This window comes from Trichoplusia ni, chromosome 2, assembly GCF_003590095.1.
Source record: "Trichoplusia ni isolate ovarian cell line Hi5 chromosome 2, tn1, whole genome shotgun sequence".
Classification (NCBI taxonomy): Eukaryota; Metazoa; Arthropoda; class Insecta; order Lepidoptera; family Noctuidae; genus Trichoplusia; species Trichoplusia ni.
Window position 1 is genome coordinate 17,994,342 of NC_039479.1, and position 72,089 is coordinate 18,066,430.

Here is a 72,089-nt window from a genome sequence, read left to right on the forward strand (position 1 = left end):
ATAAAATTTCTGCCGACGTTTTCTTTCATCTTAAGTGCTCCAGTCAGGATTTAAATTTAGAATAATTTTCCCATCATTTCATTGTACTTTTCATTCATAAATGTATAATGATGCGCCATTCCTGCCTACGTTTCTTCGGAGCGAACCAATACAACTGGTCTTGGAATTAAACTAGTGCATAAACGCAATCATCCGAATGATACCACTCACATTATCCAGTCTATCGTATAAATTTCTGTTCATGCATTAAACATTCAGGTCCTCTTAAATAATAAGGAACGCTCCACGAAGGTACTATTGTTTATTCCATTCTTTTAGAGGTTCAGATTGGAAAGGATTTTTACACCCAACCCATTTTTTTTAATAATATTTTTTTTTTAATATCATGGGACAACTCACACACGGTTATCTGATCCCAAGCTAAGCAGAGCTTGTGTTATGGTAACCAGACAACTGATAAACTTACTTATATATTTCTAAATACATACATATTATAGATAAATTACACCCAGACACCGGAACAAATGATCATGCTCATCACACAACATTTGTCCTGGGCGGGAATCGAACCCACGACCTCCGGTATAGCAGTCAGGGTCACTAACCACTAGACCAACAGGCCCGGGTCTGGGTCTAGAGAATACATTCGGCCTTATTCGATGAGGAAAACTAGGAAAAGCGCTTTGTCTTCAAATGCCTGTTATTTTCTTGAAAGGCACTATAAAAAATGTACGTAAAACATTTACGCTCCATAAATTTTAACATTGAATGTTATTTGTGGCCATTAATGAAATTACTGAAAGAAATATATCGGCGTTTGGGCTCAGCTGTGGCCGATATGTGGTCTCTGACATTTACAAGTTGCGTGTGAATATTCAATTGTAACTTGAGGTGACATTAAGATTGGGCATTGCGGTATTCAAATGCGTCGAAAACCGCCCTTAGGTATGAATCACTCTCACTTTTATTAAAAGAGCATTTGCATATTAAGGGGTTAAGCATTTACAGTCAACACTTTTCAGGTTTGAATAATTAAATTATATTTCCGGCTTAAGTAATTAAACTTTATCCACAAAAACAGAAGTAGTTAGAATTTGGTTGTCAACACTTGCAGTATATAGATTCTGGCTACAGGTTCGCGGTAAAAGTTTGTTACCGAGAATACGGTAAATGAAGCTGTCTTTTTGGTTTTAGCTTGAAAAAATAGATTTTGACTTTTTAGTGCTTTGAGATACTCAATGAATTTCACTAAGAACACTTATAGTTAATTACAGAAAAAACATATAACCTAGATTTTTTGGTTTGTAAGCAACCAAAGGTTATTTACATTAAGCATGTCTAATCCATTAAATTAAACCAAATATTCGTTTTATCATAAGTGTTCCGACAAACATAAAGAATTCATATTAAGTGGAATGGATATTACCTACCATAATTTTGTAATAATACTGCCATATAACAGTATTAATACAATTTAATACGGAACAAACAAATAAAGCTTTATTAACTCATATTTGAGCTAGAATAACAAAGCCATTAGGTTGTGACCTCCTATAAGCGATAGCCTGTGCCTAAAACGTAAAAATTGGTACTGGAATTTGATCAAAGGGAAAAAAACCTTTCAAAATAAAAATCTTCAGATGAATCGGATTGCTCATCGGTTGCTGGTCGGGCCTTGCTGTAACTTGGACTTGTCAGTACAATTGAGCAATTCTTTAACATTACCATTTTGATAAATGCAAATCGTCTACAAGGGCTTCATGCCAAATAATGAATTGCAAAAATAAATCAGTTCTGACAGAATTTTTGAATGATTTTGATTGGTTGCCCTTTGTTTTTGGATAGCATGACAAAAATAGTATTTCAAATGTACCTAGAGTTTGTTTTCACACGTTGCAGTATTGTTGTGACCTCTTTTGAGCTGTGACGTCAGCATACATCTTAATTATCGTATCAGATCCCGTTGAGATGTTACAGGCGTTTATAGGCCTAAAACGTCTATAGATAAAATCCTCCGATGGTTTATTACTATAGTAATAAACATTAATGAGAAACAGAAGGTGATTGAAACACCAATCAAAAGGACGAACATAAAATATTGTCATCGAAATTGTAATTTCATGGACCACTAGTTCTGGAAAATGGCGATAAATTCATCGACAGATCAATTCGTATTAGATTTATTGTTTGTGACAGTTGACTTAATTAAATTTTGTTGAATTAAATATAATTGTAATTGGGTTTCATATACATAAAATGTTCCGTTTTATCATTTCATTTTTTACTAAAGACATCGGATATTAATTATATATTTCCGATATTCTATTATTTAAAATGATTTCTGCCAGTTTCTTGTAGCCAATAATTAAAGATTATTATCTGACTAGAAGAAATTTACTAAACTTTCTTTTTACATTCAAATAGTGTGAAAATTTAAAATCAAAATAAAATATATATTCAAGATATATTCATAGAGACATATCGCCAGCCCTGCATCATGCTATTCATAATTAACCCAAACCTTTAAATTGCTTACTTAGAGTAAACCTTATTTAGATATCCCAAAGTCTTATAAGTGAGTGAGTAAAGAAAACATTATCTCCTAGGCTAGACAAACAACCAAACACTCGTTTACTTCTCAATATTTATATATGTCAACTAAATTGCTAAAACGTGACAGTATTTGATTAAATTCCATTCAAAACACCAGCACATTTTGGTGTCGCGTTAACTAACCATTGTTTCTCATTGATTAACCTAACGAGCAGTATGCGTTAGATGCAGGCTTATGTTAACAAAGGTTCCGCGAGTGCATTTTGAGGGTTAAAAGGATACAATAAATAGTTTGACAGAGATATTGATCATTTTCGATTATGAATTAGGGCTTTCGTTCGCAAATAGCAGCACGTGTAATACGTCAAAATGATTTAGAGGTATTTGTGTTCTTTTGAATAGGTTCAGGTATAGCTTACCTATATGAAAGAATAGAATAGATTATTTTTTTATCGTATACTATACTATGAAATCAGTGACATTAATTACATATTAATAGTAATGTAAGGCTGTCTTATCGTAAAACCAAATAAGCGATAAGTAATTTAAAAATTGACTCCAATTTTCAAATGAAACATTAACTTCTTTGACAAAATATCGAACATCCATTTAAGAGACTGTCTAACAAATGTAAAATGGCGTCCATAAGATTTTATTCGAAACATTAAGAATAGTTCTCGGAATAGGGAAGATTCCAATCGCGTATACTTACATCGTACTGTCTTATCGTTTTGAATGTAAAACTTTAGCATTTTTGTCACGACTTGAGAACACTTTGTCATTGTTCTACGTGTTTACTAAGTTTCTTTTTTTAAAGTTTGTTTTAAGATATTATTGCCGAACTAAACGATATCTGGTTTTTACAACATAGCAAGTTAATGTCAAAGACCTTAATCTATAAGGGAAGAGGCCTGTGCCCAGCTCTGTTTTTGAAAATTTGGTATTTTAATGTTGATGACGATAACTTAAATTGAAATATCCCACGAACATACAACTATCATTGAGAAAACTTGAACTTTAAACAAACATTGATGAGTATCAGAAACATTTGCATGCGGATCAAGCGCTAAATGTCCTATTTACAACTAAAAATTCTGTGTAGTTAGTATATTCTTACTTTACCTTATTTTGTTAGGCTTAGTAGATACATAATATAAGTGAGAGACCCAACAGAAATAAAAGAATTAGACTGTCATTGCAAGTACACTTCAGTTACGTAAATTATTATTATACGTGTGTACCACTAAATTAAAAATCTGTTATTTTTTTTCGTGGGCTCGATAAAGTAAACCGAATGTGCCCCAGGCTCTCACTGGAAACGCTGAACAAAGAGTTTAGATAACGAATACACAAAAACAAATAAAACTCTTTTCTTTGTATCCATTGTTCGTTAGCCATGTATTTATACTGTAACCCTATGTGACGTGCTACGAGTTCATTTAAATGACCGCTTATGTTTTATCTGTATTAATAACCGTATTAATTTGGGTCACAGAGTAATGATATGTTTCCTGCGTTTGGGATTTTATTTTTTAATTGCTCCGAAGATAAGGGTTCGTATTTGTGGCGGTCTGTTTTTGAGGGAGGTTCGATGACATAAAACCTCCCTGTGGCTTCTGCGTTTTATGTAAACGAAACCATTAAATTTACCTGTAAAAATATTTATGTTTTAATACGTACTGGCTGGAACACAAAAAGAGTTTTGAAACAAAACACCGTGTATTACGGTATTTGGGTAGTCTGTTGAGCTGGTAACCGTGTGCTTAGTGACAGCTCTATCTCGGTCTTATTGAATTCAGTCTAGCCATATTATTTGAAACCCTAATCCAATTATCTTAGTATTCCAAGCTTTAGCTGCGTCTGTCTTCCGTTAGCTGCGAACCACAAATTGTACTTAAGCACATTGTCGTCAATGCATTCGAGTTATGGATTTGCTGATATGAGTATAGCGAATAGTGTATAGTGAACATGTTGTTGTTTGCGATAATTTTATTGAACTTATTTTAATATCATTCTGCTAGATTTAGAACGAAAGAATTAAAAAAAACTGCATCAATATTAAATAAGAAAAGAATACTATGATATAAGTACTTAAATACATACTTGAAAGTTGCTCTAAGCATAATGGTTTAAAAATACTATAAAAAGAACTACATATTTCAACAACAAGCAAGTTGCCTAAAACAAGTGAAATTTCTTATCTCTACAAGCAGTTGAATAAAACATTTTGGTAAAACCTCGAAGACGCGTAAACCTCATAAATTAGTCTAATTAACTATAAATAATGTAATACACAATAGTTCTTAGATACGACGCACTCAAGTAAGCCACAAACAAACACCTGTTCGTCGAAACCCTTTCCCTTAATACGGATTGACACGTAAATTTCAAAGTTCATGCATAAACGATACGTAGGCTTCAATTAGGAAACTTGAGACATGAGTAAAATGTTTATATTATGTAGATGCGAGACTGAAGTACACGGACGTCGAAGTTTCGTATAATTACTTTAAGATTTATAGAGTAGAGTAGAAGAGTAGTTTTTGTTTTTGGTGAGTTTGTAATCTAAAAAGTTGATTGTAGGTTCTGATAAATAAATACATGCTTTTTTTTAATAATAGTTCTTATCAAGTGCATTCATAATCAATTATTAACGGTTTACTCACTGGTATTTATCGGGTATTATCGTCTGACCAGTTTCGTACTCAACGAAAAGAGCATATAAAGGTCAGATTGAAAACCTTAGCTATCGCAGACTGTAGATATTGTACGCTAATTATCAAAAGATGGCTGCAAATGGCTAGAACCAGAAAATAATGGTAATACTTGAAATGTGCAATCGGCAGTAGCTTAAACACGGCAGATGAGTTTAGATGACGATGACACAACGGTAAAAAAAATACAGTCACTGTTCCATAATATGTAAAACTATTAATTAAGTATTAATATAATTCACAAATAAATAGCTATGTAAGCAAAATTTTAGATAAGTCGAATATTAAAAAAGTGTTTACACTTTATAGTACAAAAAAGAAAACATGTAGGTTAAAATCTGTGTGTATGTATGATATATCTAAGCAAGAAATGGCTACAAAGATGATTGATAGAAGGGACGGATGAGGGGAAAAACCGCAAACTACCGACCTTAAGTGATTGGACATGGACAGTAAGAAAAAATACTATTTTCGGTAATTACATTATTACAGTTTTATTTCAGTAAATGTATATTAATTTTCGTCATGCATGTCTGAGAGTAGATTACAATGTTCAGGTGATCTTTACAATAAATTGCAATATAGAAACCAACCAAAAATGGTACGAAAAAATATAGGTAAAACTATATTGAGTGTAGGAAAATTGAAAGCTTCTTAAGTAAACTATATATAAATATTTCTTAATGAGAATAGGTCTGTAACATTGGATGTTACAAAATCACAGCAATGGACTGTAATAAGTCGTAACTTTATCGATATGTTTTTAGAAGTTGGACAATACTTGTGGTAAATCAATAATTGAAACTACTCCTTTAATCATCTTACAAAAAGTAGAGGTATGAAACACAAAACCTCAGAACAGTAAAAGTCTAAAAGAAACTTTGAAAAAGAGGCAAATTAATTTCTTAAAATCCATTTATAGCTATCATTAAATTAAATCTTGTTACAAAAATATAATCTACTTTATAATTATAATCTTTTGATGTCTGTTTCCGAATCGCTATCTGTCCGGCTAGTCTTGGCTTTCGTTCGCGAAAGAACCAAGTTTAAAGATAAACCATAATTGAAATGTCAAGAGCATTCTTTCTGTTACTGTTGAGTATTACTTTGGCTTGCCAGCTTTCGATACTGTACAAACTCGAGGCTCGTTTTCGCAATTCTAAAAGAATTAATACGTATTATCAGATAACTTGGTTGAAAATTGTTGTGGAGTTGATTTTCATAAAAAAGTAAAATTCTCAGTTTGCAGTATGTAGAGAAGTAAAGAGTTCGATTTGTAGGACTAAAAATGGTCTGTTTGCTTGATAAAAGATCATAGTATAAAACTAACGCTAGGTACATAAGCAAGACAACTCTACGCCCAGTGTAGTCCTGTGCTTAGTGGCTCTGACTGCTATACTGGACATTGTGTGTTTGATTCTCACCCTGGACAAATGTTTGCGTTTTACATCTTTATTATGTATGTTTATAGAAATAGATGTATATAATTATGTTCATTAATTTTGTAGTACTAACTATAATGGCTTTGTTTAGTTTGAGACTAGATGGCGTTGTGTGAAAGGAATGATATGTATAAAAATGAATAAATTATAAATAGCTCATAGGATATAAATAAAACTTGAGATAAGCTACCTTATCTTGTCTTTAAACTGAAATAAAGTTAATCTACCTACACATAACACTAAACTCTAAAATAAATCATTAATTGCACAATACATCACGTTTTATCCACAAAATGGAAAATAACGAGGATGTACAACGGTTTTCTTCTGCAATTTCCTGTTTATCTGAAGACTGAAACGAAATATGATCAACCGGAGGCTGTCCGGGCCGCGGCAACCGTATTTATTTGTCTTGTTAGTGCAAATCTATTGGAAAAACGACAATGGCACAACACAAAGCTACATAAACAACAGTCACATAAAGATTTATATTTTTACGTTTTATTTGTAACTCGAATGCGAAACTAACAATACCTTTTATTGCTTAATAAGTTTGCGAGATAAATTTGTTTTGGTATAAGGTGACCCTTTTATAGAGCGGGTTGGGGAAAGGGGATAACCAGAAATGAACCGGGATGTAAACTTTATTAGTTACTTCTTGCGGAAGCTTTTGCATATGTAGTAGTATTTTTTTAATCTGTTTCAAAAACAATTTCCATAAATATCGCACAAAGAAAAACAAATCAACAAAATTAGTCACCCATAATATTGACCGCAACAATGTTAATGTTTTGTATTTGTTGCATTTTGATCATTAATGGATTCTCATTTTATTATCTAATCATAATCTTGTGAAAATTGAAAGGAACTCTAAAAACAAGCTTTTGAGTTTTGCTTTATTTCTTTTAACAACCAGAGACAAATCAAACGAGCCGAAACTCGGTTGCGTTATTTCGTTTTGTTGCGGAACTCCTTCAGCTTCAGCTCTAACATCAGATCAGACGACGTCATGTCATATATAATTTTGAGTTATAATGTAAGACAAATATTATTATGCATGCAAAATTCCAGCTTTATTGTAAATCTGGAAGTTAGTCAAATTTACTAGCAATTTACAGTTACAGACAAATAAAGAGGCGAAAGAAAACAAAAGATTATAAAAACTGACACAAATACCCCTATTAGATTAAAGTACATACAATATATGTTGGTGAGAAATACCATTTTAATTAGATGACACCTTAGCATTTGCATATGACTGTCGTTTTCATAATAGTTTCGATGGCAAAGCTCCCCGTGGGGGAGGGGATAAAAAGTAACTTCACACTCAAATCTACTGGGATTAAAAATAGGTCGGGTCTGGATTATAAAATGAATTAGTTTTTATCTCTTTATAATATTATTTAGAATATTATCACGTCTATAACTTTGACAGTAAACTGAGTCGTAACAATAATCATAAAACAATGAATTAAAACAGTAACGCTTTTTACGATTCCATTTTAATGTTTACTCTAAAAGGATTTATCAAGAGGTAAACCAATGAATTTGGTTAAATTATTTTTATGACAACATTGCTTGGGTAAGCAATTTTTACGTAAAAAGGACAGAAGAAAACGTCTACCATAATTCATTCGTTTGTAAAGTAAACAACATCTATATGATGATATAACATTAAGTTATGACAACTTAAATCATTATAAGTCGATCTATTTACAAGTAAAGGAGACACAAACAATCATACAGCTATAGTTGCACTGATACAGATACCTAATATACATATTCACACCTATTACTCATTATAATATATAATCTTTACAGCTTCATTTTTTCCATAACATTAAAAATGAATAGCTATTACATCTCCATTGCGGAGTTGAAACAACTAATGACGTTAAAACATTTCTTTTGCAAAATTGGATTCAATTCTGAATCCACAAAACACAAGTAAAGCAAACAGTACATTAATAATAAGAACGGTTGCGAAATTAGTTGTGTTTATTTATGGCGACGAAAATAGAGGCATTCTGGATCCCACAACAGTAATACAACTTCCTCCTTACGTGTACTTAGTCTTTGTTAACTTCTATTATAATGTTTGTAAAGGTCACGCTGTCACAACGTATGAATAGCTTAAGTTAAATGTAAGTAGAGGAAATTATATAAATGGTAGACGATATTGTTAAGCTGTTTTTTTTTTTCTTATTAAGGTGAAACGTATGTATGTATTTGTTTCGCCCACCGATAACGATGGCGTCAAATTTTATTATAAATTAGAGCGTGGAAAAAATTAACACACGGTTTGAAATAGGTTGATGCAGTTAGCACATAGACGCCGTGCACCGGTTACAACATCAACGAAGAATACCAGTAATGTCTTACTCGCAACTGAGGGTTTAGTACAAAATAGGTTAAGGTAAAACAAAGTTAAAATTGGATAACTATCTTATTTAGACAAAATTATATTGCGTAAGACTAGCAAAGCATATACAGAAATATGGTAACATGTGCTACTATAAAGTCTTAATTGATTATTAAATTGAAAAGGCGGAAAAATGTAAAATGTTTATCCATTTAAATTACTTTTTTAATGAAGTCCTTTAAGGGAACAAGCAAGGGATGTGGTCATCTTGTATTATAAATAATATTGAATGCTCCTCCGCCGTCACTGGATTAATTAATTTATAAGAAACATTGGCTGCGGATGGGACAAAATTCCATTACATTTACCAAACGGTTGCCGTACACTGCTGTGACCAAAATGTTAGTTGTTTTATTGAATCAGTAAGATTGGATAAATATTTTCTATTTCCTTATATTTCAAATTAGACCCACGGCTCGCAGGCACGCACGTAAAAAGTGGCCGTCTGTTTACGACTAGGATGCTTACGACCACAATTGCAACGTCACTTAAAAAGTAAATAATATAAAAAATAAAAAAAACTTCGACGTAAAAGCCATCACTATTTAAGACTAAACTTTTACAATAAATACCAAAATATAACACAATCTTTAACAGAATAATGTCGAATATAAACGCCAAATCGAATAGAAACCAAAATATCAGTATTTGACTACGACATAATACGGGAACGGATTTCTTAACCGTGTCACGTGCCGTTCCGGGCTGTCCGATTCGATCTAACCGCACACGGTACAAATCTTCAACATTTACTACCGCCTGCCGGACGCCGGACGCCGGACGCCAAGAAATGATAATTCCATTTCTATTTATACTATTCCATGTACAGTCGTTTTCAATTCAGAGACTAATCTATGTTTTACATAATACACGAACGGAAAATACAACATAAAATTCACGTATTTCCACGTTAACCAAACCCAGTAAAACAATCGTGAATAAGAGAAAAATGAAGTTAATGAAAATCGGAAAATGCAGATTCAAATTAACGATTGTTTAAAGTACCCCAGTGTACACACACCATCAGTCGGCGCTGAGCGCGATAAATCAATCCGGGTACGGCTTTCAACCTCAATACTACTGCTATTGATAATTAATAGACGCTGTTATTTAACGAAACCCGCTGAATAAGAAAGCGCTTCATTGAAATCAAACTGGAATTGATGAAGCCGTCCCATGTTATACTAAGTTCCACTCACACCTTACTTTGCTCCCTAAATAATGATGCTTTCCTGCTTCGAAATTAACTTTTCAAGAGGTATACATTTAAAGTGACAAAGATTGATGGTAAAACATCTAAGCTGATAAATAGATGTCTTGTAGAAATGACACAAAAACAAAGTAATAAAAAGAGAAAATCAAATGATTCAATAACCGAACCACAACGCGAACGTCGTTCAAACAAGTTCAAAACAACTTGTCAAATAATATAGCACCCCTTAACAATGACACTTTTATTTGTTAGGTCACAAAATATGGTGAAAACATGAAGCCGTAAACATACCAAAATATACTCCCTAATTTAATGTGGCGCCTTCAAAACATATCTCTATAAACATGAAGGGCTCGAACCCCAATACTAGGAGGAAGCTCGTAAAAACGTATAGGTGACAACACATCCCAACGCATAAAGCATCGAATTTATTCCCGATATAAATGTCGAGACGAGGAACAAAAACAAAAGAGGTTCGGAACAGGGCTTGCGTTATATCTGAAAGGACATCTTCATGAAAATTGTCCGCGGATCGAAAGGCTGCCTCTAACTTATGTGTTGTTCCCGTACGATCGTATCTTGTCTAATATGCGCGGAGCTGGAAAGAACCAATTCCATTAGAGAACCATCCCTTTTCTGCAAGCCCGAGCCAAAGGTATTTTGATCCGCTAAAGCATATTGTGCTGAAATGCAACGAAAATTCTTTGACGTTGCAATTCTTATCGCGTACCGGTTCACTTTTAATTTTCCGCATCTTTTGCGTCATTTCATAGAGTACGTTTTATTTAAGTATGTACTACCAAGTTAGTTTGTGACCAAAAATCAATTGACGATGTCTTTGGGTGATTATAATAATAAAATGTAATTTTAAGTATAATAAAATATATGTGTATTTTTTTCAAAATATTTCATGACTCATTAATAACAAACTAAGTTTTTCTAATCTTAACGTTCAGTCCTCTACTTTTCGTTAGACATACGTCAGTGCGAATTTAAAATATAGTAACTGATAATCGGAAATGTATGATTATTATATTGTATTTAATTCCTAAACAACTATTGATCAGTTTTGTTAATCATATACGAAATGCATTAGCTACAGGCTTTCACCTACAACTCCAGTATCCAAACAACTTTCAAGCTGACTTAAAAAGCGTCACAAAGGTCCAGCCAGTTTGATTGGTTGTTTATTACGGGGGCTTAGCGAAGGCATTCGGTGCAAATACCAGTGGATCTGTAGACACCAGGACACCAGTATTGGGTTTTAGTTTCTCGTCCACGGCTCCGGCAACAATGGCCGACTTCAATCCATTTCCGAACACAAATCTCTCACTGCGACGTTGACTTTACTCGAATATCGAACTCGATCGAATCGTGTTTACAGTATTATTTCTGGTTTATGTCCATTGCGGTATTTGATACTACGGTTCTGGTTTTGTTTTTAATTTGCGCTCAAGGTATTCCGTTTTCATTTTGTTCTTCGTTCGTTCGTTTTTTGTTTCAGAAATTGGTTTCGAGTTTTTCGATATTGAAGTGTTCTCCACTTTCATTTGCAATGTATGTCCGTGTTTGGGTAATATTGTAACAAGACAATATTTCTGCTATACAAATAGTTTATGAATGACTTTCTTTTTGGTAAGTACTTTAAACACAGCCTTACAACTTAAAGAAGCTATCTTGTACTTAATGCTTAAAAAACAGATACACATTTGTAATCATGCAAATGCTTTTCAGCCAATGTATTCATATAATGTTCTAACGATTTCTAGTGCTGACAAGAACAAGAACATGTTTCTTGCTATTTTTATTAATAAAAGTGATGTTACAATACATAAAGTCGTCAACCATGTCCAAAAACCCTAATCTATTCAGACACTCAACGCACACTTACATCGCAAATCTTACTTAAAATTTAAGTATAACCTAAAAAGCATTGTCTAAGCGCAAACGATAGGGAAATAAAAATAAAACTTTAGCAACACTGCCTCTAAAAGCGAAACATCCAGTATTGTTCCATCGAAAAACTGTCTGTCTAATGAAATTGGACTGGACACGGGACGAACGGCCCTAAATAGATAACATCTCCAGTTCAAAGAGGACTTAGCCGAGGATAATTAGTTTAATGAACGCCCCTATTTGGAATAAAGGGGATTGTTTCTTCTGCCAGAGATTTATCGCTAGATATTGCTGAAAAACAAACGTGATTCTATTTCGGTTGATTGAGATAATGTCCGTTGGAGGACTGTTGCTGGTAGTTTTATCTGGATCTTGGATGACTAGTCCCTATTTTTGCGTAGTTTTATTTACTTGACATTTTTTTTTTACTTATTCCCCCTTTCTGACCGATTGATTACTTTAAGCTGTTGTTTACAGATTATCTAGTTTGAAATTATTTATAAAAAAAGCATTCCTAGTTTTATGCATTTCTTACTTTCAAAAAGCTTGGATAGTAATGTTATTTGTGCTGATCAGTGTTCTATATCCGGTTTTTTTATTAGAAGTGGACTGTTTAACGACGGAAAACTAAGAGTGAGAGATACTAAATGACGTAAGAAGAAAATACCGAAAATAATAAAAGAGGGAAAAGAAGTCCACTTTGTTCTGAAATAGAGCTTGGTTTTTCATTTATTTCAACAGTATTACAGTAGAAAGTCATAAAAGCAACTGCACTCTCGTTTTTGGCAACAATAGTGATAGCGTAGAAATAAAACACCGGCCACCAAAAACCAAATCGCATAGCTCAGCTCCCAATACTTAAAATTTAAATACTTATGTCTTTTTTACTGCTGAATCGAAACGTTAAAATTTCATGGACTGTTTCAAATCGAATATACCAAATAACTATCATAACTCCGCTGCTATTATCTATACTAATATATAAAGCTGAAGAGTTTGTTTGTTTGAACGCGCTAATCTCAGGAACTATTTGAAAAATTATTTTTGTGTTGAATAGACCATTAATCGAGGAAGGCTTTAGGCTATAAACCATCACGCTGCGACTAATAGGAGCGAAGATACAATGGAAAATGTGAAATAACAGGGCAGGTATAAATCATAACTTATATCTTCTACCCACGGGGACGAAGTCGCGGGCAACAGCTATTCTTTAATATTTTAGCGAATGTTTGACCTGACTGAGAAACCACTCTACGTCATGAATTGCGTTGTCAATATCATTGCTTTAAAAGGTAGCGACAGGCCCTTTATCCAATTAAAATTAAGTCTTTCTTGGAATTTCAAACATGCGTATGTCTGAAGTTACAGTGTAAGGATTAAAAATCTTACGGATAAATTTTATGATTATTTTTCTGTTCTAATAGTTTTAAAGTACTAAATTTTTCGTCAGTACTGTTAAACCATTTTACATTCTTTATGTATGGTTCTTCTTCTAAATTAGCAATTAAATGTAATTAATTCGATAAAAAGCCTTTCAATCAGTATCATGCTGGTAAGTAACCAAGTAAAATTTTTATGGTTGTCAGAATAAATTATGTCTTTTTAACTTATAATGAACTTAATTAGTTTCTTTCAAAATTAAAAATGCATTTTTGGTAGGATCTCAACGTCACAAGTAATTTCCAAACTCTTGAATTTAAATTCAAATTGTTATTTTGGAGCACCTTACTTACATTATCGGATTATCTAGGTACCTTTTAGGCCACAGCTGTTATGCCCCACGCTGAAATTACGAGGGCTCTTAACTCTAAAGCTTATTACCCGACTTAGGAAAGGTGCTGTTAACGACTTTCTCGTGATTTGTTTCTACAATTCTAATACAATAACTGTAAATAGTTGAATATGCATTGAAGGTAGGTTCAGAACAGCTGTTTTATTAGTAACTTTTAAACTAACTAACGTAGCATATTTAAATTAAATTCGAGAAAAAAACGTGAACATGTATTTGCCCTTTGTATTCTTTACGGTAGTCAGATATGTAGGGTAGATAAAAAAACAAAATCTCCTTCGTGCAAAGAGCTATTGTCTTGCCTCAAGAGTCTGCTTTTCGCGATCATGGGAAGTAAAAACTGGTCGAAATGTGAAATCGGTTACTTACATGTTAATTTGCCGTTTTCGTAATTGAAATAACATGTGTTATTTTTCATAAAAATACCTTCTTTGCGAATTCATAATCTGTAATCTTTTGGGTTCACTATCATTAACAATATTTACACAACATCTTACACGTTATCGTAAAGCGAGATTTCTTCTTCTTTTAAAACAGAAACAGCCTTATTTTAAATTTGATTGACTATGAAAACACGTGTGGAAAAAGCATTACCTATATCATCTTTCAAGCTATATATCGCTGTATAGGTTAGACGTTATTTATTTTTAAAATGATGTCTGACCAGGTTTTAGTGCATGATTCAATAAAACTCAATAACGCGAGTTAAACTCCAGTCTGACGTCGAATGTTCCCAGTGAGTTGCGTTTAGTTTTATTATATTTGTGGATGCATTTATCATAGTCTAGACTACTTCCGAAACCCCGATCATCGATTATATTGTGGAGAGGTCAGACCCATAGCAAGATGCTAAAAACGTAGATTCTTGGTACACCAAGATTGCTTATATTATATACCAAGTGTATAATTACGAATATTTTGAATGAGGATGTCAATTTCCTTGAATAATATATAATAGAAGTTCTTGTTGTTTTATCCATATTACATTTTTCTTTTGTCCGCGAAAATAAATTGATCAAGCCACTGTGATTGTAACTTACGCGTAATGTTATACAATTACAGTCACCATCCCTTTTGCCACAGTGATGTCTTCTCATCGATGAAAACCTCACTTTTTCACAGTTACTTTGAGAAATCATATCTCTTTAGAATTCCATAGCTTCAATATTATCCTGTTTGAGTCTTTTGAAGATATTTCTTTGTTAATTTATTTCTTATTCTTGGTACATTTTTTTACATAAATCAAATAACACATCTACATTTATATAAAGAAGCAATCGCATTTCAAAAAAGGGAAACCAAACGAGCTTTTTGATTAGCCATCGTCAAAATAATGTCATCATATTGTCGTATGAGGTTATTACTCCATTTATTGACCTGAGGATTTACGCGGCAGTCAGTTATTTAAAAGGTACCAGTGGTGACGTGTTCGGAAGCTAGGTATATAATTATCCTGCTACAAGCAAGGAAATTGTAGCGGCTTGGAAACGATTCGAAGAAATATAATCAATACCAAACAGAATAGTTAAAATAATGGGCGGTTGTTTGGAATTTGAAGGGTTTATACGGACATAAAGCACTGCTACATATGGGACTAGTACTTAGGTATTTAATGAATTATGATTGATGGGAAGTTTATATATAGGTTCTTTGTACAATAATTGTTTTAAAAATAAGAAATAAGTTTTAACTAAAAGTTTAGTCACATTTCCAAAATGAGTAAATTTCAAAGCGTTCGACGAAAATTCCGAAAACGAAACCCTCCGAAATTATCAACTATTTTGTTTATCATCAAACTAATTTTGTAATTAAACAATCTCATTTGACTAAAACCAAAACGCATAAATGCATCACCCATTACGTAAAAGCATATAAAAAGTAATGTGTCATAATTTAACAAGCTTCTAGATTTATTTTCGACTGTATCATCAAGTTGGCTCAAGAAATAACAAACTATTTACTTAAATGAATATTGCTGTCCAAACACTTCTAAAGATAAAAAGCTCGCACAAAAACTACCAATCTCGAAAAGAAAATTAAGTTTAAAAATACCTTCTACATTTCACCAGTTTCGCAACTACATAAAAAGCCTCGAACGTGCATTGTATAAGGTGTGAAAACACACAAATAACAGGCCGAAACCACGTTTTTGAAATTCCATCAGAACATTTTTTTTTCGTGGGAAAATTAAGAAGAATGCGGGCAATGCCACGCGACGGAGTGGCCTTAAATAATAAAACAGTAGCGAAATAAAGCACTATAAACTATTCAAAACCATTTCAGCTACTCACATGTCTGTTACGGTTTGTCGGCCTTTCCTGTACCCGTTGTAAGGGATAAAAAGCTCTATTCTGTTTATGTATTAGGACTAAGGTCCCTTGGGGCCGATTTGCATTCCGCAATCAGGTGAGCGACGAGGGTCTAAGATTCACACATCTCAACAATTCAGAGTTTGTTGTTGACTGATTTTGTACAACGTAGCAAAATGTTGTTTCACAAGAGCAATAAAACCGCTGAGGAAAAGTTTCAAACGTTTTGTTTTGTTTTTACTTTAAATGAAATGTTTGTTGGGTTTAGGCCCAGCTACGATATAAATACGTGGATTGAAATAAAATTATATTGATGTTAAAAAATTAATTAATGGTACATTTTGTATTGACTTAGACTATGAAAACAGTTTATCTGTGGATACACAGGTCTTAGATAAATACTTAAAATAAACTATATTGTATTTTTAATAGAAAAATATTTTGAAGTGGGAAAAAATTATCAACTTTCAATTTATCTAAACAAAGAAAGAAAACAAGATAAATTTCAAATTGCACTACAAAAGAAAATGACGAAGCAAGTCGAAAAGTCACAGCGATTCTATTTTGTTTTCGTCGGAGACTGAATAATGTGCTGTTTGTATCCGGCAACGGATAGATCACCCCTCTTCCTGTTACTTCCACAGCACAAACTTGGTTATGAGTTTATCTAGATAAAGAATTTATATACAAACCGACGGAGTAAGTATTAATTAATTATATCGGATTGCTTGAAGTTTTTGTAAGAAAATCGGTTGGTGATATTGATTCATTTGTATTTTTTTTTACAATAATGGCTTGGGGATTAGTTTAATTTAGAGCATGTTAGCATTTTTTTAGATGTAATGTCAGAGTCACAATTTTATTAAAACCAGTTGACATTCCTCACTATTTATAATTCCAGGAAACTGGGATAATTAGTAATCACGGTTATCATTACGAAAAACTACCATGACCATGACAAACAAGAATTACAATTTTGTCGTTTCGTGAAATTGTTCTCTGAGTCACTACCTTATTACATTGTAGAAGATATTTTTATTAAAAATGACATTGACGTTAGATTTTTATAAATCTTCATATTTTTGGCCGAATCAACATAATATAACAATTAATTCCCTCTTAATGACGTCACAGTCCCACAAACACAGCGCCAGTATTTCGTTTCCGCCAAACATTGCCGTCGTAATTTCTCATATGTTTTCGTGTGTCGCTTGCCGAGATCCGCCGAAGGGCATATTGATAAACGACCGCTTAGCCTTCACGACACGCATACAAATATATTGCTGAGAATATTTCATGTTTAACGTCTGCTTGCTGATGTTTAGTACCCGCTGAGTCCAGATTGTAACGCTGGGATAGTGAGAAATGATGGAAAGTCTAAGCATTTCGCATTGTTTGTGCATTTTATAATTTGAGTAAGCAAGTATACAAGGTAAATTTCTAGAATATGTTTAGAAGTAAGTAAATATACGATCATAATAGGATATCAAGAACTAGATGCGAGCAGCCGCAGAAAGGTCTCAATGGCATGCAATTGGTGAGGCCTTTTCAGTAGTGAAAGAATATTGACTGATGATGTTAATGAGTTTTAACTCGGATGCTATAGTGGCAGCAACCGTAAAATTATCACATAATGTTATGATATGATGTGATTAAAAGCAGAACAGGAAAGTTTTTAAAGCAATAATTATATGCATAATTTCTAAAGCACACCTTCAAAATTTTATTGATTATTCAGGGTTTCAAAACATAAAATTTTAGCAAAAACCAGTGTTTCTATAAAACAAAGATACGGACACTTGTCTACCGATTCCCTTACCTCGTCAGTATTGTTTAAACGAATAACAAATGTAGACCAAGAGTCCTTGCGTGTCACGTACCTCGCATTAAGCCATCCTGAGGTAAATATTTAAGTAACAATCGTATTAGATCCAATCAAGGATTATTAAATGCAATCGAACTAAATAGTGGCTTTGTCTGATTGGAAACCATTATTGAAGATCGTTTGGTGTAGTTAGGCATGGTGTTTGTCTAGTAAAGTTTTAGGTAAGTACGTGTGTCTTATTTAAAACTTAAAAATCTATCGCGTATCACATTCACGTAGGTAAACATAGTTCAAACAATTTAAGTAACACTAACATTTCTATCCAACTTCTTGAGTCTAATGGGACATCCTGATTCAAAGAAATGTTACAATTCAAAATAAAAATAAAAGTTGAATAGCAATAAATTGTAAACGTCAGACAATATCTCAACAATTCCAATTCTTAAGAAACATCTTAAGAACTTATATTTAGCTCTCACTTATCTCCAACGACCAAAATAATGCAAAATGTTATGAGGGAACGTCGCCGAACCTCATGGGAGACCCGTACAGTCCACCTTGCAGTTATCAAGAAAACCATTTAACATGAACTTTATTTAAAAGAAATAAGGTTGAATTTTGAAGGTTTTTGTTTTCTGTACTGTGTGGTTAAGAGTACAGCGATAATGTTCAATGTAAGGAGGTTGTAAAGTATTTTACGATGGCATCCCGCTACCTAGAGCCGTTGTGACGCACTCCCTTGCCAATTATATGTTAAAATGCACGAATATCATTTACAGTTTTAAGTATAATGTTTTGAGAGTTTCCTTCATTATGATAATATTTTCGAAGAAAGTTTTTTATTTATGCAACGCGTTAGACATTTTGGTAGCAACTCTGAGAGCGTTGAGAATGTTTTATAAATGTTTGTCGTTTACTGTGTTAAGCATATAAAGTGTGTATATATTGTTCGTATGGATATATACGAGTAGAAATGAAGTTATAGCATTTGAAACAAACTAAAAAACTTAATTCATTGGCAGTCCCAAACTACCCAGCCGAAAGTGTGAATCTATACTTCTATATCTATATCTATACTAATATATAATCTATACTTCTATACTTAATATATAATTGGGTAGACTTTGTTTGTTTGTTTGTTTGTTTGAACGCGCTAATCTCAGGAACTACTGGGCCAAATTGAAAAAATATTTTTGTGTCGAATAGACCATTCATCGAGGAAGGCTTTAGGCTATAAACCATGCTGCGACTAATAGGAGCGACGATAGGTACAATGGAAAATGGGAAAAAAACAGGGCAGGTAAAAATCATAACTTATATCTTCTACCCACGGGAACGAAGTCGCGGGCAGCAGCTAGTAAAAGATATCACCTGAAATGCTATTGTTACTGCCGATGTTGCTAGCTGCGAATATGTATGAATAAAAACATAAGGTTTTATTTAATTGGTTTACTCAATAATTTCAAACGTATCATTTTTTAGTTTCAACCGACATTTAACCTACACAATAAATTGGGCGAAACAAAAGTAATATCTAATGAGAACGAGAAGTTATTTCGCGGGTAAAACCGTAGGGCACGAGTAGTAGGTACATAATTACATACAAAGACCTCCAAAAGACTCAGTATCAAATAAACGTTAGCAATAACTTCATCGGTGTCAGCTGCAAACCTCCAGAGCGATATTCATTCCATTTATCTTCGCTCACAATCCCTGTAGGTGCATTTACTATCTCATTACTAATACATACCGTTTAATTGCTATTTACTAAGCTCTTTTACTATAATAATGTTGTTTCGAATTAGTTATTTTAGTACTTCGAGTAATGGGTATGATGTACTTGTGAAAATTATTTTATATAAAGACAAGATAGATACATAATTTACAAAATAAACCTTATTTTTGGAGAAAACGTTTAACTTTACACACGTCATTAGTATATTAAGTCATAATTGTCAATTGAAAATAAACGTTTACCAGGTTTTAGAAATAATTAAAAAAAGAAACTTGTCAATCAACCTATATAAAATCAAAAAGCATTGAAATACAAAACATACCTTTTATGACTAATAAGCAACGATTAAATTATCATTCACAACCCTCAAAACCAATAAACGATTCATTGTAATTAAATTTGTGTATCGATACATTGATATCGACTCAAACAAAAATAATCGCAGCATTTCGCAACAGAATTGTTTGTACACCCCAAATCTAAATCCATTATGACGTCATCCCCTGCAGATCAATGATAGGCGATGATTATAAAGCTGTAGGATAATAATTATAAAGTCAGTAAACAGAGGTTGGGGCTGTGTCACCGACGGACGCAATACACAGCGTCAGGTAGTACGCCGCGTCATGATTTTTGAGTTACATTTGCGGGCTAACGTCAACATGTTATAATGCCGCAACAAACCTGTAAAAAATGTAAATTATATTATTACTTAATACAGGCATCTGCAGGGGGTTACACTGCCTATAAGTTATATTATACCGGGTATTAAACAAAGATGCAGCTCTACTACTATAATAACTAACTTTAAGACGTGGTGGTAGACCATTAGACATTTTCATGATTAGACACCATTTACCTCCCATTAGACATTCATAACGTTAACGCTTAGTGCATCATTCAAATTATGGGAATGAAAAAATACTTATAGTACCGTCCCTTGTATATTTCCGTAGATCCTGACGCCGTATTCAGCGTGACGTTGTAGGCAGCATTTTCCGTAAACAGGGGGCCACGGCTTTCTAGTGACGTACGCTACAAGCCATGCTTGAATAAACATGAATCATAAACGGTTTATGGCATTGGAATCCAACCGATATCTACGGCTGAATATCTTTTGGTAATGACTTTACATTTGGCGGTTCGCTTGTTAATTCCGTTTCGAATTGTGTGGGGTGTGTGTTGGAATGTTGACCAGTGAATTGCTTTTTTGTGAAGGTATATGTACTTTTGAAGTTATTTATAAAGTAAATTTGAAACTGTTGTTTTTTTAGTTCGTACACGACTAAAAAAAAGTAATGTCATGGTTTCAGTATGGTTGTTATGTCATATTGATTATTCTGCCTCAGACTCTCGGTAATAAACTGGAACCCTGTAATTAAGACACGATTGTCTGGCCGTCTGTCCGCCCATTTGTTCGCCCACTGGACAGCTGTATCTCAGGGATCGGGATAAGTTTAAGTTAAAATTTTCAGAAGTGATGTATATCTGGTACACCTGATTGGTTTTGATTAGTGATGTCATAAATTTGATGAAGTGACAAATATTCCAACTACTTATGTTTTTTCTTAGTCTAATTGTACGAAACTCACAGTATCACGAATACGACTCGCAGATGATCGATTTTCATCCTACTATCTATTTGTTTTTGTGTTCCAGGTACGAGTATCATCATAGAATGAAAAGCAAATAAGTGGTTTCCAATTACTTACAGCACTTCATACAAATAATACCCTGTTGTATGGAACATAATACGGTATTATTTCAAGCACAATATCAGTTTTCGGTTACAATCGGAGTCTGCAATTGACGATTCATCGCGAACACAGATCTGTTTATGAATTTGATGTAAATTTGTATTAAACTCTGCTTTAGTTTAGATCTAACACAATGGAATTTTAAAAGTGTGTGTATTTTTATTTTTATTATTAAATTTAAATGTGCGATCCACGAATGCTTGTTTTGAGTGTGGGTGTCTTTCTGCATGTGAATTGTATGTTTGTAAAACCCCCCGCGACACAAGGATTAAATTCCTTAGTGCGGGAGTCGTTTTTTTTTATAGAAAAAGAAGAAGAAGAAAAACAATTGCGATTTATGTACATTTTGAAAAATCATGTTTGTTTTGATAATTGAGGTTGTATGTTAGTAGTAGTTACTCTGTACGACAGGTTTTTGTTAAATATATATGGTCGGACAGGGTCAAATTTATGAAATCCTCGAATTCCCTTCAGTTTTATTTATTTTTATTCAAAGATAAATAGTAACTTACAGCTTAAAGGTAAAGAAGTGAAAAAACCTTTTTCACTTCATCTAATTTAAACAGAAAGAAACAAACAAGTGCTTTCAACACATAACTAAGCTTAACTCGCCTATCAGTCGACCCCAAAACTTATCACGACAATACAACAAACGCGATTACCATCACAATTTGCATAACGAAAGAAAACATAAAGATAAACCACATTAAAACAGGAACTGTCTTCTGTCACGTAATACCAACCCCTTCACCAACAAATCAGCTCAATTTGCCGACAAACGAACAAACAATTGGTGTTTAAATAACACCGTCATGTTTAACGTTGATAATATAGGCAATCACGAGTTTCGATAGCTATGATATGCGCGGTGCGCGAAACGCGAAGGCGCGTGATGCGAATTCCGAGCTCCCCGCCCCCGCACGCCCCGCGATAACGCCTGTCGAATCGGATTTGAATATGAATGGAATATTAATGAAAAACTTGTTCCGACTACTACTATCAAGACTCGTTGGTGATTTGTTTTGCAGTTGCGTATCCCTCGTATAATAGATAAGAGTGAACCCCGCGAGAATTGGATCTCTGCTGCGAAAGGGGACTTGGATTATCTTGTTGCGTAGGTGTTTGGTTTGTTGGGTAATGTAAATAATACAGCGTTACATTACATCTACGTAAGCTATAAATTTACGTTAACGTGAACTTAAAGCGGTGGAGATGACGTGGTTCAAGGTCCTTTTGATTCCACTGAGAGTTGCTTGATAATCAAGATTTACGGATACCAAAATTTACGTTATAAATTAGAGAAAAAAATACAATTATTTTGATAGTATGGTGCCGCTTCATAATATATGGTCAATATAATGTAGAGTCACACAAAACGTTCTTTATCCTTACAGTGTATATTGATAATGTAATTTATTTTAAGTTATAGCATAAATAAAGAAACGCACCTTAACGCACCAAGATAAAGCATCAAAAGACAAGCTAGAGCCAATGTATGTCCTTAAAGAGTTGTGTAGCAACGACTAGTCACAATACCAGACGCAACAGTACGTTAGAACCAGCCTGAGTCAAATCTGATCTCCTTACTTTGTTTCAAACGATTTTAAGCTTGGCCTTAGCCTTCTGACTCAAAACAAAGAATGTCTGGTTGAGCGTTCGTTTGTAAATAAGAGAGACCAAGGGATTAAATATACTGTCTTTCTTTGATTTAAAAATTAGAGCATTTTATTATTACATCGCATTTAGGAAAAGGTCTTGTTTTAACTTGACGTTATGTCTTATGCTAACTGATCTGTAACTTGAAAGTGTGTTTGTACGATATCGAAATTAAAAAAAAGTCTTAAATCGAATTACTTTGAAGTTTTCAGGTTTCAGTTTAAAAACTAAATTTGAAATTGCATTCGAATTACCAAATTTACGTAATTACATTTATTCGGGAAGAATTGCAGTAATTTTTGAGTAAACTGAGCACTTATAATAAAGAAAATAAAATTCATAGGAGGTAATTAAGTAGTGAGAAGTTGGGGGTAAAATAAATTTTCAGAAGTCGAGCAGTCGACATTGAGCAATTGCCATACTTTATGCTAAGCTCCATTTTTAATTACTGCTGAGCACTTTTAAGTTCACCGCTGTTACTTTAAGAGCGTGCAAGATTTTTCATGTTCAAATATTTTGCATAAAACAATTCTAAACCAATTAGTTTTCTCATTTTTTATTCTGTACCTACTTTGTGAATTAAAAAGAAAAGCTTTGAATAATTTTCATTTGTTTCGTTGTAAAGAAAACAATGTTTTTTTTAAGGAAACGGTTCCTTTTATTTTTAATCTTTAATTTCCAGAAGGGAAATCGTGTTACGAATTAAAAGCAAAGTTATATCCTCCAATCATAATGAACTTGATCTGTCAGTATTTGTACACCCACCAGCGAAACAAGACATTTATTTTTCATTGAACGCGTTCACAAAAGAAGAAAACATTTTGCATTTTTATTTTACTTAACTCGACCAGATTTTGAGATTCCCAATCATATAAACATCACTATTTAATTCAATCATAATTAAACAGAAAAACGAAATTAAATTGTATACTTGTAAAGTTCGTTTTCAGCATCAAAACCATTTGAAAATAACATGCAATTTGTTTCAAATATTTTAAAGTACTAACATTGCATTAGTTTGTCTCACATAGGTATTAAAAAAATGTTTTGTATCTCTACTGTTAGACTCATTTTGTACTACGGTAACTGACGAATGTAAAACTGTTTGTTGTTTGTGTTAAGAGATGTTACTAGTTCGAGAGTTGATGACCTCTCGAAAGCAAAACGTTTGTAGGCAGCTAGCTGTACAAAGTTGTTGGAATCAGCAAAGGAACAATGTATTAGCTACATATTGGCAATTAACGAATCAAGTCCGTAGCAAGGTAGCAACCTTGCGGGCTACGCAAGCGTCGTAGCACAGACTACTTAATCGCTACGACGGGACATAACATACTAGGGTTATGTGAATTGAACCTTAATGTCTTCATAAGCAATGACCAGTAACTAACGGTTGGTCAAGCGCATTGCTGTGGATGGGGTATAGTAGCTATGCATGCGTGCATGAAACTGCTGTTCATGCATGCTTGACAAGAACACAATTAGGTACAGGTGTGGCCTGCTTACTACTATTTATTGTAAATGCATGAACAGGTGGCATAATTGACAGCAGCAACCTATTAACCGAATTGCGCTTTAGCCATAGTGAACAGACTTGTAAACGAAGAGGAGTAGAATAAATCTTTCGCTTATTTAATATTGTATTTAATTTCAATCAAATTAGAAAACGAATGTACGTTTCCAAGTTTCAGGCAGTTAAAAATATTTCTAAAGAAAAGGAAGAATCTAAGAAAACTAAGATAACAAGGCAGAATGTAATTGAAAATTGAAAAAACAGGTCTAACTTACCTTACAAGTTCAGTTAATTTTTAGTGTTTTTCAGAAAAAAAAACATTTACCTTTTTGAAAATGAATAAACTCCCACGAACTCCTTGTTTTCATAACTTGCTATTTCTGTAGACGGTTAATTATTTTAACGTCGAAATTATCTGCAAGTTGTACCATTCGGATGTGGAACACACTGGTCACTCGTATTCTTTACGAGTCTGCTGAATGAAAGCAGTTTTTACTGCGGTCAAAGAAATCCAGCAAAGTATTTTATACAAGTACAGCAAAACATTTACTACCATCAAGTTGAGTGCAATTGAATAAATTTTAGAATATTTTTGGTTGAGTTTTGCTAAAAAAAGGGATAAAAAGAGAGTATTAAAAACAATTCTAAGCAGTCGGCTCCTATTGCAGTTGTGGAAGACAGACAGCAGTATATGCCGTGTTCTACTTGGCGTATAGAGGTCTGTCTGTCTGTTCTGGTCTAACGACGGTCTCAATTTCACAAAAATAATAATTATTAATTAAAAGCTTGCGGGAAGATCCTCTGTATCCCTAGTGGGATTGTGAGAACGGGGTACCGCAGTCCCGGTACATAAAGGGCAAAGGTAGAAACTTTTGTACTTTTTAGTAAGTAAAAGTCTGCCCGTCCACTCAGCTTGAAGTGGGAGAAGTCATTTGATGATTTTTCGCCTGAAGAAGAAGAGGCTCTCTGAACTATTGCCCTTGCGGAAGCGAGACAGTGAACTAACTGCACGTAGCTGCAACTTGCTTTCACAACTGCAACTTTCTCGTTTAAAGCTATAGTACCTAAGCGTTATTCCTATGTACCTGCATTGGTAAGCTTCAATGAATGACGACAAAACTTATTGAAATCACATGATATTTATGATATAATATTAACAACGCCAAATTAACATTACAGATTAATTAATTTCCATTTGCGTCATATGGATTCTATATTATGTTAAAACGAACTAATTAGATTTTAGCGTGATAATGATAACTAAATATCATTTCATTTGATTGCAATTCAGACAGTTATTAATTTGTTTATGTGACGTAATAGGTACATACAATTTATATATTTCAAATGTTATTTGAATTCAAACAAGTTCAATTGCCCGATTTTGATATAATAATTATATTATATAAAAAGTGTTTTTTTAAAAGACTTCCGCAGTACGGAATTTGATCCTTGTACCGTGGAGTTTTTTTTTAATTTTAGAGTCACATTCACAAGGACCCCCAGACTTAGGACAATTTGTGGATAATACAAAAAGGCTTGTCGTACGCGGGGATCGAACCCGCGATACGTCGCCCTCAGTGGCTTTAGTGTGACGACCTCAACGACTCGGCTAGCTGTTTACGCACTTGCGTATGACACTAAAGACGCGCGCTTGCTTGCTTCCAATGCGATTCTTTTCTTCCTTCGTTCATCCCGTTTTGCTTGGGGCCTAGTCGCTATAACATATTTTTTTCTTTCATGATGTCCTATTACTAACTTTAATATCTACCATTAATATTAAAAAAACTTTTACTTAGTTCACGGCTAAAGAGTTCTTAGCAACCATTCAACCCATGTTTCCACCATTAATATTACTACCATCCAAATAATTTAAAATTACCTCACACCAATAAATAAACCATAAAATTGAGCATAAAAAATACTTTATAAATTATGTACACGTATTTACGTGAAATTGAAACGTTCATTGATATTTACCAATCCGTGACGCACCTTGGGGCATACGGGCAAACATCGTCGGCAAACCTTTACGCTGTTTCAGTTACCGTCAACAATCATACGGATACAGTTAAAACAACATGTATTATGCACTGTCTTCAACAAATATTTAGACAGACGAGATATGTGCTAACAGATCTCTTTGTTTATCGTTTCACGACGTTTTGTGGTGTTTACTTTAAAATTACTGGGTGTTTTTGGATCAAACTCGGGACGTACCACGCCTTCAGATTCAAAAGAATTACATGACACTTACTTATTTTTGTTAAATGTATTGTAAGTATTTAGTTATTAATATTTTTTTTGTAGCTTATCTATCTATACTAATATATAAAGCTGAAGAGTTTGTTTGTTTGAACGCGCTAATCTCAGGAACTACTGCTTCAAGTTGATGTTTTGAATTCTTTCTGTGTTGAATAGACCATTTATCTAGGAAGGTTTTAGCACAGGTTTTAGGCTATATACCATCACGCTGCGACTAATAGGAGCGAAGATACAATGGAAAATGTGGAAAAAAAACAGGGAAAATGATTCACCTTCGAGGGCTTCCGTTCAAAAATTCCTAACTTATATCTTCTAACCACGCGGAAGAAGTCGCGCTGTCAACAACTAGCACATAATAAAACAACAAAGTGTATCGTATTACAGAATTCTCGTTTAAAAACTTATTATGGTAGGTACAAAAATAAACCATTTGTAATAATTTTCTTTATTAACTTTACTAACTACTTAACTTTACTTTTTACTATTTACTTTATGAATATAACTATAGAGCTCAATTTGCTATCAATAATTGAATTGTATCAATAGTTACGTGTATTTGAAAACACAATCCCAAATGTTTACAGTTAAATAATTGCAAAGCTAAACAAAGCCACAAAATGTGCACCTATTTGTTAACGCATTAACATAATCACGGAATATGTTGTTGTTCATACCGGCTAAGCTTTTTTGATTTAATATTATGATTTGACAATGACTCGCGGCGTAATATAGTTCACTAGCTGTTCCCCGCGACTTCGTCCCCGTGGGTATAAGTTACGATTTATGCCTGCCCTGTTTTTTTTCACATTTTCCATTGTATTTTCGCTCCTATTAGTCGCAGCGTGATGGTTTATAGCCTAAAGCCTTCCTCGATGAAAGACCTATTTAACAAAAAAAAAAACTATTTGGACCAGTAGTTCCTGAGTAATAATAAAAACTATTCACTTGTTTACATTTTTCTGAAATCGATTACTTGTGTGTACTCTCACAATGTTATTCCTGTTGATATTGATTTATATTAAAGGTATGGTATACCAAATAAATAAATCTAAAACATATTTGTTTTCAATTTCACCTGAATAAAATAAGCAACAATTATGGCTCGTTTTCAATGATTTTATATTAAAATCTGATCTTTACTCACATGAAAGCTTACTCCAAATGTATCTCCAAACTCACACAAAGATTTAATTAGAAAATTCGGAAAATTCAAACATGATTGTTTTGTTGTCTTCCACTTACTTCGGTAGCTACAATATAGGTCTAATCTAACTACGTATTTTAACGCAATGATAGTTATATAAACATAGCATGCAACCTCAAAAAAAAGACTTTCCGAAAATATTACGCAACAGAAATTAAAATCAATTCTAAATTCAAACTCATTTAAAAAATAATCAATAGACAGAAAATAATCAAAGATAACAATACAAAAGCCAACATCCCCAAAAAAAAAATAAGAAAACAAAACCTTTTTACTGAAATTAAAACATTTATCATAAGCCAAACAGAAGTAAAAACATCTGTAACTGGTTTCATGTACGGTTCCTTAGAATTTTCTTTATTCAATTCACGGGTGGAAAGAGGTTGGTTAAAAAGGCTAAGTCAAGTACAAAGGGAAAGGAAACACAGAAAGATATTTGTATAAGACTTTAATAAACAACGTGAGCTCACGAATAACAATAGAAGTGTAATGGGAAACAAGGCTGTGTGAGATTGAAAGAATTGTTATATTAATAGAATATCTAAAGGCGGGCTTCTGAACAAGCGGGCGCTTCCTTTACGTGTGGGCGGTAATTGTGATGTAAGAAAATCTGTTTCAAAAGTAATATATTCATAATTATTGCTATAGTTTTGCTTGTGCGTAAATATTTTTTTAGATATGATTTAATTAATCTATTTTTAATATTTTCCAGCTGAATAGTTTGTTTGTTTGAACGCTTAATCTTAGGAACTGCTAGTCCGATTTCCAAAAATATTTAAATTTTTTGGTGTTGTTTTTAAATTGGTGATGGTATCGATAGTTTGACGGAATTATTTCTCGTTGCTTATTTTAAAATGTCGACCGCGTATGTGTTACTTTAAGGTTGTCTTATTATAACGGTTTTTACGAAAATAAATTTTCTTTTTTAATAGAAACTATTTTCGAAGTAGTTCTTTCTAAAATAATATTCATCCTTATCAAATAAATAAGTCAAGCATTACAAGAATGTATATCATTTGAAACTTTACATATTTTAATCACAGGGAATATATAAACACCGAAGTAAAATAATGTTGTCGAGCCTAAACGAGGCCGGTTGACTGCTTAAAATCAACAACTATGTTATGTCGTGGCCACTCGGGCAAATTTGCGGGCAACAGCTAGTCATTGATAAGATCAGTTATAGTCCATATGTAGTATGGCCAACACACCCTCCGACAAAATGCAAAATAACAAAGTAATACAAATGTACTTTCCTTTTAAGGACACGTTACATTCATTAAGTCATTATCAAGTAAAATACCCACCTTCATTGTATCCTCCAACTATGTAGCCACATCGCAAAGTCTAAATATTTGGTCCGAAGCGACTCGCTTATTACATTTTCTCTGACTGCGGTCTCTACCTGCAAAATTTAATTGTACTATCCACACACATACGTCCCGCCCGATCTCCAAACCCAATGGTACACTGACAGCCAAGCGAAATGAGGACGTCCGTTCTAAACGAAAACGTCTCTTTCAATATAGCTTACAGACTTACCACTCCTTTTACTTGCTATACATATGTACAGCTTAATGCATACAGCTTGCAATGGACTCTTACCTTTACACCCGTAGAATTATTTCTTTAAACCAACATTCATTTGAACTGACGAGAATATTTCTGTGTGCGCTTTTTAGCTTCGTGATTATTTGGCTTGTTCGTTCTGCGATTCTATTATTTTAGAACAAGTAAACAAAGCTTTGTAAATTACTCTTTTGTTTATTTGTTCAGATCCGGACTAACAAAGAGCTAGCCGGGTTAATACCCTTTTATTAGGATAACTATTATTTATTTGCAAGTGATTTCCATCCAAACAATATTTGTGTTATTCCTGTTTTGATTTCCAATGCTTTGTGCTTTTAAATCACGTTTATTGTCGTGATAAACATGTTGCACCGTAATAAATGAATAAACCGTTTAAATGCTTTGTTTTGCTGATTTTATATCAGACTGAATAACATCATCAATGGTCCATTCACACAGCTTATTGTTAATTTAATATATCAATTGAAATCAAGTTGCTGTTTGGAAAACTATAAGGTAATTTTCCAATGGTAAACAGTCGACATTTTTGAGTCAATATCATTTGTGGAGGCAATACGAAAGTTTAAAACGTAGGTACATAAGCTAGTCCCAGAAGCAATCTACTGAACAAACTACTAATCTAGCGACCGACTAGAAAATGACGTCGACATCAATAATGAAATTGTGTCAATAACAGTTCACAATTCAAGACAAACTTTCGTTTTTTAATCGAGATGAGCTCGGAGCGGGTTCGAGGCAACTTACCTGAATTCACATTAAGCTGCATTTCTCGAAATACGTAACGGGAAATCAATTTGCTCGTCGAGTAATATTAAGACGGTTCCAATTGCGAGAACTTGAAGGCACGGTGACTGTGAGAGCTGGGAACTGTCGGGAAGGGGGACTTTAATATTTTTGTGGAGGTCGGGACGACATCCGCGCAGCTTCGGCTTTGCGCGAAGACGGCGCGCTCACGGTAATCAGGAAAATTATTTACTCATGTCTACGGCCCTCGTCGGCAATACAACTAGGGTTTACACAAATTTTCCTCGGAAACTTGCGAATTTTCACGTTAATTCGCAACTTGGATTATGTTGGAACTATTCGCCGAATCGTAAGTAAAACGAGAAAATACCTGTTCTGCCAGTTTCGGGTTTATTAATGGTACAATGATTTTATGTTGAGTTTCAAAAGTAGTTTGCTAACAGCTATCCCGGTAATCCTCGACTGTAATTATGAGTTGTCAAGGATTATAATTTATATGAAAATAGTGGTTTTTGATTAATATTTCAGGTGAATTTGAAATTATTCTGTAATAAAAATAACCGGATATTTTAGGAATAAATATTTTTCAGGTTGACCTAGACACCTATTTACATATAATGCACCGGGAGATTCAGCAAATCATTGATTTTCAGAGTATCTGCTATAAATATATGCCATAAAAATATAGAAAAAAATATTTACCAAGCGCTGAGTATCATTTGCGTTAACTTTGTAAAGTGGTTTTGTAACATGCGTTTACAATATTTGTTTTCCCCAAAATCCGAACGTTTACCGAAATGTTTTTCTGCGTTCGATTTGCTTCAAGTTTCCTCATTCAGGAAACGGTAAACTTAAGAAGTTTGAAACGAAATGAAATGTTATTTGTCAAATCTATGCACCTGGTGAGGTAGAACCCGACTTGGTATCGGTATTGTATCGATAGTTACTTACTTACAAATACAACGGCGGATATCGTATCGGATTTAATGAAATGTTGGCTAAAATATTTATTTATATGGAGCTCTTGTCGACAAAAGAAATCCAATGACTTTAGCTTTAGTTCCAAAACAACAAAAAACTATATGTGTATCTGATCATCAATCGATACTGAAATTCCATACGTAAATCTTTGAGAAACGTACATACAAAAAACGTTTAACAAATAATTTTTTACTTTTTTAAGTGGCAACCCTAAGTCACTGTAAGCAGAATGAAGAGCCAAGGGAAATACGCTCGGGGGACGCTTTGTAAATAGTCACCGCAATGGCTTCTTGCAGATTAATTTCAAGTGAGAGTGCATCGCAAGACCCTATTGAAAGCGAGGTGCAACCCTCGTGTGACGTACTCGCCAACCCTGGGACGTACCACCTACTCACAAAGTAATACTGCTGTGGTGTGTGAGAGAGATAGCGTGTGACGACGAAGATAATACTGTCTCGCTTCCATTTTTGCGACTGTGTTCATTTATATGGTTTTGGTAGGTGTCAGAACAAACTGAGAATATTCATTATGAGTATTTTATTAGAATTTCGCTCAGGTGCATTTATGTTTTAAGCTTGAGTGTACTTGTTTTGGTTATGAGATGCGGTTGGAGTGTTCTGTTTTTAGTGTCTCTTGCTGTTCACTTTCATCTACTTATTAGATTTTTAATGAATTTTGGATTTCCATAATATATTTATAGTAAACTAAAATAAAGTTTGGTTTGATTACAAATAGGATGGAAACAGACGGACTAGTAACAGACGGACGGAAAGTTGGATAGACAGACATCAGTGCAACGATAATAGGGCCTCAATTATACCCTAATTAATAATTCAAAAAATACTAACAGCTAAAAATAATAAATAGTGGAAGTATGATTGGCTATACTTGGTGACTACATGATGACTGTAAATATTTTTATTGCTGTTGAAACGTTTTAGTATTCTACCTTTATATCCTATATCAGTATATTCTTCTCTTCTTTGCTTTCCTTAAGCTACTTTCTACAGCACTGTCATACATAACTTCCTTTGATCACGGCAGATAACATTTCCTATACATTTATTTCATATTCCAATTCCCAACCGTACAACACTTATGAATATTTTAATAAGAACACATCCGCAACACCAATTAAAACCATTTCTAGGAATATATTAACGTTCATTAAGTGAGTTCAGGTTAGTAGGTGATCGATCGATGCAAGTTCCATTTGTGAAGACACAAAGCTTGGGCTTGGTCGCAGACATAGTCCGGATTTCAAACAATTCATTGTTCTCAATATCTCAGTTCTACACAGACCTTTGTCATTCGATTGAAAGTTCTATACTCTAAGTTCTAGGTTATATTACAGCTCTGTTTGGGGATCAATGTGTTTATCATTGAGTCTTATACGGTGGACTTTCAAAAGTTTAATTAGCAAGCAAAATGTTATAAATAGTCGCTAATTTGTGCCCAGGTTAGGGAATCGTAGAAGCATTTGAGGGCGCCACGTGGCCCACGAAATATAATCCTGAAAGGCTGTGAGGCTTTTGCCCAGTACTGGGACTCAGTGGGCTAGATAAAACATACGAATTCACTAATCGACTTTTTCTTCAGTTCACTTTTTTCTGACATATTCGTGCTTACGTTTGTTTCTTTAGAGAGTTACTATAGAAATATATTTTGCAAACAACGCTTTTAAATTCTACAAGTCATGATTGGTAATAATTAGCTTTATTACCTAATCTAAGTAAAAGTTTTTTTTACGTTTTGTTTCACTTATCATTTGGTCAGTTAACGCAAAATTGTAGGCCAATTAATGGAATGGATTTATTTATCCAGACACACATGCACATAATTATCCCCACATGACAATCTAACCGAACAAAGTATAAAATAATTTCAAACCTTCATTCATACATTCGTGTTGTTACTTAAACCACGTTTAAACATAAAACTAGTTCAATCTTGACATCCTGTTCCTACATAATCACAGCACTCGAATTTATCCCGTTTAGCTGGTAGCAAAAAGTTTTGCTTGCAAACTTCTTTACCCTATCGTTTTCCCGGTTCGTTCCCGGTTGTTTCCCGGTTTGGTATCAAACTAGGCGAACTTATGTCCGAGTAGCATCCGTGTAACCTGATTGTTTGATGTTACGATGATTTCTTTGTAACTGGCCTTCTACTGACGTGCTTAGGAATGAGTAAATGACGTAAGGGAAAGTAGGACCGAAAGCACTGTCAAATGACAAAAGAGGTTTCCACTTTTTTCAATGTTTTTCACCTATCTATAACAATTTTTTAGAGTTATTGTTTTTGGAGTTTCTTGTGGTCAGGCCGTTTGGACAATTGATTTTGGATGCTTTAGAGAAACTTGTACAGTTTCTATAGAACGCTATAGATATACATCAATAGCGTTCGAATTAAACGTTAAGCTATTTTTATTTCCATTTATTCCATCTTTACATTTTCTATTTCTGATTCCACTTTGCCTCCGAAGCTCGGAAAAGGAAAATAAACAGCAAAATAAATAGATGTAAATGCATCAAAGTTTAAAATAATTTCTTCCTTCTAAACAAACATACTGTAAAGATCCATTCGTGTGCTCCAAAGTTTAATTTAATCAGAGTAAAATGTTTCATGAACTGGCAAGGTAGCTTGTTCCAACCATCTCTAAACTTTGAACAGTGCTCAGGGCATTCACCACGATCTCCCGATACACAACCGTAATTGTTGTAAGAGCAGGACGGAGTTATATACAATGAGTTTCGTCTCGCTTCCGCACACGTAGCCAACCTCCTTCAAGAGTCCGTCGTACAAGGCCAGTATACCAGAGTCCACTTCAAACTTGAGTTTTCAACGTGATGATGAACTATGCAGACATTTAATTGAAATTTGAATAAATAAGTTTGTTTTGATTGTTTAGGGTTGTATAGACCGTTTTGTTTCGAAAACATTTTGTTTATGAATTCAACAAGCATCTGAATTTATTTCTGTAGTCTGTATATTTAAGGACTGGCTTACGAAGAAATTAAAAATGTTAGGTATCGTTCATATCTTAAGAACCCGGTCAAGTACGAGTCGGTCTCGCGACGTTGGTTGGCTTGTCATTGTTAACCTCACAAAGATAAAATAATATGCACAAAAATATGTGATACATAAAATATATGGCCATGACTTGATGTCAACAAATAGTATTTGTTGTTATAGCCTCGAAACAAGTCACGAGGTCCAGCATGGTAACAAAAGGACGAATACTCAATCATAGGGTAATGTTTTCACCCTTTCAGTACGGGACCCTACAAAATGCTTACACTGTATGAAATTGTAGATTTAATTTTTACGCACAAGACACTTCTTTTTAATTTTATTTCGATGTCATTGGATACATTTACAGAATATTCACACACCAATCTTAAAAATGAAATAAATGTTTTGAAGTTACTTGTAGCTTCTTCATTTGAATATTTTTGAAAGGTCTTCGTCAATTTTAACTTAAACCTTTCTAAATAAATAAATCTTTGACGATAAATATTAAATAGCACTAGTTATTTATTGTCCAATTAATAAGACACTGTGACACTTTATTAAAATCTAAGTAAACAAATTCTAATCTAAACCTAATTAAATTATCTACGAATACAAAGTAGCGAATAGATTTAACTTAATCATAATAAACATTACACTAACATCAGATTAATTAATTCAACTAAAACGAAAACGAATGGCCGTAAAAATAAAATTTATTTAAAAACAAAAGGTTACATCAAATTAAAATCTAAGTTATACCTAACTTAAACACGGTGGATGTTTTCAAACAGCTGTCTTTGTTCTGTCAAGTTATTATTTAAAAAAATATTTACTTAAGCATTAATATAACAAAATTAATTGCTTATTGTGTTAGTTTCTATGTCTATTTGTATATGGTAGCCTCCTCTTCTTCTTTCTTGACGGCTTGGATGAGGACCATTGACATGACTGCATTCACAACCTGTAAAAGATATTAATTTATAAAATACTTGTGATTTGAGCGTTTGTCTGGTGGTCTGGTGTTTATTATGCATTAGTTACTGCATAATAATATAGTTAAACTCTATAGATGTTTTATCACATTTCAGTATTTCACGGTTATAACCGATTCAAACTATGATATAGAAGCTTCAGGTTATGAAAGTTTATTAGTATAAAGTAATTCTTAACCTTTAAAACATTATGTTTATAGTTTAATATGCAGAAACAACCATTTCAAATTAATACAGCGAAACATTCAAAATTCAGATAGGACTCGAACCTCAATCGTGGCTCGACGCGCTAGTCGCTTTGCCATCTAATCCAACAAAATCACTGGCCAAAAGTCCATAATAGTTTTTTTTTATATTAACAGTTTTGTAATAGCTTGTCCTACATACATAATACATGTCAACGTTGACAGAACCAACAAACTTAAAAAAGTGAAAAAAACCTTACCGTTTTAATTATGTTCGAGTATTCGTTGATCGATAATGCCAAGAAAATTCAATTTCATTTTCAGATGTGACCGATCAATTAACTAATTACGTCATACTACATACGTCGTTTGAATATTTAAATCAGTAATTACAGACAATTTTATAAAGACCTGTGTTTGCTATAATCCTACTAACAAGTAAGAAGCTTTTAACATAAAATACCAGGTCACAGAACCGAAGAATATTTAAACTTATTTACCCCAGTTGAGTATTCTGGTGTAATAACACTATGGAACTTTCTGGAAACTGTTATGTTAATATAATTATATAATGTCAGCGCAATTCCACCTCTCGTAGTTAAGATGCTCGAAACTCATTATGATGTAACGACCGGCGTGTCCTGGATATTTCGGTTTTACGAGTACATTATTTAAGACTAGATGTCAGCGTCTTTTATTTTATAAGTTCTATAAAGTATGACTCTTGCTTCTTTATCTGTCTTTTTCACTTTGAAATTTAATTAACGTTCTTAAGGCATTAGTGAGTAGTCTAATGTCAAATCGCAATAAATAGTCATAATTTGTTGCAATTTACCCTCAATGTGAGATCCATAAAATAGGTAATACGTAATTTCTTCTTCTTTTAGCTGGCAAAAGCAAAAACTGTTAAAACGAAATATTTTGGCAATACTTTTTTGAATATTTCCCAAAGATTTAGATTCACTATTTCAGAGTACACTTTTGCCTTAAATTCAGTACTTACAGAAATCATGCAGGAAGCAAGCACGATGCCAGCCAACCATCCGGTCTTGCCTTCAAGGTACCAGGTCAGCTCGTCAACACAGCCGTGGAAGTAAGCGTTACCGGTGACGGAGTCGCGGCATTCGGAGGGTAGAGGCTTGTTCATGTTGATGTAGTCCATTGAACCATCAGCACCGCAGCATCCAATCTAGAAAAATATTCTTATTATTAAAATGTGACTTAAACAATAATAATTTCAGCCTCATCGTACAGATGTCCTCGTTCAGTCGAAAATAAAAAAAAACTCGACAAATTTTAGTATCGAAATACTAAAAGGGATAGTCTGGTTTGGTCTGCTAAAATTAAAAAAAAAGAGTTCTTTAAGTAGTTGTCTAAAATGCAACTTTATACAAATTCAAAAGAGAGCTGCTTTACACTGAAATTTGATATCTCGTTTTCCTTCTCTCAAAGGTAATGGACTCCAGGTCCGAACACGGGTATGTCATAATAGTACTGTAGGTACGCTTTTTAAAGATTGGTTTTTCAGCTATGTCTGTTAACAAGGTTACAGTTACACGTGAGACCCAAGTACTATCAATTCATTGATTTTGAGTTTGAGTTTAAATTGATAGAAGACCCTGATGCCGTATATCGACGGGTTCGTTTGCTCTCCGTTCGACGAATGCGTTTCGGTGTTTGCTTCGTTAGATGTTCTGGTTTTGTAATACGTTTTTCTAGTCAAAGCTTGACGAGAGAAAAATCACAGCCTACATCCTATTTTTGAAAACAATCGAGAGATGTAAAAAATGTGTGATGTATTTGTAGATTTGGTTTAGGTTAGTTGGTAATCGGTTTTATAATAGTTATATGACTACTTATAATAATATGGTCTTTTTTGCTGAGTCAATTTTGAATCAGACTAACGACAGGTGAGAATTCCCTGATAATTGGCTTAAGAAAAACAAATTGCCGGAAAAATTCTTCACCCATATTTGCATACAATGGCACGACGTACACATGACAGACGGCCTTAATAATAGGGTAGTTGTGTTTTTACCCATTGGGTACGTTCTTCAAAAAACACTGCAGTACTTACTCCTTCTTGCACCATCCTAAGGATCTCCCGGCTACCTTCGTGTTGAGGGTTGTTCATCAATCGCACGATAACATCCCTGATGAGAGGCTGGATGCTAGAGTCATAGGTGGAGAAGTCCAGAACAACGCAAGCACCGATTAAGCCGAACACAAATATAGCTATTTGTGATGCTATATACTGAAAAAAAAAGATGGATTGATTATATGAAGGTTTTTCTACAGAGATTATTTGGAAAATGTAAGGTAAGGTGAGGTAATGGAATTACGGTTAAAGATATTTTATTTCTCAAAAGAATTACAAATTCACTTATAGAGAAAACATATGTTAGTGCAAAGCAATTTATCCACCAGCAAGCGTAGATAAAAACTATAACAAAAAAAAGAATGTATCTTAAAACTAACATCACAAAGTACTTTCACATAATATAAATACATTAAGCACGACAATTAAATAAAACAGCAAACAAATTAGAAGAAGGTAGGTTACATTCAAGAAATACCACAAAAGTGCGATGAGGGTAGGGTACAATTTAATAGATGTTGCGTGTTTACTAAGGCCTACGACACAGTGCAGAAATTAACCGATTTATACATTATTGTTGTTATGAGTTAGTAATATTAATTTATACATTTACATGCGTACGTTTTATGTTTGTTGAAATGAGGACAATCATTATTTACTATTATTGTGATTTTTTTTTTTATTTTTTTTATTTTTTTTTTTTATTCTACTGGTAGTGTACTCTCGTTTAATATATATTTCTTTAACGTTTTCTTATAAATATTTGACGATTTGATTTCTTTTATGTCTTTAGGTAGCTTATTATAGAGGTTGGCCCCTTCATACATAATATTTCTCTTTCCATATTTGGTTGGGAATTACTTTTTTTTGTTGTAATAATTATTATGTGCGAAACAAAATAGTTTTAAAGACAAATAACTAATCTGATACATATTCGTAACAAATTAGTATTAGCAAGGAGACTACGACTAAGGACGAGAAAAAATAATTTTCGTTAAAAACTATTGGGTTCCAATTTCATTACTTACCATTCGAACTTATAAAAACTCATTATAAAACCTGCCACACAATATCGAAATAAGTGAAAAATACATAATTTTCTAAAACTTACCGCATACAATAGTTTAACATTTTCCATGAGAGCTGATCCGCAACCAAGGAAAGCCACGACCATGATACCAAGAGACGCAATAAGGATGATGTAGACTCCGATAAAGTATTTCTGGAGCTCTAAGATCTTCATCCACTCGTTAAATCCTGGTTCAACGCAAATCCAGAGGCACAGAGCGAATATGGAGACGCCGAACAACTGGAACAGAAAAACGTTCAAGCTTAGAGGAAAAATCTTTGTGTTTTAGATAAAGACATACAAATTATACACACACTTAATTATATACATACATATCATGTATATCATAACTGTAATACGTGTAATGTTATTGTTATTTAATAAATTATTTTCGGCTCTGTAATCTGCATTGTACGACTTTTTGTGTCAGTACTTTAAAACAAAAAAAATATATTTTTTGTCAATTTAATTCAAGTAATTATTACTGGAGATAATCTTAACAAGTTCAAATGGTTTTATGTAAAATATATAATTCTATAGTTATTAAATTATTTTACAAGTTTATAAATTTGTAAAACTCGGTTCTACGAAATGATAGTGAAGTGAAAACAAGCATATTATTGAGGTTGGTTAATAACATAATATTTCATTTAATTTTAAACATAAATTTCAACATTCGATACTAAAACCTGTAATGCAATTTGAATAACAACCGCAATATAATTAATTCTGTTTCTGGTTAAGTAAACACAGTTAAAGAAGTTTCCAAGAAATAGAGCACTAACATTTCATTGCCCTTTACCACGGTGCTAAACCCTTTTGCAGCGTTCTGTTTGAGTCGTTACCAACACACATTCACTGAAGCACTTGTCAAGAATGTTATGTTTATTATTCATAGTGTGTGATAATGGTACAGGGGTATTAGCTGTTTCAACTTCTAATAGCTACAACGGTATTGTGGTAAAGAACAATGGTAGAATTGTTAGATGCCTAGTATTTACTAGAGAAGTAAAAGAATCTTTAAAAAAAAATCTGCGCAAAAATCTCTCTGATTCCAAAATAGGTAATTCGCTTTTCATGAATGATAATATTATTAAATTTAACTGCAATACTTATGTTATAAGTACAATACTATGTTATAAATAGTGACCAACATAACATAAATCTTAACAAGAAACATCAAACGAACAAAACTATCAATAAAAACAAAACTTAAGTAATACGCATCGTTCTAATATTCCGATAAAACTAAGATAAAACAAGCAATAGATAAGTTGCGATCTAAAAGTTTTACAATCTCATTAATGCTGGGGGGAGTCGTCAACCTTTAGACGAAGCCAGTAAGATCCACAGATCACAGGCTTTCTTATAATAGCCGTGTTTTTGTCTTCCAAATAGCCAGAGATAAAGCCAGGGGCTATTGTCTGAGTAATATTTACCCTACCTACATATATCTGTGTACAAGATAGAGATGTTATTTACACAATGTAGGCGATCGATGTTATCGAAACAGTAATTTCGAGTTTACGACTCTACTTTGTTGCGTTGCTAAGATATTAATGATAATTATTTAATGTTTGTTTATGATTTGTGTAATTTTCGTTGAGAGAATGTTTTGAGTTATGTTTTATTTGCGAGACAAATACGTTCCTGCGCTGTTACTTAGCCCGCACTAGATGCGGTGGAAATACCTCTAAGCGCAGAACATTTGCCGACAGACAAGTTTGATAACAGTACAAACATTCGGTCCGAATTGAAATCAAACTTCATTCACATTAGGTTATTGCACACTGTACGTGAACAGGACGAAAGGGGACGGGACGGGTTCAATAGACGGGAAACAAACGCTTACACTTGTTTTGCTATTCGTACGTTCGTTTTGTCTCCATATGTCCAAACGAACTTGTTTCCTTTCTCCGTCGCGTCGACGCCGCGTCAGGCCTTTTATCATCCAGTAAGTAAAACAAATTTGGCCGCATGTATCCCGTGACAGTGTTACTTATTCAAACTTTAACAATATTTAACCTTCTTTGTTATTTTGTTTGTGTTTGCTCATGGGACGTGATGAAATTGGTCGGTTGTTTAAATAAAAGAATTACTCCTAGTGAAAACTTATTAATTTTGCGTAATATATAATTTGGAAGAAATGATGCCAGGCTAAAATGGGATTGGTCGTGTCACGTCAGCCTCCCGGCAGTACAGTGGCCTCTGAGAGTAGGGTACCATACAAGGGCGGGGGAACCAGCTGATGGACAGCGCGACCGTGATCGGCCACGTGGGCTGGTTCCAAGTGGCCCAGGGTACTAAATCATGCAGAGATTTAGCGAGGTATGTGCCCAGTCGTGGAAAACAGTGTTTCTGAACTATAAATATATACTTCACTGAATATTTTTTATTTTCAGGCCAGAAAGAAAACAGTTTCTTATTAACATTATCTTGTTATTTGCGAAAGGAACAGACATGAATAAGTATACAATGTTCGGAAAATATGTAAATGTATTATTTACAAAAGGAGCATATTTCAGAGACTAGGTACTAAAGATTAATGGATGTGTGTGGATAGAAGAAAAAATGGTCAAGTGCGAGTCGAATTTGCGACACTTTGGGTTCCGTAGAATGACGCAGAAGAAACTGAAATTTGAAAAAATAATCATTTGTATCCAATTCTGTAGTAACGTGTTGCAATAAAGAATATTCTATCCATCTAATCTTTCATGACCGTACCAACAACGGTTCTTTAACCTTCGGTTTTAGTTATAGCAGCAACGAAGTCATCTGTGAAAATATCAACTATCTACTATTACCTAATAATTGTCTATCTGCACGGTTCACGATGCAGCCTTCCGATAGACAGACATTAGAGCCTTAGAATCAGGAGTCCGTTTTTTCTTTTAGAAACGGTACCCTAAAAACTATTAAGGTAGGTATCATAGTCCTAGCAAACATGGCGTCTACACAATCTGTAGGAGCGAGGAACAGAGAACTGGAGCATAACCACGCGTCATTATACTTTGTCTGCAAAAAGCGCTGTCGAGACAACAGTACGTTCGCAATCCATTAGTATCCCGCCAAATGACGCGGAAAGTTGACTTGTACGTTTGTTGCGAGAATCAGTGACTGGATAGCCCAGTGGTGTAGGTCACCGATATAAACATACTGGGAGAAACGTGTCGCGTGTTCAATCCTCGCTTAGAACAAATCTTGGTGTGATCCACGAATATTTTTGGTCTGTGTTTGTGCATCTTAATTAAGTGTGTGCCACAAGTATTAAAAATTGATATTGACTATCATGAGAATTATTCATTATATTAAATGAGCCGAGTTCGACACGCGCCTCCGCCGCGTCAGCTCATGATTAAGGACTCCGGTTGAGTCCGAAACTAGTCGGGCGATATTGATAAATACGCGTGAGTAAACTGTTGCATCGTTTAATGAAGTATTAAGGTCCTTTGTGACATTTTTCTAATAAATAAATGATATATTTTGCATTTATATGGAATACTAAGGCCAATGTAAGCAATGGTAATTACCAATCTGTAAAAGCGACTAACTATTAGAACATTGCTGTTTATAGACTACTCCTCTCAACAGTATAGCTTTTTAACTGTTATTTTTCACTGCTATTTTAATAGCGAGAAACTAATTAAAGACTTAAACTTAAAGTATGTTGGCTATCATAAACTCGAGGCAACTGTAAGTTAAGTGAGAATTTTTTAAATAGATAAAAAGTTAAGTAAGCTTCATGATTGTAAAAAGTTTCGAAACAGATCATCTACAAAGTGCCTAAGAACAACAAAATTGTTTCTTCTTTCACAGTTTAAGTTTTTATCTTCTTGGATTATCTAAGTTAATTGCGGAGAAAATGTCTAGATTTTTTTGGGATGTCGGATTTTACTTTTTGGTTTTCTAACTTAAATCGTGTTTTCGAAAAGGAATACTGATTACAGGCTTAAGGATTATCTAGCAACCTATCTTAGAATAGACCAAAAACGTACAAAAAATAGAGGAATTTTGGTTTACTGTCTGAATTACTGTTTTTTCTGAAGTAAAATCATAGGTCTAACTAAATAATGATTTCACATATAAAACAGATAGCGAAAAATAAACGAGATTTAGCTACATTTAAAGAAGATAGATTCAATAGATACGCAGGTCTAGACTTAGACTCACATAAACTAGATACAATCTTATTTATAAACTAGTCCATAAAATAGGTTAGCTATAACAAGGTCCAATTGTAGTTCGAAAGCAATTGCGTCAAGACAATGTTTATTGAATTAATACGTCCTCTGGCCTGTACTACAAGTTTTTATAACGAAACTGAACTGTGAAATAAAAAGCACAAAATTCGTTGTGAGAGCGAGACAGCGCTCTACACTGCACGTAGCGCCGTCTCTCTCCAACAACGATGTCAGTGTTCTTAAAAGTTTATGGTAAGTGCGTTGGACTTCAACGAACTGTATTTTGATTCAAGAAATAATGTTATGAGGTCTTTTATGACGAAACTTTGAGAATGTATCGAAAATGTATGTGACGGCTATAATAAAAAGCTGATAAAAAACATTGTAGGAGGTTCATATTATCTGTATCATAAAACTATTCTTTTCAGATATATTATGAGGACAAAGTAGTCTTACAGATTTCGATAATTTGACTTTGGTGTTCTTGGGAATTACAATAAAGTACATATATATTTATGTACGTCTAATATTTATATAGTTTTAACAATTTGATCTGGTCATTCTTTAAACAAACAAAAAATTGAGTATTAATTGTATAAGAACATAACCTGTTTTTTCAGACAGACACATAGTCGTACGTAGTTAAATAAATCTGAGTGTTTGTGAAAAACAATGTTTAACAAAAGTTTCGCTACGCTTACTTAAAAGAAAAGTAGAAAATCATCATATAAAATGAAAAATAAATCGTTAGTATTATTTGACCGTTAGCCCAAAGTGTATTAAGAGTAATGACTCGTCGTCTCAAGGAATTCAGAAGGTAAAAAAAAATTATAATCGTAAAATGAAACAGAATCTGAAACGTAACGAAAAACAACAAAACACCCCTCTTAAACAACCACAGAACAATCTTTTTTCTTAATATAGAGACCACTAAAAAGACATTTACATAAAAACACAGTATTTATATCAGAAAATGGTGCCACAGCGACAGTCGTCCGCGGTAAGGTAATAAACGTGGGCACGATGTAAATTTCATATTATTTATATTCATTTAGGTACAAACGAATTCAGTTATACGTTTTGTAATCGCGCCAGAACTACGTCAGGTTTTACTCTTTTTAGAGAGTAAAAAGACGCCATTTTTGGAACGTTAAAAATTTATAGGGTCGTAAAAACTCACGCAGCGCACGGTCTCATGCCAGAAGTGGTTCTAGGTACGAATATGGCGTTACTTTGTAACATATTTACGTAAGTGATGAGTTGGAAATTATTACGTGAATATTAATTAGGTAAAGCAGTTATCGATTTTTGGATGAATCGTAGAAAAATACATAAGTTTCTTGGATATTTGATAACGGTTACTCACGCGTATTTATCAGATTAGCTTGACTAGTTTAGGATCTCACCGAGGTCCTAAATCGTGAGCTGCGTCCAAGCTGTCGCGTATTCTAGTAGTAGTAGTAGAGAGTGAGTAATTGTGAATATATCATGTACGCTGCTAATACCAAAGTGCTCTGAAATATCTGCTGTTTGACTTGGAATGACAATAACAGTTTATTTCTAGGTGGAATCGTGTGTCTCGTAATGAATTCGCGTGATCCACAGCAATATGCCAGTAACACTATCAGTTTTATGATAACCATTCTGATAATCATAACATAGAAGGGTATACTAATGAAAAAAAAGGAACAAAATAGGTTGTTAGTAGAGCTAGCAAAAGAGAACCCGACGAGTGCAAGTTTGACTGATCGCACAACTGCTCAGAGTTCATAGACGTACGGACTGACAACGGAGTTTTAGTAATAGGTTGCCGTTTTTACTCTTTTACAAACAGTACAAAATATTCTCAGAATTATGAAATTCATGATTGAAAATGCAAACAAATAGCAAACCTGAAACTCAACACACCACCTTCCTACTGAGAATTACGTCCCTATTTTTCGTCTACACTTAACCACGACCGAGCTCAAACCTTTATAGAGCGCAAAAAAACTATTATTTCGGTCGCAGTGTCCCGGTTTTCCACGGTAACAGCCGTCAGTCCCGGTTCCCATTGTATCTCCTTCGAGACACCTGCAAAGCTGGAATAATAAAGAGTTTTACAACGTTTCAAAATGGGACTTTTTCTCGCAATTCAACCGCAACGTGCACTTAAGGGATTTGAATATCTTATATGGTACGTTTTATCTGTTCCACGCAACTCCCCGTTGAATGAATTCGTCTCAGCGTTTTAAGTTCTTAAACAATTCTTTTAACGTTTGGGGTAAGTCAAATCGGAAACACTATTCATTGATATTTATCGTTCCTGAATATTTGATGGTGGAAAAGCGAAGAGGAATGTTTGCTTCCCAAAATCATAGAGTTTGCCCCTTTTATCACAATAACCGGGAAACAAAAGGTTTACAAAAATAGGGAAATTCTTTCACGCTAGACGAAGCATTCTTTTATTTTGTACTCACGTGTTTTTAATAAAAATTTAAGCCAGTTTATTTGTTTACGCCAAAAATATTTTAAAACTATTTTAGTAATGTACCTGCCATTTTAAATTCTGAATTTTATGAAAAGTTTGTACTGCATTGTGATATGCTGTGAAAAAAAAGAGATCGCTGATATCATGCAAAAAATAAATATATTTTAGTAACAGATCAGTTTGCTTCGTTGAGTCGTTTTATTTTCATTTCAAAAATGACTGACTTCTTGCTTAACTAGATAAAAGAATTAATAGATTTAAAAATCTAAAAACCCACTTTTCTAAATGTCACTCCAATGAAATTGTATCAAAATCGGTCCATCCGTTTTTATAGGTGTAATTTGCATTGTTATTGGGTTTGAAGCTACTCTGAAAATTTCTGCATGCTAGCTTATCGGGAACATATAAAAACGTTTTAAAATAGAGATAGAAACTAGAAAAAATTAAGCACAATTTAGAAAAACAATAAAACGATCACGCGACCCTCTATTTTATTATTAATATTTATTTAGAAATACATCATCTTTAGAACCTTAAATGTCTTTCATTATAAAACTCACTCTCCTTCTGAAGTAAAAAAATACATTTAAAAGTGAGTATACAGCATACAATTAACGAAACAAGAGTAGACTAGTTCGTTCTACGTTCCACTAGTTGATGTAAGTTGAGTAGAAAATTCGAGGAACGAGTTTTTCTTTTCATTTCCCGGTTCGTGTAAAGCTTTTAATTTGTCTGTCGTTATGCAAACCCTAAGTCTATAGTTGTTTACGTTTTAAATCTATGAATGTAGAATAAGGTTAATATTTTCAAAGATTTGGGCAATTTCTTAAAGTATCTATTTATTTATACTGGCCTGTTGGTCTGGTGGTTAGTGGCCCTGCCTGACCGGATGTCGAAGGTTCGATACCCACCAAGGACAAATGTTTGTGTGATGAGCACGATCATTTGTTCTGTGTCTGGGTGTAATTTATCTATATTATGTATGTATTTAGAAATATATATGTATGTTTATCAGTTGTCTAGTACTCATAATACAAGCTTTTGCTTAGTTTGAGATTAGATGGCGTTGTGTGAAAAAAAATGCCGCTATACCGCTATTTATGTTTTAAATGGTGTTTGCACATAACAAATAATAATCAGGATTAGATGTAGAGATTAAATACTTATTGCATCGAATTAAGTTTGTTTTTCCTTTGTTCACGAAATGATATTTCATTATTTAACTGTAATCATTTATAGCTATTTAAGAGCAGTTTAAAAAGTGATATCTAAACGGGGATAGTTAAACAGTGCTTATATTTTTTTGTTATGATACAATTACTTTTACAAAAGAACTTTCTTTTGTAAGTTAAATTTGTAAAGCTGACAATATAAAATGTAGAGTATTTTTTTTGACAAAAGACAAAAATTAAAGTAAGAATTGAAGTAAGAATTAAATTAGTATTACTTTTAAAAAAGAAAATCCCAAAGATATATTTTTATTAAATCTTGTAAGTTTTATAGGCTAAGCTGGTTAAGCTAACGATAATATTGCGTAAAGTGATTAAAGAATGTGACTCTTTGTAAAACAGATTTTTAACAGAACAAATTTTAAAGTATTATAATAGAACCTCTAGTTTTAGTCTGTGACCGCGGTAACTTCGTTTGTTAAGTTATTTGCAGTTAGCTAGTGAAAGCCGTATTTAATTATAATCCTACACAAATACAAAGAAAATCTCCTTATGCCTATTTAAATTATTCAATTTTAAAACCCGAAGTACGCCAGATCAGTAGTTGTAGATTAGGCATGTTAGCTATTAGGTAACGTGACTATCCGTATGTGGAGCATGCTATGTTAGCAGTAAACACAAAGCCGTCCCAAAACATCCTAACTTACCCAGAATTCACGAACCTTTCAGTTTTCACCTACTCTCCAAAAGGGCGGTAAATTCTGACTAATTACAAACTATTACATCTCTCCAAATATCGGCCGTCGGCCATCGGCGAAACTTGTAAAGTTTTTGATAAATAAACAGGCGAGGTTATCAAAGCCTGTTACCGCCTCAGGAAGTTTCATCTTAGCCAAACTTGAACTGTTCAAAACAGCGGATACTATGAACCTTAAATTGGAACTAATTTTGCAATTCGCTATCTTGAAACTGTAAATAGTAACTCAGAAAATACAGTTCTAATAGAATTACATTGAAGTTAATCAAACGATTAAGTCCAAAAACTTCGAATTAAGTAAGAAGATTTTAAATGAAATCTCAAAACGAAAGTAAGAAATAATAATTTATGTATGAAAAAAAACATTTTTCATTCAACAGTCAATCAAGAAGCTATACTTTTTACTGTCTAATGCTGGACATAGGTTTCGTCTAAGTTACAAAAGTACACCGGTCCTCCGCCTTCCGCACTCTATCTGAGCCAGCTACAGCTTATCGCATTGCAAATAAATTCACAGAAACCATCAATAATATTTTACTACTATCAATGACTATCATATTTGGGTCGCGAGATCAAAGAACAATAATTAAAATCAAATGCACTATTTCATCCACATTTAGCTTTTCTAGCAGTCGACCTTAATGTGACCTCAAATGAGAAGACTAGACTAATGACCTCGTTTAACCTCAATTAATCAAAACCAATGTGCTTCTTTTTACGGACGGTAATACGGGAACGGCTGTGGTAAAAGATGTGGGTTTTTAGATGCTTTTAATGTGCAAGGCTTCTAGAGTAATAATTAAGAGGTATTTTCTTAAAAAATATAAATGAACCAATTCAACATAAAGCAAATGTACATGTCTTTTTAAATAAATACATTTGTCAAAACACAAATGATTACAGTTAAGTAAAATTATTTCCATTAACAGTTGTCAAAATCTAGCCTTACATATGAGGGCCATCCCCACTATTTTGTCACTTATTGAATAAGCTGATACCAGATATTATTAAAAAAGGTTAATAAGCAGATACATGTCCTGTAACTATTACAAAAGGTAACCAACACTTAAATTCAATTAATTTTCACTGACCATCATTATCATAACATGATAAAAATAAATTATGATTACGTAGGTCCGCAATAAAAGCAATATAAGCAAAAGATGATCTATTTTTTCAACGCTTTAATTAATATTGCGATCCTATTTAAAAGGAAAACGAGGCAAGGCGAACACTGATGTGTTTATACAAGAAACGATTATAAAGCGTCTTCAAATCGCTTCACTTCCGCGTACCAGGGAATATTGCATTTATTAGGTGATGAACAAAATATATGCAAGTTATAATTAAGAAGAAAAAAACATGTTTGTAATTTATCTTGAATGAAAAAAAAAAAAAAAAATATTATTTATTTAATGAAGGTGTGAAACTATTTATAAAAGCAACATTTTACTTCGGTTTGCAAATTGTATGGTTGTGAAGTTTTTAAGAAGTTAACATTTCTTATCTACAGCTTTCACTCCTAAAATAATTAACATTACTGGAATTGCAGAAAGAGACGCCGCTATATGCCACGTAGCGCTGTCACGCATTTACAACGGCACTAATATTAATAGGGCGTAGTAGTAACTCATGAGGATGCTGTCAAGTATGACCTTGACATCCTAAAAACTGCAACGTTAAGTCACCAGTTAGGAATTAATTACTTTTTGAGAATAGTTGTCTACTTAAGAGCAAATAAGAACGATTTATTTCATAGTAAATGAACTGCAAAAGAATATTTGATTCCCTTTTCAACTGACTTCTAAAAGAAAGATATTCTAAATTTGCTTGTATTTTGTTTTTTTTTATGTTTTCTACTTTCTAAATACATTCACCGATTGCTTTGATTTTCCGGTAAAATAACTGTCGTTTAGAGCCAAAGAAACATCAACAAGTTTATCTTAGTCGTTGTTTTTTTTTTAAGTCTAGGTAGGTATAGTTAAGACAATATTATACAAGCTTCATAGGTCTGCAGTAACTTGACATACAATAAAAACAACAAGCGACTACTTAGTAATAAAACTCTACTTTCTTGCAATAACCCGGACTAAGTTTAATTGCTTAATCCGCTGTATTTAACGCAGATAAATGCATTCAGCAATTACGTATGTTAATAGACTCTGCTACGTACTATGTAAGTGCTGAACAATTGGGTCGCACTAAACCCGTTATGTTTGTAATAATGCCCTACAATGTATGTGAACTGTATTTATGTCAGCTACAAAGCGACTAAATTAATTGATGACGTTAATTTTGTTTGTGAAATAGCAAATTGGAAACTTGCATGTAGCTGAAATAGTATTATCGTTTTTATAGAATCCTGTAATATTGTAAAACATGAGATTTTCTCACTCCTCAGATCTCTGTATATTGTAAACAAGGTTTAAAGTCCAAGTATTAACCCAGTTCAGTAATTTTTTGCACGTTATCAACGTCATTGCTCATGTTTTACATATAAATGAGCAATTTAATGACATTAACATATAGCATAGCCTTCACATGACTTAAGGAGAAGGAATAGGATTCCATTAAGGTGGTTTTCAAGTCAGTTACAGTTACAGGGTACAGAAGGGATACTACTCCAAGGTAGAGAATATGTTCGTTTATGAATCAGAACCCATCACTCTAATAGTGGGCCAATCCAAGGAAATTAATTTGAAAGTTTCAAACATGGAGTTTGCATCAAGAATTTCAAACGTACTTCCTAGCTTTAGAGCGCTTTCCAATCATGGAGCGCCAAAGTAACCGAACATAAATCCGCAGACAGGTACAAACGCTTAAGTCTTCATCATTAATCAGAATCCAAAACCAACGAGAGCGACTTGCATTTGCATTGGCTGAAATCCAAAAGTCAATTATTCGAATTATTCGATACCAAGTTGGTAACTTCGGCAATTATTTCTTATTGCTGGAACACCTTAACGAGTGTTCAGGTGCGGTTTGAGTGACTCTTGAAGGCGAGGACTCAGTTTTTGGCGCTGCCTCGCTCTCCAATTTATAGTGAACAGCTCGGGTGATTAACGCGGGCTCGAGTGCTGCGGCTGTATATTGTTTTACGTAAGGCGCTGGTTTCATTAAAAGAAGTGAGAGAAATTGAGGTGTTTGTTTACGTATTTCAAAAATCATTTGTTTTGATCTGGAAAATATTTGCAAGGTATTTGCATTATATGCAAAATCAGGTGTTAAGAACAATTATTGTGTTTGCATAATTCGTTAGAAATGTATACTGATGTTATACATCACGTTTTAGATCTTTTGCCTGGGTATTTTACAAAATCATCCTATAAAATTACAGACAACTACATGGTGATTGTGACCAATAAAACCTAATTATAATGTTAATAATTTAAAGAGCTACAAATGTTGCAAAAATTATGCATCTTATGCTAAATGTTACTTATGCTATAAAAATTAAGGACACTTATGCAAGAACAATATTTTCAATGTTTTGATTTTCTTGTTTATTGCGTACTTAATTATTTGAATTGACTTAACCGGTCTTAACAAATACGAAAATAGACTCAAGTTGACTTTCAAATACTTAAGCTCTTGAAACGATGAAAACCAGACGAATAAATCTGATTTCAATGAATTCTATCTATAGAGTCGTATTCCAAGATATTCTAGAAATAAATTGTCTTACAGTTCAATATTTAGACAATTGATTAAACCGCAATCAGGCTTGTATTGTATACATAATCAGAAAGCACTTAACAACTTCCAATCAAAGCTGAAGTTTCTTAGGTACGTCTCTACATAGGGTAGTAATTTTTTTTTATTTTGTTGCGTATATTTTATTCTGACTTCCAGCTCTTACAAAAAAAATGTTATGATGTGACTATATTAACTCGTAAATAGATTAAACTTTTGTAATATAGCTTATCTTTAGACAACCTTAAGATATTATCAGTAGCTTCTTTAAACTGTCATGCCATAGACGATTATACTGGTTCTTTATTTGTGTGTTTTAAATTAACTGCTTTAATGAGAAATTATAATAAACAGCATGAAAGTTTACCAGCTAACTAACATCGCAAGAGCATTGCGAATCTAACTAGAAACCAGCAAAAAATTGCACAAGTATTGCTGTCAAATTTGTCAGCGTGATACTAATAAGAAAATAGAGATCAATACCGGTCAATAGTGAGTTAGATTCACTAAACCTACTGAAGATTCCGTACCAATGAAACTAAGTTGCGGATTCAATGTTCATCTATCAAATCCATAACCGAAAGAATTGTTACTTAACTTATCTTCTTATGTTAGTAATTCTTGTGATAACAGCAACGTAAAAATATTAAAACCCCATCCGTCTAGCTATTACATACTATGACTTCATGACATACGACATGACATACTATCTAGTCACAGACAGGAAAAACTTAGTAAAGTAACTATTTCTAAAAACGGCATAAAAAATCAAACATTATTTGTCAGTCAATTGTTAACGCTTCGCAAGTTACAAGATACGTGATACCTCCACTGATTGAGCACAAGTTGCGGATTACAAAGTTACGAATCCAAGATTTAGTGCGGACTATGCCACGTGTCTTTAATGTCTGTTACTTGACTGCGTAAATTATATACTTCAAGTAACTGTGGTTTGAACTTGAGTTAGACTGTCTTGATTTATTGCTGATATAACTGTTATTTCAACAAGCGGTTTGTTAATGGCGACATAAATTGTAAAGTTAATTTTTTGAAAAATTGTTTACGGTTTTCGGAATTTGTATGCTTATCTACAGCTGAATGGAACGTATTGCTAAAATATAGGAGAATATCAGATTCACAAAACAGAGACAACACTATATTTAACTGCCTAATATTGTGAAAAGGAAAACATGATTGTTAACTCAAAATAACACTGCAATGTAAACCTAGACATTCAAAAATACTTTTTAAATAATTGCTTCCCATAACAGTTATTCATTTTATAATAATCACATTTCCACATGTTTTCAACAATGCAATTATGACAAATCCAAAGATTTTCCAGGAACAAAACAAAAGCGGAACTGAAGACAACAAAATCGTATGAAATGTATTAAATTTCATGAATCATGTATGACAGCATGCATACTACTCGGAAAACAGGACAGGCTTATCAACTGATAACGCATTCTTTATGCTAGGCCCTTTATTTTAGGTTAGCTGCGATATCACACTGTAATCAATACGAATTAAATGTTCGTGACACTGTTTAGTTCGAGTTATTTTTATGTTTTTTATCTTCTAGTAACTTTGGGTTTCAAATTCTTATCATTTATAGTAAAGTAACAAATTAATTTGCACCCATTGGTTTGAATCGGACTGTATAAACATGGGAATTGCTTCTTAAAGTACAACTGTTGCATTAGTGGAAGGGAGATGGAAATATATGCGTTTCCACAACTTCAATTATTTTACTATGAAATTGAGTTGTAAGCTCTCATTTCGTTTATCCAAAACCACATTGACCTAAATACATTTTTGTAGTATAATAATCTTTGCGTCGATGAAGTTATTTTATAATAACAACATAAATCAGCGTTATGATACTATTATCATTAAATAATGTGACTAAAAAAATAATTTATTTCATGCGTGCTAGGCATTGTGCGATCATCTTTATGTCACCCTTAAATAGGTAAACTTAGACCACTGCCAACAAAAACACACGCTTTTTAGGTCACTAATCGCTATTTAATTAATTGTGTGAAGACCTTGATCTACTCAGCGCTATCAAATGAAAAAGATTTCACTTATAAGAACTGTCAGAGGTCATATTTAAAGTATTTCCATTATAAACTCCTCGCAATCCTTATCGATGTTTCTACAACTTATTTTCGTCACAATTTTTTGGACGTAATATGGTTTAGAAAAGTGCAAGTGGTATGTGAATGCAAACAACGCACCTATTGCGAGGAAATCGCACCCAAAACCTGTGTATCGCCTTGTCTCGCTTTTACAATAGCTTACCTAAAGACTGCATGGTGCTAGCACTAGACATTTTCAAATATAGAATTCTTGTAGTGAATGAAGGCATTGGAGGAAGATAAATAGACGTGGACCGCAATCGACTAAGTTAATTGGCACGAAAATACATTGAACCAAATATTCCTTTTATGAGTGAATTAAAGAAATATGACCATGTCACAATAATTTAAGGCATCGCGTGTGGCCTCTAAACGATGAGTCATAAAACCTTGTTTACACATTACTAAACTGTTACATGAAATATGTCGCGAGCTGGCAATACTGAACGAGTTTGTTGCGTGCTAATCAATTCCCATCGCTGTGACTCAAATACATAATTAAATGATAACCGAATTTACACCTCCTATTGTGTCAAGTAATACCAGCTTTCGAAACTTATAAGTACTAATTTATTCGAAGGTTCATAATAATACAGATCCAATGTACAGCGGATATTGTTTGGGAAGTACCTAAAGCATGAGTCATATTGGTTTATTTCTTCGTTCAAATTGTCCAAAGGTCACTTTAAAACAAAAGACAGTAACTGCATTGCTATATTCAAGCAAAGATTTCACAAATATGAGCTTTAAGGATGGTGATCAAAGACGTTTTTGCAGTACTCACCCATAACACGACGTTGAAGCAAAACAGCGTGTACTTGATGCAGTAGATCTGGGACTCCAGCTTCCCGGTCACCGGTCCCCGCCCTTCGCCCCTTCCAGCGCCGGCCATTTTCACTTCAAATCACTTCACACTGCAAACAAATATATCTCCAACACAAAACCGTGTTGTCCATTCACCACCTCGATCGAATCGTAACTGCTAACTTATCAGCCCTGATAAACGTTAGCTAGGTTATCTGTGTTTGCTAAGATAAAAACGTACGAAAGATAATACTTATGGTACGAATTGCCACACCTGTATTGTTGTACGCGCGTTCGTCATTGTCAGTGGGCTAAGTAAATTCCTACTCTGTAGTCATGGTGTATCGCAATCCGCTATTCTCCTTCCAAACTTACAAGCCCAATTTTCTTCGAAGGGCAAAATTCGAAATCTAGTAGATGAATAGACATTTTTTTCTCGAATAAATAAACGTCTTTCTATATTCATATAGGAGAACGATCTCGCCCATTTGAATATTCTTATTGTATCCTCATTCGTAGCGATTCTTTCCTTAGCGGTAATTTTATAAGGGTACCCGACCACGCTTATATATCAAGTCCACCGATATGGGATTCGACCGAAACGTGTTCGAAATCCGATAAACGGATTCAAACTATATACGAAATGGAAGCGGCCGGTATAAGCTGTAAACATAAATAAGGAAGATCTACTACGTTTTAGAAAACCCCCACGCACGGAACGTTTCGCTGTAAATCTTACACTTGCAATGATATAAATTTTAGCATTCTCGTACAGTGTTCCTACCTACGACATCCAAAAATACTTTTCGAGACATTTACTGCGTTGACAAAAGCTGAAATACTACGGTTGTCCGAAGTTACTTTGCTACATAAATATATGATTTCTTTGTTTTTAAAAATCTCAAGGCTATAAATATTACACAAACAAAAGGTTATATCTCGGTACATTACTGGGTTTGGCAAAAGACTCAAATTGAGAAAACTATCTGCTTTTCTCGTATTCCGGACTAGTGATAGTAATATTATTCATAGTTTTATAGCAATCTCCAACAAGCGATTTTAAAATTTAGTGTCTCATAAAATGGAGTCAGCACATTTAAAGAATCCGTCCATAAAATCTATACCTATGGTTAAAACTTGGAAACCAGAAAAATAGAATGAAATCGTGGAAGAAAATGAACAATTCAGTGACATCTCTCAACGTTTCTATAAAATTGAAGTTAGCAAATTCGGGATAGCTCGTAAAAACAGAAGTTCAGAAGACAGCGAAATTACAAAACATTTTATCGTATTTCCGACAACAAACACATTTACCGCTGACTGTTACCAAAGTGTAAACAACGTGATGATATTGCGCAAACAGACAACAGCACGATCATTTTTCAGAGCCACCATTAATACACGAACGAAGAAAATAGTCTACTTACATCAGAAGCTTCACTGATAGTCAGAAACATACTTTGGCTACAAAACTGTGTTGTTATTTTAAGAAATACATCTAGAGAATTGGTTCTACATCATTTGAGTACAAAAACCCAAAAGCGTTTAGCCCAAAACGTCATAATTTTATACTTAACTAAAACGTTTACCGAAGTTTACCATTTTAATCTCCATAAAGATAGAAGCCAGCTATAGCTCATGTATATTTTAGGTTTAAAATATTTTAAACAAGTTTTCAAGCCACGTGATGAATATTGAAAAGCTTATCTAGGTAACGGGAGCCAAATCGGTTTTGAATGAGAGTTGCACGCAAATTCTAAGATATTTGGCAAAGAAAACGGTGCGGGAGATGGCACCGTTAAGGAATATAAATACACGTCTTAATATATTGATCATTTGCCTGTTCATTGTTTACACGACTGCGGGGAAACAAGGAATTCTCAGTTTTCCGTTCAAGGCTGGGGTCCATTTCCTCACCATGACAACGAACGTCGCGGCGGAAGTCGCTTGTAGTTTATATGAATTCTGCTACAGCAATATAATGTACTACGCCCAGGATAGCAAAAACTCCCCCCTCCCCCTCTTTATCAGACAGAAAGGCGACAAAGGCAAATCACCTTGTAGTTCCACAGCTCTACTTAAAATTGACGTCTTTGTAAAGAAACATGTAAGATTGTACTGTATCGGTTCATTTGTTGCCGTAATAAGTTGTGATCCTTCGTCGTTTGATAGGATTCTTATTGAAGGAAATGTCAATATCTGACGTGAATATATTCTTGTGACTTTGTCACACAAATCTGAAGCGAATGAAATAATAAATCATGCTCGATCCTCTTCTCTGTACCGACATCATGTTATATTTTGAGACATTGCCCAGCAAAAGGTAATGTACTTTTGACACTTGTTTGATAGAGATTAAACCTTTCTTGTATTTAGGATTTTAATGAGGGTACAAGAGAATTAAATACGTAATTACAAATTGCGGGCGATCAAGGGAAAACGTAATTAATATTAATTTGTTGAATTGTTTCGAACGTTTTGCTTTTTACTTAAAAGATACTTCGGGTTTTGTTCCTTTAAATGTATCAGTTATTTAAGTATTTACTACTTAGAAAACCTTTGATTCTTGAGTGTTACAATTTAGTTAGGGTTGCTAAATTGTTTTACTTTTCGGACTTTAAGATTTTTATAATTCTAGTTAATTAGACGTGTTTAATAATCTAAACGCTAAGGCTCAGGACAAGTGCACATGAGCAAGGATGAATGGGAGGAAAACGCAAATTCTCCCGACCGCATTGGCAGCACTACTAATATTATACTAGTGGTTTTATATGCGTCCAACAAAACAAAAAAGGTGTAATCCGTGCGAACTGCCCATATTTGGTAAAGCTGGATCAACCGCGAGAAGTGTGTCAAAGAACTAATAGCAATTGAATCGAGCACATTCTTCCACACGTTCAGACAAGGGCTAATATCCAGTGAGGAATGTTTATAGTCAACAAACATGGACTTAGTGCAAACAGATCCAACCCGTGAGCCCTCAGCCTAACTTCGCCTAATTGTTTGCTAGCCGCCAACTTTGTTACAAATGGTTGCTGATATTCACTTTACGAGTAATCCACGTTCAACGCGAACAGTAAATTTAATTATATTTCTGTATACAGAGGAAATAAAATGTTAGTCGTTATTAAGAGATTTTAACCATGTTTAAATGATTATTAATTATTTTGTGCTTCGCTTATCTTTGAGAATTAAGAAATTAATCTGAATAACAGATTAATCATCGTAGGGGTAAAATTAATCTTAGCATTATTTGTAAATTAAGTGAGCACTTACAGCAGGCAACGAACTCTCAACTATCGCAGTAAAGGTATATCCACATCTAGAGGTCGTGAACTTTTCGAACACATCAGGCTATCCCGACGAGAAATCCCCGACTAGTAATTGATTCGCAGTTTTCATTCAAACTAATCGGATTAGTATTACGAACGATTTTGCAAATTCTGAAGAAACGAATTCAAAGCCACCGTGGACCGTTCCATTGAAATTAATACTTCGGTTAAACAGATTACCATTTTCTTACGAGTACTTTCAGTGAGGAATTTCCCAGTTGAAAATCGTGAACGAACCGTCTTAAATTTCAATTTCTCTTAGTAAATTGAGCCGCAGCAAAACGTTGATATCTACATAAGTAATCTTGCTCATCTTATTTTGCGGAACACTCAATTTTTCTTCGCACTGCGCCTTCACGTAAGAAGAAAAAGATTGAATTCATTTGGACATTTCCATGTCACCTAATTTTTGTGATTGCTAAACGAGTTTTTTTTTGTAATTTTCCGGGATCGGAAAGGGATGTCGTAAATTTCGAATATTTTTTTGGAATGAGTTATTTATTATTGAATTATACTATTGAATTTGAATATGACATAATATTCTTTATACATGTGATAACTAAGCTAAGTAATTAGCGCTGAACTTGGATTGACGATAATATTTCCCATAACTTCCAAAACCATCCAACAAGCAACGTTCTCAAGCCGTTTCCGACGTCAACAGGCACGTTAATCAAAGCGCTTATTGAACCATCAGCTATCATAATTACTTGAGCATCCGTATTGCTCCGGCAGCTCATATCCCCGTATCCGCAGCACATTGCAACGCCTGCATCACAGATTGCCATTACATTTATTATTTATTACGTTTCCTTTACATTTATTTTCTTCTTTGATACTTAAGCACGAGAATAGAAATGAAACGGAGATGAAATCTGGATGCGGAAAATTTTAAACTATAAATGCGGTTTGAGGTTTTTGAAGTACCGCTTTTATTTTTTACGGTTTTAAGTTTTATAGAAATACACTATATAGTTTGGAGATTATAATTAAGTTACACTAATAATGAAAACCGAGACCGGACCGAACCAAGTCCCTTAATTAATTTTGATTATAAGCCTTCTTATATTACCCAAATCGCCGTTTTCGTTCCTAAAATTTTATGCGCCGGCAAAAATACGATAAAAGTATCATTTCATCTGAAATCCAGATATCTCATTACTCCAAACATTTTTCGCTAATCAGCTAAACTGGATTCTGAGCATTTCAATGCAAAGGTTTCGGAAAAAATATTTTTTTATTGAATATTTACCCGAGTCCAATTTATAGTCCGTTCGTCATAAAGTGCGCTCATATAAAACCGAATGTTCGATCCAATTAGCTTGGAACATCGAATGCTCAACCTACAGCCAACTAGTACCAATATCCGGTATTGAATGATCTAAGGAATGCCAAGTGGCCTACTATGTAAATACCAGTGACTGATGGAAACCCGCATTATGGGAAATAAATAAACCTTTCCCAACGAGAGAATCCTTTTTAACGGAATCGAATTATTGCTTTGGGACTTTTTTGGTGAGGATGATGTGAATAATGCGTATGCTTTGGTTTTATTGCCTTGCCAAGGTTTTTTGGTCTCTGGAAGGAAATAATTCATCAGCATGTTTGTTTTTGGGAATCCGCGATCTAGCAAAAGTGTGCATGCTACAAAGAGGCAATATACATCAAGACATAAATGTATACCTACTAGCAGTTATATGCTACGGTTGTGTATGTTTTCCTTCGTGTTAATTAATTTTTGTAAATTCTTAAGAATAGAAAAGCCATCTCAAATTACTCAAATAATTTAAGTACACTATGTCTTATGTTTTAATTCAGCTCAAAACCAACTTGGTAAAGTTTTAATGGATGATATCGATTTCACGGAAGACACTAAAAATAACTCCTTTGTAGAATTTAAACCAATTCGTAGTCTCATTAAATTCTTTAAGGTGTCCATAAGGCTATTATTATGATGAACACCTTAAAGTAGATAATAATATGATTATACGACGAAGTAAATTATAGACTGAGAACGTTGTAATTATATTCTTTGAAGGATTTAAACTGGAATAGAATAATAAACAACTCCTTCTATTTGCATTGGAGGTAAAATGTGTTTGGTACTAGTATGTGGGTGCTTTTGAATTAGTCATTCGTATACATATTTTTCATTTCTACACTAAGATATTTTATTATTGTTTTGCGAGGATTACAATGCCCAATCTCAGAACAAGCATTCGTGGATCACACAAATCCCTGTCCTACGCGTTGATCGAATCATTGGCGGGATGATGGCAATCACTCAGTTATCCGTGGAGACGAATTTATGTAAAAAATAATTTCTTTTCTTCCATGTTTATTGTGTAAAGGTTTAGTTTTTACGCTAAATAATTTATAACCATACATCATAAAAGACATCTTGTTCACCATGGCGGCATCGTTGAAGACATGTACTATTACCATCTGGTATAATACTTCGTATGTCAAGGGTAATCCAAATCTGTCGCATTTTACCTCAAAATATCCCCCCATTCGAAAATAACTCAAGCAAAGCCCTGGAGTTCGAACACACGCATTTAAATCACTATCAGACGGGACTTCCGTAATCGCCTGGGAGTTAGTTTCCTAAGTGGAGATCAATTAGCTCAATCGTATACGGCGTGAAATGGCGGGTTTGCGGCCAAGCCTGGTAAAAGACTTATGGGAGGGACCCCGCACGTTCATCTTAACGACGCAAACAACCACCGATAATAGCAAAGTTGGTGATTAAGGAAGATTTTGATTGATGTACAAACTTTGGGAGCTCGGAGTTTGTTTAATGTTTTATTTTTGAAACAATGGTAATTGTTTTTTAGATTGTGTTTGTGAATTCGAGTGGATTTTGTGAGGAAGCGTTAACGTTATAAATTGTCAGTATTTTGCCGGACAGCAACAGCTAGTCTTATTTTATATTTACTAGTATTTAAATGCCATGAAAAAATAAACGCTAAGTCTTTTTTAGACACCAAATGATAAAAGCCAAACTGTCTGTATTTCCTTCCGACTGTCACCAGGGTATAACTCACGAACCGTGATAGGGTGATATTATATTTTCACAGACGATCTATTTCTATTTCCGATTTAACATCAATTGATAAAAATAATACTCGGCGCCAAGCAATGGGCAAAATATTTGATAGGTTACCAAATTTTGTGGCAGCTTTTGGACTAGCTTACACTGACTCGCAGTTAACGGTTTTTATTTAGATATCGTATTATTCTATCATGATGCACGATGGAAGCTGTATATTTCTAGTTTATACAGTGGTTATTTTTAATTAGTTCTTCTAAAACAAACTCCCAAATATGTATAATGGCCGCAGTTGGTAGAAAATAGAAGCGTTATCCTCTTCAGACCTTGAAAGTAGTATTGTTCTGTAACTTTTGTACAAAGTTCGTGACCTTTTTACGGTTCCTGGTAAATTACGTAATACAATTAACGTATTTTTGAAGCTGGTGTAATTAAGAATTATCATTGTTTTTTTTATAGAACTTAGTAGAATGCGGCGGCTCTGTCGCCATATTTTGTGTAGAGCAAACGATAAATAATACATAACTCGTATATCAATTCATAGACTGCACGGATAGCCAAATGGTTGAGTCACCACGCCAAACCCATTGAGCGCGACGTGTCTTAGGTTCAATCCCTGCGTAGGACAAGCATTTGTGTGATCTTCGAATAATTGTACTGAGTCTGGGTATGTATGTAACTAAGTCTGCCGAAACACAATTGCAAAAACACATTACTGCGGGAGTCATTTAAAAAAAATATTGTCAATCATTGTTTATCTATATACCTATATAGCAATATAATATTTGTAAAAGGATTCAAATAAAGTATCTCCTCAAAATCAATTTGAGAATACATACACAAAAACTTTCATTAAAATTTATAGGAACATTGACTTCGCAGCTATTTATCTCTTAACCAATACTAGATCGCTTAAATATTTATTAACACGACAGTGTTCTAAAAGAGAAACGAACAAAGAAAAGCCGAGTAAAACCGTTATTTATTGTAAAATAGACTCGGTGGAAACGCAATAGTACCAATAGAACTTCATTAGAGTGCAAAGGGTATAAATCTCAATCTCGCCGAATCGCTTCAATATAGCATTAGTTTCGGGATCAATGTCTACAGTAGTAGACTGTATATTTGTTGCCGAAGCGTTCGTTTTAGCCAACCGCAGATAAAGAGGTGATAAAAAATGTACTCACGTACCTACTTTTGGTGGCTATCTTTATTATTAGTATCGTTAGTACTTTAGCATTTTTTTTACACTGCCAATATTTTTTTTGTCTCATAACGTCTCAAAATTACTCAAAGTCTTAAATGCGATAAATAAATAGACACCACATATAAAATAATTAAAGTACCACCGAAACAAAATACGCAAAGCATAGAAGAAAATTAATTGAAAAATTACATCAAAAGCGCCATTTTCGATCAAAATTACGAGCTGAAACAAATTTCAATGTATAATATTTAAGAGACAAGGATTGTAATAACGTATTTAATAAGTCAGGCTTCCTCGTATGTAGCACCTAAGTAATAAGTTTGTAGACTAGACGCCGAGACCTCTATTTGGCATCTTGCCCGGTTACAGAGTACGTAACCTGGTAGTCTCCATCAATTCAGATGGCAACGGCTTGCTATCATTATCCTGTACACGCAATGTTAATTTCTAAATTATAGAAACCTGAACCTGTCTGAATACGAACGTTGTTGTGAGATTGTGGTAAGTGTTGAAATAAAAATGCTGAATACACTTAGTATGTATTTAAAGAAGAAACAGTTTTCCGTTGCACAAAACGGTCACCGGTGACCGACAAGCAACGCATGTCTTATTTCTTGGCACACTCAATATGAAAGCTATGAAGGAATTAAAAAAACTTTGTTGATAACAGAAACTTTTAACAAAAAAATCCCATCGACATTCAAAGGTCTGCTACTAAAATAACATTAAAACTTCCAGGCAAACATTATTTCCAGAACCTTTTAAAAATAGCTAGAAATCTAATCAGAAACTCGTACAAATCAAATGAACTTTGCATTCAAATGATCAAGGAACTAAAGCACTGCATATATGATGAACCAGTGTTTGTAGAAATTAAAGCAATTACGTTCAGCCAAGGAAATTGTTCAATATCCGTGCTGTGTTCGTACACCGCAAGTGACGGTAAATTTACTTGATAGACGCACACAGCTAGCAGGACAATGAGGGTGTAATTACTGGGTATATACCAAAATAGTATACCTACTAATATGCTTGTGCCTACGTCACATCTGCTAGGGATGTGGACACTATTATTGGTTTATAATGGTGCGATCCATCGAGCTCCATGGAGATAAGGGATAAACGAGCTTAATAGGTTTTCCCGTGAAATGGGAAAAGTTTCAAAGCCTGCGGAATTGGGCAGTTTGTACCTGTGATGTATTTAGATAAGACTTTTGTATTCATTTGTAGGGATATTGATTTGGAAAACGCCTTTAGAATTTTTATCTTTTGGTTCCGAACTTGAAACAAAGGCTTGCCACAAACCGATTCAGAAATATCGCATGTCTGTTTTGTAACTGACAATTCTCACTTTTTTTATTGCATTCCATATGTTAAAGTCGTCATTGTATACAGCATAAGTATATCTACGGAAATACCCACAGCGTTTACAAAATAAACACATCAGTATCAGACCATTTCACTAAGAAAAGTAAGCAAAAACTGTCAAAAACCCACGCCCGAGACGGATTGTGCCTGATTATTCAAATTTGGCAATCCTTCGCAAGACAAACAATTGTAACAATTCCAGTGAAAGATAAACAATTAGGGACAAGACCTACTGTTGAATAAATATTCTAGCTTTCGGGACTCAGGGAACATTTTCATCGGAAACTAAAACATTTTTCTTTTAAACCTTTGAGGCGGGACGGGACGATTTATTTTTCTTCCATGTTTTAGTGACATGCAATTAAATTATTCCGTACAAGTTGTCAAGCACAGACGTACGTGCATCGCATCTGGTAGTTTGAACATAATTTGGGATACAGTAGCTGTTTTGACGATACGAAATTATTATGAGTGTCTGTTCCGTGAATTTGATATTTTGCTTGTTTATTCAATGTTTAATTTTGTTGCTTTAGGAATGAGACTTATTTTTTTAACTCTATACCAATTTATATGTCAGTACGTATGAGACGAAGATCAAGAACTACAAAGCTTAAAAGGCGCATAATCTATTTTTTTCTATTCATGTGTAATTAATAACAGCAATGCATATTCCAGAACGATATTCATAAAATGTTCTAAAATCAAATATGCACAAACGACTATACAAAAAGCTGCATTCTACGAAGTTAAGTTATAATTCAAAGCTTCTCGATTTATTCAACTAAATAACAGTTAAAATGCACAAACGTACATAAACAAAAAACCACAAGACAGCTTAATCTCTTCACATCGGGATCTACGACTTCGCCTTAAATCCCACATTTTAGCTCACAAACATTAGCCACCTGAGGGTAATTCTCGAAACATATTGATCTTCCATTACGCTTAAGAGGGCCAAGACAATGTTACATCGTGTTAGAATAAAGAACAAGCTAAAGTTTATATTCAAAATAAAACACAACTTGAAAAACAGGCGTTAAGAAATAAAAGTAGTCAAAAAGAAAATACGAACTTAACGAACATTACAAAATCTTAACGCGATTGTATTTTAGTCGAGTTTCAATGGCCAACTTCCAGCTCCAAAATATTGCACTGTGTATCTATTCTTTAATGCCTTCAGCTGAACCTGACACCGGGATGTGGATAAAATTAAACTTATAAGTAGAAAAAGAATTACAACGAGCAATCTGACTTTGACTTATCAGGTTGACAAGTTACATTACTGCGAGCGGTAACTATGACAAATCACTGAAATGTATTGAACTGAAAAGTCAGATTTTCGCCACTAGTTGACAAGGACTCTGCTGTTCATAGATTTAAAGTTTTCTATTCTTATGACATTACCTAGATCCTCAGTTTGCTCAGACGATGTTAATTGTTGCTTGTTCAATATATTGGAGGAGTTCAATAGCATCAGTGCTCGGAGATATGTACCATGTCTACGCTTAAGAAGTTGTAGACAACTGGCCCTTGATTTCCAAATATTTAGGGATGCCCGAGGCTTACGTATAATTGCATTCCGTCTGGAGCGGTTCTCGTATTAAGTGAACCATTATGTACTTGAATTATTTTAACTAACCATGAGCTTATATTGGCATGACTTGTTTAAAGATTCCTTCAGTCAGGGTCAAGGTGGCTTCTGATTTATGTTAAAATAATATTAATGCGGGTATGGAAGAAAGAGGCCATTCTACGCCATGTATTGGGCTGTCTCCTTTTCGTAGCTATTATAATTATAATATTACTTTGAAACGTGGTAGAAGACCCTTAGTTCTAACTATGACAACGAGAATATTCTTAATAATCAAAAGAAAATTTTAATTATTTCAAGTTATCAATTTCCATTCGGTTGACGCTAAGACTACCTAACTTCTTTTTTTTTCAATTGGATTTATAAAACAAGTAGATAACAAAAAAATGGGTGAATGTTTTTAAGTGTTATTTAAGGGTTATCCATAAGGATAGAATATACGGGAAAATTGTCCCGTCCCTTCTCTCCATGTACATCCCTTTCCTAAGAGCATCTACATACAAAATTTCATTTACATAGGCCTAAAAATGTTTAAACTACGAGGGTGTGACAGACAACGACTGCCGGATAAGCGGACAATCCAAAGTAAGGGTACTGCATATTTTTCGATTTTTGCTGATATACGTTTTAAGATAAGAATTTTAGATAAAATATTCTAAGACACCAGTGACAAGCCTTAAAGAATTACATCGTAAGAAATCTACAGACCAAAAAAATTACGAACCTTTGATCTGGAATATTTAACTTACAGGTAATTAAACGTGGTGGTCAATGCTTGTTTGTATTTTTACAAGAGCTAAAGTCTGATGGTTAAAATTCCGCGACACATACACCAAATAATTCAAATACGAACATTTGTATCGCATAATTACTTTTAAATTAAATACATTTCGGAATTGTATACTGTTTGAGTTATCTTTGAGCGCCCATAACAAAAAACAAATGCCTGTCCCGTTAACTAAAAGTCAATAGTCCATACAAATTTCGCTACAACCTATGGGTACCTAGTACGATGAGCAAAGTAATAAAATTTTACCGCGTCCCTCATCTTCCAGTAATTTCAAACAATGTCTGGAAATAATAACACATAATAAAACTCTTTGGGGCATATAGCCTACATAAAGGGCTGTATAAAAGGACCGGTAGCTTAATTAAATACAACGCCCGAACATTTCGCTAGCCATTTAAATGTTATTAAATTGTTCGACGGCTACTTAACCTGCTATTTTACGATGTACTCGAATAAAAGCGAGATTTAATTCACCTGCTTTATCAGAGTTTATCAGACGTGCAAATTTAATCGCGAACGTTATTTAAATTTTGTACTGCGGTCTGCGTTAGATTAGTTTTGATGATTCCGTTGTTTGAGTTTGAATTGAATATTGTAATTGTGGAAGTTTACATTTAAATTGTTATTTTAGGTGTTGATTTTGATTAGATGAAATAGCGAATACAGTTTGTTTTTGTGAAGTTTTTTTTTTCTTCTGTTACTTTCCGTTAGATTAAAGTAGAACAATCCTAAGTCTTTTACAGTGTTAGTCTCAGTTTTAAAATACAAACTCTGATTTCAATCCATAAAGTGTATAATGCTCTTAGTGAAGCCATGCTTATGTACGTCGTTCATTAATTAAAATCTTAATTGAAACAAACCCGTTTCTAAAAGCACTTGTGCCCTGAAAATCGAACCCGAGGCATTGTTTGCGAAAACAAGAATACCAATACACTAATATAATGGAAAAACAAATCCAGACTAAGTTATGAATAGTAAAAAGATATCGTACATCCCATGAATACTTTAATTAATAACCTAACGTTCATCCGAAAGTAGACCTTGGGTATAGACCGTTTAGAACTCATTTTATGGAAGCTTTACTTTTACGTAGGCAGCGTTTCACCTTAGTTGTTTAATAATGATCATAAAATCAGGCTACTATTCAAGAACAAGATATGCGTAAACAAAATCGTCTAGTGGAAGCGAATTTTATTAGAGAATATTATAATAGCCAATATTTCATAATAATAAATTCTATCCAGTTAATTTATATTATCTTTCATTAATTCAGCTAAACAACAAGCTAAGCTCACTAAAAGATAGATGGGTAAAATCGATCAAAATAAAATGTTTTTTTATTTTAAATAGGCCGGTTTCCAGACTCTTTTAAAATGTTAAAGTAATTACTCTAGATGCACAGTTACAAAATGTCATTCCTATAGAGAATAACCGGAAAGAAACCCCATGATCATAATCCATATCAGACGAGAAAAATGCCATCCCAAACTACCAAAGCTACTAGCTAAAGACTTTATTCCAAGTGAATAAAATAAATACCAATGTGTAGCCAGTTGGTAATATCAAGATGTTGCAGAAGTGTCCAGGAGACACGCGAAAAATACTCGCTACATGCCCAGACACATGTGTCGGGAAATAAAGAATGTTACACACACGAAAAATAAAATACAATTTGTGAAACACGCGACGACACCGGCACCGTACACAACATCTCGATCCAAGTCCCAGCGCACCGAGAACCGGGTCACACCCACCGCCATCTAGCGACAACAAACAAAATTCGGGCTCCATCGTTGCTTGAGATATGACGCAATTAGCCTCCATAACGACATAATTTGTTAAATTCTATTAAAGGCGCTTTGTTTAATGAAGCATCGCTACAACTCATGAATTTGTCAAATAAAAATGTCTTGGAACATGACTGCCAAAGCCTCGGAGGTAATAACACCGGTCTACGGGTATAAAGTCAGATATTGGCAATATCAGCAAATTCAAGATTAGAGCTCCGTAAATTCAAACGTCATGAATAGACGTAGATGGTAATACTTCATATATTTTACGAGTCCTCTAGACGTGTCTATCTGAATAGCAATAAAATGCAGGGAGCGACCCGCGACGGAAGCAGTAATATTAAGTAAAATAGTAATACTATCATATCCAGTCGAGGTGAGCCGACAATAAATTGTACGTTTTATCGGTACCGTCTCTGACACTTTTGACTCCAGCAGGTTAGTGTTTATGGTCAGCTATGGTAGCTTGGATAGGCACTAATTTAGGTACCGAAGTGCATGTCTTGGTAATTTACGAAAGTTGCCTTTTTTCTTCCTGGAACTCGTGGGAATCGTCATGGAAACCTATCTCCTAGATGGAGAGAGTGTTCAACCTGTTAATAAATAAGATTGAACTGCCGTGTAATTCTTTTTTTAATTGTCTTCCGAGTTTGGTCACTGAGGGGGCAAAGCGTTGCAATTTGTCATGCACTATTCCGAAAGCAGCCTTGCTGGTTTTCTATCAATATTCATTTTTGTCTTGTAGGAGCATAAAAGCAAATGTACCTAAATTCTCTTCAACTTAAGGTCCGTATATATTACTCTACACTTAGGAATTACTCTAATAATCTCGTAAAGTCAAATGATATTGGAGATTATTTATCTATATTTCGTATTTTGTTTGTTATGTGTATCTTGCTATGGGTTTATACTTGAAAATAAACGTATTTGAATTAAAAAGTTCACTTTACAGATAAGTATTTTAATATGTACAAAAAAAATATTTCAAACAAATTTTAGCCTTTCATTTCCCGGATCACAGTTCGACCATGTCGTGTCCATACTGTATTCCAAATCACGTTTGCGAATGTTCCTTTTAACGAATTTTACTGTTCACTTTTTTTGTTATCGTGACGCTAGACTGAATTTTTGTTACCTTGTTTCCAGTTTTTATTGATGGAAAACAAAAATGTATGTATGGACCGGTGTCTTTTATTTTTCATGATTCGCCATTGGTTGCTTATATTATCTTCCGTAGTTATGTGTTGAAGAAAACCTTTGATTAAAAGACAACGGAAAGTCCGTTAGAAGACCATTACTGATATTTTCATTGTAAAACTTACATTCAAATTCGGCAATGAAATAATTCTTCATCGTTTACAATAAAAAAAAACAGGGAACATGGCGAGGTATAATAGTATAGTCATCATAAATGTATATGAATATTGAGTATCTTCTATGTACAGCTGAAACCCAATTAAGCCATTGTTGAATTATAGCCGTCATTGTTGAACTGAAGTTGGCATAAGCCAACTGCAGTTATAATAACAACTCTTACTCATCAAATTATGATATGATGACTCACGTTAAAAAAGCGGTTCCAACATATTATCTTTGACGTAAACTAGACTATGTCTATCAAGATTTGGAATCAATTTTCGTAAGCATCAACTGATACATTTCAAAATTCCAATTCAGTCCTCGAAACCGATTGGCACTTGTCAAACATTTTGTTTACTGAAAAACAAATGAGAATTCAACTTTCTGGAACACTCATTCAACGTAACATACCAAACACACCCAGTGGGAGCGCAAGAGTATTGTAAACATCTTCCATACATATCGAAAACGTATCGTTCTTTATTCCTGAGGGACAATGATGTAATCATGGACCGATCTTCCGCTATACTCTTTATATTTTTCCAAAATTTCATACATCACTTGGATTTGTGTGGTTTTGTCTCGGATTCAATATTCTCATGAACTTGTCACAAGTTTGAATGACGTGATCTGAATGGGTTCGGCTAAAGTCGGGATACTACGACCCTTGATAACACGGACGAGTCCGAATTGCACATAGGTAGGTACCGTGGCTTTTGGGTTCAACCCTGTTGTCTGGGATCGTGAGACCTCATCTTTAGGAGATATTTTTTATTCTGTATCGAGTTTTTGTGACGTATTAGCTGAACTGGATTGTTACTCTAGCAGTTTTACTATTCACTCTTGTCTCTTGGTTACACTTGCGATGATTGACAATTAGTATGTTTTGAATTTGTCTTTAATCGCATTTTGTGAAAGGTTGTTACAAATCATCCCATAACTTCTTAGGTAAAAAAAGTGCATGAATCCCGATTCTTTTTTATTTCACATATAAATATATACATATAGAAGTAATTCTATATGAAAAGTAAAGATTTATTCGTATACATTCAACTGTACACGTTAAACTTATTCAGGCACATCGTTTTCGATCTTCTTTCCTCCAGTAATATAACCGCATATTTCTCATAGAGCGTTAACCTACATTTCAAACCATAGATCGCAATTTGAACGACATAAAAATCTGTATCAAAACACATACAATGCATGCTTCCCTGAGTACCCCTAATCGCCCCAACATTCACCCCACATCGTTTCCGTCATCAAGTGCACGGAGTTAACTCCATAAGAGGCACATTTTCTCTTTGTCAAAAAGAATTATCTGTATTACAGCAGATATTTTTTATGAAGAAAGCTATTTTTCCATCAATATTCTGAAGAGAAGTAAAATTACATTGACTTACTCATGGTCAAGAGCTTGGGTCTGGTTCAAATAGTCGAGCGTCTCCAATAGAATTTAAAAGTAAAGCTAAATGAAAATTTAATGAAAAAAGTAACGAAACAAATTCGAATATTTTGTGACGTGCATAGTCAACTCATGAAAATGCAGTGTACACGACGGACTAATTGCTCTATACGACTAACAAGCACTTCTAAATACTTCGTTAATTGTATTTTAAATAGCCAGAACTATTCTCAGTCTAGACTGGAGATAAAAACTTTGTACGAGAAAATCGCTTTCACAATATTGCCAAAAGTTTTGTAGTTTAAATAAAGCTCTATAAGTTGGTAGCTCTGCGACAAGCGCCAAGTCAATAGGATCTCGTTAAAACTTGTCCCTTGCTGCAATATGTCCAAAACTTGAGAGACGAAACTGCAAAATATGGGTATTTACTTGAAAATAATTTAGCTGTAAGGGACACCTAAAATTCTTTCTTTAAATCGTCACTACATGAGGTTTTACTACGTGTTCCATACTATGACAGCTACAATGTAGCTGAATTCTATTCATGCCCAAAAATTGCCGTTCTTTTCATCTCGTCTCTTTCCGACGGTTGATAATGATTCTTGTTATTTGTAGTCTAGACAACGCCAACCGGAAGAGTTATCTAGTACTGTTGTCGTACCAGTCTTATAAATTTCGCAGCCAAAAAATTCTTCTTCTACCAGGACTTCTCCAACACTGGATTTTCTTTGTATGATATATTATTGCCGAAAGTCAAACTTGTTTCTTCTCAATTGATTTGTCCAGCAATAAGTCCGTATCACTTAACTATAATTTTTAACGTTTTTTACACATACTAATATATATTATAGGCAGGTATATGAAAGTAGAAGGAAGTATTTACTTTTGTTTTACATTTCATTTTACCCAGCAACTGACAACTCATCCCTTAATTTCACATGCCAGCCAAAAAAGTTGACAAAAATATCCAAACAAAATAACTGAACAAACAATACAGTTATTTATAAAACGAGTACCTATTACTGATGAATACTTTCAATTCAAAACTTATGGTATCCGATTTACGTCGGTGGGAACTTTTGATTCATTACCGTGAGGTCACGGTGCGGCGCGGGCGCGACGCCGGCGTGCGGCCGCGTCAAGCCCGCGGTGTCTAATGGCCCGGTGTCACTTTCAAGTTTTCCCATTTTGTTATTGTTACACATTTTTCAAGTTGATCCCATTTGTTCTTGTTCTCTTTGCACTTTAGGCGGAAATAAAAGTTAATAATAAAGTAGAACTAAATAAGTTTTGTAGACTTCGTAAGTTCGTAACTACATCTTTGTAACTTGTTTTTTTAGTTTTGGATAGTTTTTTGTAGTGTAGTCTAAAGATGGTAATATTGAAGAATATCGTAGACTTACCATTTATAAATAGTTGGTCATTTATCAGAAAAATATTTTCACAATATCGTAAACAATAAATAATGTATTTTATGAATCATTCCAAAAATAAAAATGTCTTAAAATATCAACTTCCCACTAATGACAGCTGTCATACACAAAAGTGTCTAGCTTCCAAAAATGTTTCATTCCATTTTGACAAGCACTTTAGAGACGAACACTCACTTTAATAGGGACAAAAAAGTCGCTGTAGACAATATTTCGTAACAATCCTTCGGACGCGACAGTTTATCTTTTCACTCTACACTTTCAAAAGTTTTTAATAGAACTGTCGAATCAGACAGGTAAAAAAATAAAAATATTTGTAAAAACAAAACCGGTCAAGTGCGAATCGTTAACAAATAAATTTGAGGATGGATACAAAATGTATTTCACAGCAATACCTCAGTAATAGGGCCGCGTTTTTCCCGATTAGGTACCGTCGAGAAATCAAGGCCTTCTTTTTTACTCTAGATAAACATGGTATAAGTATTTATAATGGTGCCAATCCAGAATGCAAGATTGCGTGAATCTCTGGAGCAATTGAACTACCTACTTATTGATATCAGTGCCCTCTTTGAAAATTGTTTACAGG

The 72,089-nt window shown here is 33.8% G+C and overlaps 1 protein-coding gene across 1 annotated transcript; it reads right to left on the reverse strand.

Annotated features, from left to right (window-relative positions):
- Window positions 1–35,312: 35,312 nt before the first annotated feature.
- On the reverse strand, window positions 35,313–54,362 carry LOC113508511 (tetraspanin-2A). The gene is made up of 5 exons (XM_026891591.1): window positions 54,160–54,362; window positions 39,004–39,201; window positions 37,872–38,048; window positions 36,798–36,983; window positions 35,313–35,578 (listed from the first exon to the last, which is right to left on the reverse strand). Exons 1-5 carry the CDS (start codon window positions 54,265–54,267, stop codon window positions 35,501–35,503), a joined length of 747 nt encoding a protein of 248 aa, XP_026747392.1. The 5' UTR covers window positions 54,268–54,362; the 3' UTR covers window positions 35,313–35,500.
- Window positions 54,363–72,089: the final 17,727 nt, after the last annotated feature.

Coding starts and splice junctions, on each gene's coding strand:
- LOC113508511 (XM_026891591.1), bottom strand. CDS start 54,267: ATGGCCGGCGCTGGAAGGGGCGAAGGGCGGGGACCGGTGACCGGGAAG. Junction 39,202..54,159: donor GCTTCAACGTCGTGTTATGG/GTGAGTACTGCA, acceptor TTTCTGTTCCAG/TTGTTCGGCGTCTCCATATT. Junction 38,049..39,003: donor ATGTTAAACTATTGTATGCG/GTAAGTTTTAGA, acceptor TTTTTTTTTCAG/TATATAGCATCACAAATAGC.